General features: G+C 48.1%; 4 protein-coding genes across 4 annotated transcripts; all 4 read right to left on the bottom strand.

Moving 5' to 3' along the window:
* Nucleotides 1–12445: 12445 nt before the first annotated feature.
* Nucleotides 12446–13369, bottom strand: LOC311313411 (protein ABHD13-like; the record flags this gene model as incomplete). Its single annotated transcript, XM_084443536.1, has 1 exon — nt 12446–13369. The coding sequence occupies one exon, from the start codon at nt 13367–13369 to the stop codon at nt 12446–12448; it is 924 nt and encodes a 307-aa protein (XP_084299662.1).
* Nucleotides 13370–17775: 4406 nt separating this feature from the next.
* Nucleotides 17776–18654, bottom strand: LOC311313410 (protein ABHD13-like; the record flags this gene model as incomplete). The annotated part of the gene is made up of 1 exon (XM_084443535.1): nt 17776–18654. One exon carries the CDS (start codon nt 18652–18654, stop codon nt 17776–17778), a length of 879 nt encoding a protein of 292 aa, XP_084299661.1.
* Nucleotides 18655–23338: 4684 nt separating this feature from the next.
* tnfsf13b (TNF superfamily member 13b) lies at nt 23339–34894 on the bottom strand (the record flags this gene model as incomplete). Its single annotated transcript, XM_084443534.1, has 6 exons — nt 23339–23451; nt 25948–26098; nt 26659–26783; nt 30993–31049; nt 33196–33340; nt 34625–34894. 6 exons carry the CDS (start codon nt 34892–34894, stop codon nt 23339–23341), a joined length of 861 nt encoding a protein of 286 aa, XP_084299660.1.
* A 5400-nt stretch (nt 34895–40294) lies between these two features.
* LOC311313526 (protein ABHD13-like) lies at nt 40295–43689 on the bottom strand. The gene is made up of 2 exons (XM_084443668.1): nt 43557–43689; nt 40295–41467 (listed from the first exon to the last, which is right to left on the bottom strand). Exon 2 carries the CDS (start codon nt 41412–41414, stop codon nt 40323–40325), a length of 1092 nt encoding a protein of 363 aa, XP_084299794.1. The 5' UTR covers nt 41415–41467; nt 43557–43689; the 3' UTR covers nt 40295–40322.
* Between the last annotated feature and the right edge of the window lie 11311 nt (nt 43690–55000).

Genomic DNA, 55000 nt, shown 5'->3' with positions numbered 1-55000 from the left:
GTTATACGGTCTGTACCGGGGCTGTTATACGGTCTGTACCGGGGCTGTTACCGGGGTTGTTATACGGTCTGTACCGGGGCTGTTATACGGTCTGTACCGGGGCTGTTATACGGTCTGTACCGGGGCTGTTATATGGTCTTTACCGGGGCTGTTATACAGTCTGTACCGGGGCTGTTATACGGTCCGTACCGGGGCTGTTATACGGTCTGTACCGGGGCTGTTATACGGTCTGTACCGGGGCTGTTATACGGTCCGTACCGGGGCTGTTATACGGTCCGTACCGGTTGTTATACGGTCTGTACCGGGGCTGTTATATGGTCTGTACCGGGGCTGTTATACGGTCCGTACCGGGGCTGTTATACGGTCTGTACCGGGGCTGTTATACGGTCCGTACCGGGGCTGTTATACGGTCTGTACCGGGGCTGTTATACGGTCTGTACCGGGGCTGTTACCGGGGCTGTTATACGGTCCGTACCGGGGGCCTCATTTATCATTGAGGTACGCCTTCTTTTACACGGTCTTTTTCGCGAGTTCAGGCGTACGCCATTTGCCCCCCCCACATTGCGATTTATCAAGCCGTAAGGGCGAAAATTTAGTCGCCTTTCTCCGCGCTTTTGTAGGACACCTCTCCAGTTGGCGTACCGATTTACACGGTGTTCTACGCCCTTCTTGAACACAGGGGGAACTGGCGACGCCGGTGGTGCGTCGGTGAATTACTATGTTTGACGGAGAGAATAAGAGCGACAGTTCATGAACGCACAATCATGTAGGCTACTAGGCCAATTCAGCACAAACATATATCGCAATGCAAGATTAGACGTGTCCTCTAACCGGCTCATTCATGGTTCGATATGGATTTGTTCCCCAAACTGTACCTATGCGCTGTCCCAAACCCTTCCGCGCTATATGTCACACACTTAATGCAGGCACTCCATCAAACGGCAATAATTGACCAATTAGATTGTCATTAATATGTGATCATGTGGACCTGTTTGCTCTTTGGTAAGCATATAAATGACAGTCCTCCTGTGCGTAATGCGAGCCTAAATGAATCCGGCGCTCAGCAGGGTAGGGACTAGACTGGAGGCAGGCGCTGCGCGTGACGGCTGGCTTGTTGGTGTGTCCATAACCAAGATCCATATTCTTTGTCTTATTTACTTTGAATCTTTATTAGCATTTTCCATCCATACAACGACAATACAATAAAACATAAAAACCTACAATAACAGCTTATGGGTACATCCATCCATGCAGCTTTTTTTTCTTACTCAAATATGACAATTTTAATATTAGTGGTATCATCACACTTCCTTCTATAATCCATCCATTTTTCCCATCTCCCTTCAAACTTTCCTTCCTGCATCCTCAATGCATGCGTGAACCTCTCCCTAACATACATCTCCTCCACAACACCCACCACTGCTCCTTGGTTGGGCGTTCCACCTTATACCAAGCCCTCGTTATTGTCTTTTTACTAGCAACCAATAGTACTTTCACTAGGTATCTGTCCCCTCCTTGTACATCATCCCGTGTTATGTTTGCCAAGATATATATTCAAAGCTGATAAGAAGGTGGAAGTCGGCGCGCTGGAGGTGGAGGCTGCAACTCGCGGGGGCACGACCGTCAGGTCCAGGACCACTGCAGACTCCCCCTCCTCTGAGTCCCACCCCACGTCAGAGTCTGGAGAAACAATTTCAATCATGTTCCTTGAGTTTGTCTGTGAACTTGATTATGCATTAAACATTTCATTGTGCAGCCATATTCATTTGATATGTTTTTCTGTTGGCAGTCAATTAAATGCTGTGATTTACCGGGTGATTTAGATGAGTCTTAATTTCCCAGAGGGGAAAATGTTTAATGTGTTCTAACATTATGAAGTGGTCATCTGCGTTATTGTTCCCTGTGTTTGGTCCTAATTTAATCATAGCCTACCACAGAATGTTCTCTTTCCTCACAGCCACATGTTATGTCCGTGTATGCCAAATCCTAGATGCACAATACGTAGCTAAAGTAGGCTACTAAGCTGTAGGAGCAAACAGACAAAGGTAGGCTATTAATACCTTCCGAAGAGGATTGTCTTCCTCGCGTGGACCTCACCAACAAGCACATGCACCTCCGTCTCCGAAAAGTTTCTCTTCATTCCGCGTTTTTCCATAAACGTCTTTGTCTGTCCTAATGCTCGACGCTATATTATGTCGGTTCCTTCCGGGGTATCCCCGTTGTGCCGTCATAGTTTTGACCATATATGGTTGGATTTGGGCGTGGAGAGGGCGGAACACGAGGCGCGTGCGCGTACACTCTATTCTCCGCCCGTCTCGGATTTCTCGTGCAGAAAAGGGCATACGACATTTTTGATAGATCCGAAAAGCGTGTAAATATTCTCGTCGTACGCTACATTGTGCATTTTCCGCGTTTTCGTCGTACGCCCTCTTTTACACCAGAATTTACACGCTCTTTGATAAATGAGGCCCCGGGGCTGTTATACGGTCTGTACCGGGGCTGTTATACGGTCCGTACCGGGGCTGTTATACGGTCTGTACCGGGGCTGTTATACGGTCCGTACCGGGGCTGTTATACGGTCTGTACCGGGGCTGTTATACGGTCCGTACCGGGGGCCTCATTTATCAAAGAGCGTGTAAATTCTGGTGTAAAAGAGGGCGTACGACGAAAACGCGGAAAATGCACAATGTAGCGTACGACGAGAATATTTACACGCTTTTCGGATCTATCAAAAAAGTCGTATGCCCTTTTCTGCACGAGAAATCCGAGACGGGCGGAGAATAGAGTGTACGCGCACGCGCCCCGTGTTCCGCCCCCTCCACGCCCTAATCCAACCATATATGGTCAAAACTATGACAGCGTGTCGGGGATACCCCGGAAGGAACCGACATAATATAGCGTGGAGCATTACGACAGACAAACGCGGAAAGAAGAGAAACTTTTCGGAGACGGAGGTGCATGTGCTTGTTGGTGAGGTCCACGCGAGGAAAGAAAATCATCTTCGGAAGGTAAGCTATTTGTACGAGCCTACATTTGTCTGATTGCTCCTAGTTTAGGTAGCCTACTGTATGTTCGTGCATCCTGTATGTGGCGTAGGCTACACGGACATGCTGTATTATGTGTGAGGAAAGCAAACATTCCACACATTCTGTGGTAGGCTATGATTGATTTAGGACCAAAAACAGGGAACGATAACACAGATGACCACTTCATAATGTTAGACCACATGAAACATTTTCCCCTCTGGGAAATGTAGACTCTCATCTAAATCACCCGGTAAATCACACTTAAGCATTTATTTGGCTGCCAACAGAAAAACATATCAATTGAATATGGCTACACAATGAAATGTTTAATGCATAATCAAGTTAACAGACAAACTCAAAGAAAATGACTGAAATTGTTTCTCCAGACTCTGACGTGGGGTGGGACTCAGAGGAGGGGGAGTCTGCAGTGGTCCTTGACCTGACGGTCGTGCCCCCGCCGGTTGCAGCCTCTACATCCAGCGCCACGACCTCCAGTGCCTCCACCTCCAGCGCACCGGCCTCCACCTCCAGTGCCATCTCCAGCGCCTCCGTCTCCGTCTCCACCGCCCACGCCTCCACCTCCGGCTGCCAGCGTCCCTGCCTCAAGGTTCCCTGAGGGCTGGGCTTCCTATCAGATGCTGTGCTGGAGGCTCATGACCCTAGAGGCCCAGAGGGAAATGGCAGAAGGGATTGGGGCAGTTGTGGGGCAGTTGTGCAGCAGTTGGTGGAGGTCACCACACTACACCACCAGAGCCAACAGGACATCCTCACTGCACTTCATTCCCTCACACATGCTGTCACGGACCTCACACTGTCACTCACTACCACACTCACGGACCTCACACAGTCACTCACTACCACACTCAAGGACCTCACACAGTCACTCACTACCACACTCACGGACCTCACACATTCACTCACAAACGCACTCACACACCTCACACAGTCACCCACCAACAGACAATAAAATGGTAGAAATGTGAACCTTACTTGTTTGTGTCTTCATAGCTGGCGCATGACCTCAGTGTGGGCCCTTTGGCCCCGCTGGTAAACCTCATGACGGGGAGGGGGCTGAGGGCTTGGGTCCTCATTTTGTGGTGGGGTCTTGACTGGTTCTCATTCTTATCAGCTTTGAATATACATCTTGGCAAACATAACAGAATGATGTACAAGGAGGGGACAGATACCTAGTGAAATTACTATTGGTTGCTAGTAAAAAGACAATAATGAGGGCTTGGTATAAGGTGGAACCCCCAACCAAGGAGCAGTGGTGGGTGTTGTGGAGGAGATTTATGAGATTTATTTATGCATTGAGGATGCAGGAAGGAAAGTTTGAAGGGAGATGGGAAAAATGGATGGATTATAGAAGGAAGTGTGATGATACCACTAGTATTAAAATTGTCATATTTGAGTAAGAAAAAAAAGCTGCATGGATGGAAGTACCCATAAGCTGTTATTGTAAGTTTTTATGTTTTATGGTATTGTCGTTGTATGGATGGAAAATGCTAATAAAGATTAAAGTAAAAAAGACAAAGAATATGTATCTTGGCTATGCACACACCAAGCCAGCCGTCACGCGCAGCGCCTGCCTCCAGTCTAGCCCTACCCTGCTGTGCGCCAGGATGAATGAGTCATGCGTGGAGCCAGGCCACCGTGCCACTACACTTGTGATGAGCATGTCGGCGTCACATATGATTTGGGTATTTATAGTGTGCACATTTTTGCGATTCACATAGACGTAGGCTATTCATTCAATGATGGTGCCCTTGTGTGGGTGCAGTCGCCATCGCCGTCACCTCTTTGGAGTTCTATCGAGTAGCGCCGGATTCATTTAGGCTCGCATTACGCACAGGAGGACTGTCATTTATATGCTTACCAAAGAGCAAACAGGTCCACATGATCACATATTAATGACAATCTAATTGGTCAATTATTGCCGTTTGATGGAGTGCCTGCATTAAGTGTGTGACATATAGCGCGGAAGGGTTTGGGACAGCGCATAGGTACAGTTTGGGGAACAAATCCATATCGACCCATGAATGAGCCGGTTAGAGGACACGTCTAATCTTGCATTGCGATATATGTTTGTGCTGAATTGGCCTAGTAGCCTACATGATTGTGCGTTCATGAACTGTCGCTCTTATTCTCTCCGTCAAACATAGTAATTCACCGACGCACCACCTGCGTCGCCAGTTCCCCCTGTGTTCAAAAAGGGCGTAGAACACCGTGTAAATCGGTACGCCAACTGGAGAGGTGTCCTACAAAAGCGCGGAGAAAGGCGACTAAATTTTCGCCCTTACGGCTTGATAAATCGCAATGTGGGGGGGGCAAATGGCGTACGCCTGAACTCGCGAAAAAGACCGTGTAAAAGAAGGCGTACCTCAATGATAAATGAGGCCCCGGGGCTGTTATACGGTCTGTACCGGGGCTGTTATACGGTCCGTACCGGGGCTGTTACCGGGGCTGTTATACGGTCCGTACCGGGGCTGTTATACAGTCCGTACCGGGGCTGTTATACGGTACGTACCGGGGCTGTTGTACGGTCCGTACTGGGGATGTTATACGGTCCGTACCGGGGATGTTATACGGTCCGTACCGGGGCTGTTACCGGGGATGTTATACGGTCCGTACCGGGGATGTTTTCAGCGTGTTCAGCAGTCATGTACAGTGACATGCAGCGTGTTCAGTAGTCATGTTCAGTGACATGCAGCGTGTTCAGTAGTCATGTAGCGTGTTCAGTAGTCATGTACAGTGACATGCAGCGTGCTCCAGGGAACAGAGGCCAGGGGTCGTCTATGTAGCGGTCTCAGAACCAGACCCGGCTGGTGAGGGAACCCTGGACCAGCCTGATCACTGGTGCTGGTTCTGCAGGTTCTACACACGCGTGTGCTATACAAATAAAGTTTGATTTGATGTGTGTATGTGTGTGTGCCTGTTTGTGTGTGTGTGAGTATATATGTGTGTGTGTGTATGTGTGTGTGTTTGTGTATATATGTGTGTGTGTGTTTGTGTATGTACAGTATGTGTGTGTACGTTTGTGTATGTATGTGTGTGTGTATGTATGTGTGTGTGTGCTTGTGTGTGTATGTGTGTGTGTGTGTATGCGGCTCTCTGGGAGTGTTGAGCCCACAATGACATCAGCTTCCGCCAACACACCAGCCGTTGCCATGGCAGCGCACAAAGACATTTTTTTAGGGGCGGAAGAGGGGGGGGGGGGGGGGGGGAGGCATCGGGTTGACACATTCACCCATTAAGGGGGTGCCACAGATCCCCCTACTCGCTGTCCCCCTCCCCCTCCCTCCCTCCCCCCCCCCCCTCTCCTTGTCCAGTGTTTGTCCAGCCGGTGGTTCTGTTTGCAGAGCTGGGCCAGTAGAACACATCATCACTATACTAACCCTGCTTCCATCTGCTCCCCTCTTTCTCCTCCCTACCCCTCTCCCTCTCTCCCTCCTTCCTACCTCTCTCCCTCTCTCCCTCCTTCCTACCTCTCTCCCTCTCTCCCTCCTTCCTACCTCTCTCCCTCTCTCCCTCCTTCCTACCTCTCTCCCTCTCTCCCTCCTTCCTACCTCTCTCCCTCTCTCCCTCCTTCCTACCTCTCTTCCTCTCTCCCTCCTTCCTACCCCTCTCCCTCTCTCCCTCCTTCCTACCTCTCTCCCTCCTTCCTACCCCTCTCCCTCTCTCCCTCCTTCCTACCTCTCTCCCTCTCTCCCTCCTTCCTACCTCTCTTCCTCTCTCCCTCCTTCCTACCTCTCTTCCTCTCTCCCTCCTTCCTACCCCTCTCCCTCTCTCCCTCCTTCCTACCTCTCTCCCTCTCTCCCTCCTTCCTACCTCTCTCCCTCTCTCCCTCCTTCCTACCCCTCTCCCTCTCTCCCTCCTTCCTACCTCTCTCCCTCTCTCCCTCCTTCCTACCTCTCTCCCTCTCTCCCTCCTTCCTACCTCTCTTCCTCTCTCCCTCCTTCCTACCTCTCTTCCTCTCTCCCTCCTTCCTACCCCTCTCCCTCTCTCCCTCCTTCCTACCTCTCTCCCTCCTTCCTACCCCTCTCCCTCTCTCCCTCCTTCCTACCTCTCTCCCTCTCTCCCTCCTTCCTACCTCTCTCCCTCTCTCCCTCCTTCCTACCTCTCTCCCTCCTTCCTACCTCTCTCCCTCTCTCCCTCCTTCATACCCCTCTCCCTCCTTCCTACCTCTCTTCCTCTCTCCCTCCTTCCTACCCCTCTCCCTCTCTCCCTCCTTCCTACCTCTCTCCCTCCTTCCTACCTCTCTCCCTCCTTCCTACCCCTCTCCCTCTCTCCTTCCTTCCTACCCCTCTCCCTCTCTCCCTCCTTCCTACCTCTCTCCCTCTCTCCCTCCTTCCTACCTCTCTCCCTCCTTCCTACCTCTCTCCTTCCTACCTCTCTCCCTCCTTCCTACCTCTCTCCCTCCTTCCTACCCCTCTCCCTCTCTCCCTCCTTCCTACCCCTCTCCCTCTCTCCCTCCTTCCTACCTCTCTCCCTCTCTCCCTCCTTCCTACCTCTCTCACTCCTTCCTACCTCTCTCCCTCTCTCCCTCCTTCCTACCCCTCTCCCTCTCTCCCTCCTTCCTACCTCTCTCCCTCCTTCCTACCCCTCTCCCGCTCTCTCCTTCCTACCTATCTCCCTCTCTCCCTCCTTCCTACCTCTCTCCCTCCTTCCTACCTCTCTTCCTCCTCCCTACCCTTCTCCCTCTCTCCCTCCTTCCTACCTCTCTCCCTCTCTCCCTCCTTCCTACCTCTCTCCCTCTCTCCCTCCTTCCTACCTCTCTCCCTCCTTCCTACCCCTCTCCCTCTCTCCCTCCTTCCTACCTCTCTCCCTCCTTCCTACCTCTCTCCCTCCTTCCTACCTCTCTCCCTCCTTCCTACCTCTCTCCCTCTCTCCCTCCTTCCTACCTCTCTCCCTCCTTCCTACCTCTCTCCCTCCTTCCTACCCCTCTCCCTCTCTCCCTCCTTCCTACCCCTCTCCCTCTCTCCCTCCTTCCTACCTCTCTCCCTCTCTCCCTCCTTCCTACCTCTCTCCCTCCTTCCTACCTCTCTCCTTCCTACCTCTCTCCCTCCTTCCTACCTCTCTCCCTCCTTCCTACCCCTCTCCCTCTCTCCCTCCTTCCTACCCCTCTCCCTCTCTCCCTCCTTCCTACCTCTCTCCCTCTCTCCCTCCTTCCTACCTCTCTCACTCCTTCCTACCTCTCTCCCTCTCTCCCTCCTTCCTACCCCTCTCCCTCTCTCCCTCCTTCCTACCTCTCTCCCTCCTTCCTACCCCTCTCCCGCTCTCTCCTTCCTACCTATCTCCCTCTCTCCCTCCTTCCTACCTCTCTCCCTCCTTCCTACCTCTCTTCCTCCTCCCTACCCTTCTCCCTCTCTCCCTCCTTCCTACCTCTCTCCCTCTCTCCCTCCTTCCTACCTCTCTCCCTCTCTCCCTCCTTCCTACCTCTCTCCCTCCTTCCTACCCCTCTCCCTCTCTCCCTCCTTCCTACCTCTCTCCCTCCTTCCTACCTCTCTCCCTCCTTCCTACCTCTCTCCCTCCTTCCTACCTCTCTCCCTCTCTCCCTCCTTCCTACCCCTCTCCCTCCTTCCTACCCCTCTCCCTCTCTCCCTCCTTCCTACCACTCTCCCTCTCTCCCTCCTTCCTACCTCTCTCCCTCTCTCCCTCCTTCCTACCTCTCTCCCTCCTTCCTACCCCTCTCCCTCCTTCCTACCTCTCTCCCTCCTTCCTACCTCTCTCCCTCCTTCCTACCTCTCTCCCTCCTTCCTACCTCTCTCCCTCTCTCCCTCCTTCCTACCCCTCTCCCTCCTTCCTACCCCTCTCCCTCTCTCCCTCCTTCCTACCTCTCTCCCTCTCTCCCTCCTTCCTACCCCTCTCCCTCTCTCCCTCCTTCCTACCTCTCTCCCTCTCTCCCTCCTTCCTACCCCTCTCCCTCTCTCCCTCCTTCCTACCTCTCTCCCTCTCTCCCTCCTTCCTACCTCTCTCCCTCCTTCCTACCTCTCTCCCTCCTTCCTACCCCTCTCCCTCTCTCCCTCCTTCCTACCTCTCTCCCTCCCTAAATACTTTCCATATTGGCAAAGCATAAAAGTAAACCACAAATGAAGATGAAAACTGCAAGAGAACTACTAATAGATATTCTGTTTCTCTGTATGATTTGTTTGATGGCTCTGCTTGTGTTTGTTTCTCTCCCTCTCTTTTTCTCTCCCTCCCTCACTCTGTCTCTCCCTCCCCCTCTTTCCCTCTCCCTCCCTCCCTCCCTCCCTCCCTCACTATCTCTCCCTCCCTCTCTTTCTCTCTCCCTCCCTCTCTCTTTCTCTAACTCCCTCCCTCCCTCTCTTTCTCTCTCCCTCCCTCTCTCTTTCTCTAACTCCCTCTCCCTCCCTCTCTCTCACAATCTCTGTCTAGATCTCTCTGAGGTCAGAAGTGTGTGTGACCACCCAGTCTGCTTTTGTAACGTTATCACCCTTATGAACGATGGTAAGGTCTGTGTGTGTGTGTGTGTTAGAGAGGGGATTAGTGTTATAGGCTGGGGTTGGATATAGGCTCACCAGGACTCCTATCTGTGGAAGAGAAAAGAATCTCTGTTAGACCAGACCATTGAGATGAACTACTGCACATCACCAACAGAGGGAGCAAGTGAGGTTGCTTCTGCTAAACAGAATCAGAATTTGTTTTATTGCCATTGTAGCTTTTCAACATACTAGGAATTTGCTTTCGGGGGGGTCAGAGGGGGACACGAGCCTCGTTGAAGAGGCTGGTGGTCGTGGGGAAGAAGCTGCCTCTGTGGCGTGCAGACGTGGTCCTGATGGACCGCAGACTCCTCCCTGAGGGGAGGGGCATGAAGAGATTATGGCCGGAGTGGGAGGGGTCAGCCACAAGCTTCCTGGCCCGCTTCAGGGTCAGGAAGGTGATTGCAGACCTTGTCCAAGGTCTTACTTGACGAGTTCTGTCGATAATACACTAATATACTGTATAGCTCTGGGTGGTATCAACATATCTGTACCCCTTTTGCTCATTTGTCTGTCTGAAGTAGGAACGTAGGCTACAAACCGACATGTGCGGTCAAGGTAAATCAATTTATTTTGCAGAAAAACAGCAGCCCACAAAAACCTTGTTTCATAGAACAAACTTTCAGTCAAAACTATTATTTTTTACTGGGAGTGGGACACAACTGTGCACAACCTAACAACATTATGATAGAGGAACATTGTGGAGCAGGTGAATTCAACATCTTTAGTGAGGGGTGCTGCCCCCTCCTGGCGGAACCATGAAAACACTCTCATAAACAACATTAGAATCTCAGTGCAAAGAAGCTACAGTACAAGGTGATTGTCCTATGGATACAATCTATTGCACAATGAAAAAAGTTCACTTTTCTTTTCTACAAAGAATGGACTGAACGTGTTTTACTGCCAACATTATTCAAACGAGAAATAAGACGAATGCACCGAAGTCTCCAGAAGTAAAGTGGACGTCTTCTGGGATGAGATGAGAGGGATCTCTGACAGCAGTGCTGTGCTGTTAGCCTGGTAACAGAAACTCCGCCCCCACAGTCACTCCCCCTGTAGAGGTCACAGGGCGGCTGGTCAAACATATTCAAGGTGTGCCTGTGCGATACTCAGTCTGTTTCATTAACTAGATACAAAGCCAAAAGGGGCCAGGGGCACTTGTGTCTGGCATCTTATCTGTATAGGAATGTTGCCCTTCTGCCCTTCTGAGTGGCGAACCTCTCAATGACCCTGTTGTTGAAGTCTGGCATGTTTCTGATCAGGTTCTTCTCCATGGAGAGCATGGCCAGGGCGTTGAGGCGCTCCTGCGCCACGGTGGTCCTCAGGAAGGCCTTGATCCTCTTCAGGGTGGAGAAGCGCCTCTCCGACTCCGCCGTCATCATGGGCGTGGTGATGGGGATCTTCAGGAGGCCGACGGTCTCGGTGAAGGTTCCCTGGAGGTTGTTCTCCATAAAGAACTGGAATAGGGTGAGAGCTTCTTGTCTTTGAAATGAGAGTTTAACATGTTTTTGAATGATTTTTCAAAGTGCACACCCACATCCATTGTATGACCTAAACGGTGGTAGAGCAATTATCAGACTTTCTCAAAAGTGCTAGTTTTGTCAACGTTTTGATCTGAACCATTGTATATGATCATAGGTAACCTTAAAACAGGGCTAAACATGCATGTAATGTACTGTACATTGCACGTTCATAAAAATAAAAGAAAAATTTAAATGCTGCGGTATCGTGATACTACTTGGTATCGTGATACTTTGACTGGTATAGTATCACAGGTCAAATATTGGTATCGTGACAACACTTCCCAGTCCTAACCATTGCAGTACTGTAGCGATGCTTGGGTGCGGCGTGGCCAAAAAACACTGGACCCCTTCACTCCCGTAGGAGCAACACAAATGGTACCTGTTATCCCATGCAATGTCGGCGTGGGTAGGTCACCACCACGACAACACTGACAATCTTTCACGCCGACGACGAGCTCCTCAAATCCTCTCATATGTACGGAAGAGCATTAGGGCCAACAACTGAGTTTATTATTTTTTTAAGCTTCTGAGTTTAAAGTCAGAATTTCTGAGAAAAAAGTCAGAAATAACTTCTGAGATAAAAGTCAGAAATAACTTCTGAGATAAAAGTCAGAATTTCTGAGATTAAAGTCAGAATTTCTGAGAAAAAAAGTCAGAATTTCTGAGAAAAAAAGTCAGAAATAACTTCTGAGATTAAAGTCAGAATTTCTGAGAAAAAAAGTCAGAAATAACTTCTGAGATTAAAGTCAGAATTTCTGAGAAAAAAAGTCAGAAATAACTTCTGAGAAAAAAGTCAGAATTTCTGCTGTTGGCCCTAATGCTCTTCCGTACACATGCGACGTCGGAAGTCTCTGGGCAATATTCGAAATCCAATGCCGTTCACGCACCCACCAGCCGATGTCCCTCCTCCACGCTAGCTGTCTAGCTAGCTAGCCAGGATGGCTCCGTCAAGTTCGCTCACGTTACTGTAGCTCTTCCCACGAACAAGTTAGCACTGTCTCTATAATTCTGTTCGGTTGTAGATTCTGTCCAAATATACTTGGAAACTAATACACATGCAACTAAACCGTTTTCCACGTTATAGCATAAACTCTCCAACCCTCAAGCACGGAGAATATCCTCCCGTCCCTTCTTCACTTCAGCAGATCTCCCCACACCCTTTCTTTTTTCGCGCGGTTTATGACAGACATCTCAACATCAATTCACCCACTTTATGGTATTCACAAAAAGGTATATACAAACTCCAACTCCCAGAATACCTTTCATTTACACCAAGTGACTAAAACAGAATGGGCTCTAGCTTATTTCTTGAGCTTGGGCTTAATACTATGATCTTATTGCTTATATATAAAACGTGATTATACTGTATAATAAGTGAAGAGATGATTTTTGCTTTCTAGATGATGGTAACGTTGGCTGTGGATTGGACGCTCTCCTCGTGGGTGTGGCTCTTCAGCAGGTCTCTGACGAACTGCTGGAGGGCGGGGAAGTAGCCCTGGCACTGCCAGGTGGTCATGTGTGTGCCTTTGGGGAAGGTGGCCAGCCGCTTACTCTGTGAGGGCGACAGCTCATAGAGCTGCTTCATCATGGCGGGTGGGATGAGCCCATCTGACAGGCCCGAGATGAACAGCGACGGCATGCGACACAGCGCCACCTGGCGGTAGGACAGGAACTGGTTCCGGTAAAACCAGAGGGGCAGCCGGTGCATGGGCAGGGAGGAGAGTGTGGCGGCCATGTGGGGGATGCTGAGGAACGTGTTCTCCACCATGATGGCCGCCACCCGGTGGGGGTTGGTGGAGACAAGGTGGATCGCCACGGCGCCCCCTAGCGAGCGGCCGTACAGCAGCACCTTGGTCTTGTCCAGGTCGGGCCGGGTCATGACGTAGTCCAGCGTGGCCTCGGCGTCCAGGTACAGCCCGCTCTCGCTGGGCTCTCCCTCGCTCTTCCCGTAGCCGCGGTAATCCACCAGCACCACGTTGGCCTTCAGGTTGTCCAGCATGTCCTGCGCGTTGGGGACCCGGTGACCGATGTTCCCCGCGTTACCGTGGAAATACAGGATGGTGGGCGAGGTGGAGGAGGAAGAGGAGGAGTTGAAGTTGGGGTTGGGGTTGCTCTGGTTACCGGCAGAGGCACTCCCTGTGTAGCGGAGCAGAAGGAGGTTGAGGCTCACGCCATCCTTGGTCCGGATGTAGACGTTCTCGTGGAGGACATCGGCGGGCACGGAGAAGTCGGCGTTGTGGGGCCTGTAGATCAGGCCGTCCTGGAACTTAGAGGAGAAGAGGACCCCGGCCATGGAGGCCAAGATGAGCAGCACCACCATAACCGCCCCAACCAGCACGCACAACCAGCAGGGTACTTGAGCAGATTGCAGGCGGTACATGGAAAGATTAGAATAGAATAGGATGCTTATTAGCCATGTGTAACAAGTATGGGTACATGTACATTGGAATTCTTGTAATAGTTCCATAATAAAGTTGCTAAAATGGTACGTGCGTGCCGTAAATATTGTCCCCTCCAGCAGGTGTCAACTGTTAAGATTATGTTCACACGTGTCAAAACTGGAGAAAAAAAACTGTGCAGGAAGTCACAGACCAACTAGCTAGCAAATGTGGATAACTCTCAAATTGTCAGTAGAGTTCATTATATTCAGTCTTATTCACTTCAGTGTTATTACCTGCATTTACAATTGGGCACTTCTTTGCTGTTCTTCCTCTCGAAAGGATGCGTCTTCCCGGAGGCAGGGGAGAGGGATCTCTTGTTATAAAGACCTGTCGGGGGGAGGGATCTCTTGTTATAAACAGCTGTCATTGGTGTGATGTTGTGTTTCGTCTTCATATGCAACTTCCTTGATGAGCTACGCAACACAACACATTTTGATTACTCAGATGCAGTACTATTAATCTTTGTCACTCCCTCCCTTACTCCGGTCAAAGTTGACCTGCATTTCACTGTTGGCACCACAAGAGGCAGTAGTCCCAGCACACCAAAATAAAGAAGGACACCAAAATCAACCCACCTGTCTCCACTGCACAACTAGAGTAGCGGTGAAAGTATTGAACTCCCACCCGGGAGACCGTGGTTCAAGACCCGATGGGGATGATTTTATGGGACTATACCCCAAACCTCCATACGTTCATCCTTTCACTCCAACCTTTTCCCAGATAGCACACAAATATCAGTCCTCCATCGGAATCAGAGTGACAATCCGCTGGAGTGTTTCTACTAGGGGTGTCTAGAGGGGGACCCGTTGTTAAACAGCTGGAGAATTTCTGCTGGCGAGTCGGTAGCGGTCTCCGAGCGGAATTCCACTCGCATTTTTTTTCCACACGCGTGACGCCCTGCCCTGTCGCTCTTCTGATGGTAAAACTCATGTGGACCTCTGTTGGGATACAGTCAGAATTCCGTTTGCATGGCACACCCTCCCCTGTCCCTTTTCCCATGGTGGAACTCGATTGGGATACTGTCAAAATTCTGCTTGCAACTGTCACTGGAAGGTAATCTTGAACAACCTAGTCACTGACGACCAGCTCAACACGACGCCCCGGACAGGTCAGGTAAATTCTGCTTCAAAATGTAAATCTGTATACAAACATCACATAAAAGATGTTTTTTAAAATGTTTGGTATTTTGAGGGAACATTTGCCACTCAAATGTTAATGCTACTTCACGTTACAGCAGCTATCTTAGCTAGCTGACACATTTAGGTTAGCTAACTAGCTAGCTAGCGTTAATGGTAGCTAGCTAACGTAACGTTACCCTAGCCGCCAGCTACTGTGTTGTAGATCTTTAGTTGTAAGTCTTTTATTAGTATAGAGATGGATAACAGTGTGAGGGATAATTATGTTTGAACAAGGTGATTAAAGTGTACTGGTTCAATCCCTTAATGGTGAGATTCTACCACAATGTTTTATCATTGCTTTGAAATGCCCGGTAGATTTGTGTTAGCCCTATGTTACTAGCTATATTAGCGTTAACCCTATGTTGCTAGCTATGCCTTCGGTAGGGATTTTGATAGCTTCTTCGTACTATTATCATGTAATCTCTGGTAATAGGCTATTGGTAGCTAAGAGTAACTGTACTTTGTTTGATTTTTATGATCATTACGTTTTGTTGTCCAAGTATGATTTAGTCCATGTTCTCGTTAGTTGGCTACAAACGTGTATTACCTGTGATAGACTGCATTTACCGTTTTCGGCCACAGGAGCGCAGCAACAGGCTTAGATAGATCCTTGTTCAGTTTCAGCAATTCAATGAGTATTTTAGTTAGGCTATTTAGTTATTTGTGTACGTATTTCTGTTAGTTATATATTATATGTCTTTTTTATTTCAGATACCACACACTCACTGTCTGTTTATGTTAGTGAATAGAATTAAAAGGTCAAATAATGCTTATTAAAGGAGTAGTAAAGGGAAAATCATGTTTAGCCCTGTTTTAAGGTTACTTATGATCATATACAAATGTTCAGATCAAAAAGTTACAACTAGCACTTTTGAGAAAGTCTGATAATTGCTCTACCAAATCGAGAGCTTAACATGTTTTTGAATGATTTTTCAAGATGCCCATCCACATCCATTGTATGACCAAAACGGTGGTAGAGCAATTATCAACTTTCTCGAAAATGCTAGCTTTGTCAACGTTTTGATCTGAACCATTGTATATGATCATAAGTAACCTTAAAACAGGGCTAAACATGCATTTTCCCTTTACTACTCCTTTAAGATTGTGTTACTGTGACTGGATGGATAGCCTACCTCCGATTGAGCCGTGTCCTCGGTGTCGGCCATAGCTTGCTTGAACCGCTGAGGATTTACAGCGATTTACCCCAACTAAACTAAGACAGGAAGCAGTGGCGTTTCTAGTCTATATGCCACCCTGGGCGAACCCCCCGCCACGGCGCTCCCCAACCCCCCCGGCCACGAGCCGACGCGGTCGAACACTTTCAGTTTCGTTTGTAAACGTGACCGGGTTTTCCGATTGTGAATGAGACTGTCAGTAAGTTGTTGAGCGGGGGGGGGGGGGTTCTGACAGACAATTCAGATTGACGTGCGATTTGTTTTTCAGATTGAGAAACAAATCAATTCAAAACAAATCAAAACAAATTCAGATTGACATGCGATTTGGGGGGGGGGGGGGGGTGCGGTTTACTTGGCGGAGATTCGCGGAGTTTTTTTCTGCTCTTCTTGCCGCAAAAACATAGCTTTAACCCCCGTGTTTGGTTCTGCTGAAATCACTAACTCCAAACGTCTGAAATCACTAACTCCAAACGTCTGAAATCACTAACTCCAAACGTCTGAAATCACTAACTCCAAACGTCTGAAATCACTAACTCCAAACGCCTGAAATCACTAACTCCAAACGTCTAGATAGGCTACTAACGACGGAGTTAAGCTATTGTTACTTTGACTGGATGGATAGCCTACCTCCGATTGAGCCGTGTCCTCGGTGTCTGCCATAACGTGCTTGAACGCTGAGGAGTTACAGCTTGCTGGCACCAACTAGACTAGAACAGGAAGAAGAGCTGTAGATACTGTAACAAGCTAAACATTCAGCCAGGACTTCTGCACACCACATTCCTCAGTGTATCAGCAGACTGGTAACAAATATGCAGCTCAACTCCAAAAAGTCCCAAGATTCTTCCATGCATCAATGTTTTATACCCTACCTCTCTCTACCAGTCATACCGTACCTCTCTCCTCCAGTCATACCCTACCTCTCTCCTCCCAGTACCTCTCTCCTCCAGTCATACCCTACCTCTCTCCTCCCAGTACCTCTCTCCTCCCAGTTATACCCTACCTCTCTCCTCCCAGTTATACCTTACCTCTCTCCTCCAGTCATACCCTACCTCTCTCCTCCAGTCATACCCTACCTCTCTCCTCCCAGTACCTCTCTCCTCCAGTCATACCCTACCTCTCTCCTCCCAGTACCTCTCTCCTCCAGTCATACCCTACCTCTCTCCTCCAGTCATACCCTACCTCTCTCCTCCCAGTTATACCTTACCTCTCTCCTCCAGTCATACCCTACCTCTCTCCTCCAGTCATACCCTACCTCTCTCCTCCAGTTATACCCTACCTCTCTCCTCACAGTTATACCCTACCTCTCTCTCTATAATAATAATAATAATAATCATAATAATAATAATAATAATACAACTATTTGTATTGCACTTATCATACAAATAAATACAGCTCAAAGTGCATTATAACAGAGAATATACATGCACATGCACATTGTGCTTCACATAAAATAGACATAAAAAGAACAAAAAGCAGGAAAATAAGCTGGAAGATAAAACACAATAAAATATAAATATAAGACATCTTTTATTTTTTTATCTTACCACTTCAATATCACAAATAACCAAACTGTTTAATTTGTAGAGTCTCTTTGTATGTTCAGGTTACGCAATAATATAATTGCCATTGGTTCCAAACCTATTAAAAATGTCAAATTTGCCCTGAACATTTAACACAATACCCGTGGATCTGTGTCCAGATTTCTTCCTAATCTTGGTAAAACTTTGGTTAGGTGTGACCCAGTTGGTACCTTCCCATCAGACTCATAATTAAAATATTTACCCTATTCCAATGAATTGTTTTATCATGAATTAATGCATTTTAATAAAATATTGTACTGCTTAGATATACAGTACACAAAAAAGTGCTGTAGCATGCAAGTGCAAAAGGAGCTAGCTAAAAACTAAAGTGAAGAGATAGGTTTTTAGCTTTCTAGATGATGGTAACGTTGGCTGTGGATTGGACGCTCTCCTCGTGGGTGTGGCTCTTCAGCAGGTCTCTGACGAACTGCTGGAGGGCGGGGAAGTAGCCCTGGCACTGCCAGGTGGTCATGTGTGTGCCTTTGGGGAAGGTGGCCAGCCGCTTACTCTGTGAGGGCGACAGCTCATAGAGCTGCTTCATCATGGCGGGTGGGATGAGCCCATCTGACAGGCCCGAGATGAACAGCGACGGCATGCGACACAGCGCCACCTGGCGGTAGGACAGGAACTGGTTCTGGTAAAACCAGAGGGGCACCCAGTGCAAGGGCAGGGAGGAGAGTGTGGCGGCCATGTGGGGGATGCTGAGGAACGTGTTCTCCACCATGATGGCCGCCACCCGGTGGGGGTTGGCGGAGGCGAGGCGGATCGCCACGGCGCCCCCTAGCGAGCGGCCGTACAGCAGCACCTTGGTCTTGTCCAGGTCGGGCCGGGTCATGACGTAGTCCAGCGTGGCCTCGGCGTCCAGGTACAGCCCGCCCTCGCTGGGCTCTCCCTCGCTCTTCCCGTAGCCGCGGTAATCCACCAGCACCACGTTGGCCTTCAGGTTGACCAGCATGAGCACTGCATGGGGCACCCGGTGGCCCATGTTCCCCGAGTTACCGTAGAAATACAGGATGGTGGGCGAGGTGGAGGAGTTGAAGTTCGGGTTGCTCTGGTTACCGGCAGAGGCACTCCCTGTGTAGCGGAGCAGAAGGAGGTTGAGGCTCACACCGTCCTTGGTCCGGATGTAGACGCTCTCGTGGAGGACATCGCCGGGCACGGAGAAGTCGGTGTTGTTAGGACTGTAGATCAGGCCGTCCTGGAACTTAGAGGAGAAGAGGACCCCGGCCATGGAGGCCAAGATGAGCAGCACCACTATAACCACCCCAACCAGCACGCACAACCAGCAGGGTACTTGAGCAGATTGCAGGCGGTACATGGAAAGATTAGAATAGAATAGAATGTTTATTAGCCATGTGTAACAAGTATGGGTACATGTACATTGGAATTCTTGTAATAGTTCCATAATAAAGTTGCTAAAATGGTACGTGCGTGCCGTAAATATTGTCCCCTCCGGCAGGTGTCAACTGTTAAGATTATGTTCACAAGTGTCAAAACTAGAGAAAAAAAAACGGTGCAGGAAGTCCCAGACCAACTAGCTAGCAAATGTGGATAACTGGCTCAAATGCCCAGCTCTCAATCTCGATGCAGTTTCAGGGATGCTCAGTGAGACGAGGGAAAAAGAGGCCCAAACACGGGCTGTTCAGTGAAAATATATATTTTGTATGGATTTACTTATACATGGATCCACCACAAGTAATTCAATGAAGCCAGCCTGTCTACAACGGCATCAGAGCACCCAACACTCAGGAAGCCATTGTAAAACTGAAGACATTTTCAGTCGAAAACTCGGAGAATTAAAGTCAACTCGGACTACACTGAAGAAAGTCACAAGTGTGTCAAGCAAAGCACTGGAGGCTCACAAGGTCACTACTACTGGGGACACTGGGAACTGCTGCTCTTACAGACACTTGGTGGTCGAGCTGTCGGTAGCACATCTGGCACATAAAGTATGATTTAGGCTACTTGGACCTTCTTCCACGTAACTCACTTAACGAAGTTGGCTAGCTACAGTTTTTTATTTTCTTGTTCCGGCTTCTTTTTGTTACTTTAAGTTGATATGTGAGGCTAATTGTCAGTAGAGTTCATTATATTCAGTCTTATTCGCTTCAGTGTTATTACCTGCATTTACAATTGAGGACTTCGAATCTGTGGTGTTCTTCCTCTCGAAAGGAAGCGTCTTCCCGAAGGCAGGGGGGAGGGATCTCTTGTTATGAACAGCTGTCGTTGATGTGATCCAGATGTCGTGTGTTTCGTCTTCATATGCAACTCCCTTGACAAGCTACGCAACACAACACATTTTGATTACTCAGATGCAGTACTATTAATCTTTGGCACTCCCTCCCTCGCTCCCTTACTCCGGTCAAAGTTGACCTGCATTTCTGTGTTGGCACTAGGGCTGGGTATCGAAATTCGATACCTTTGTGGTATCGACCGAAACACTGCTAGGTATCGAGGTATCGAAAGATCTTGAAACATTCGATCCCCGTTTTCGATGCTTTAAAAAAATGTATTAAACAAAAAAATCATTTTTATTGTATTTATTTATTTAATTTTCATCTGTCTCTCATCATCCTATCACTACCTGTTCTAAAATTAAACGTGGCCATTGACTGGCTGAGGTAGGAAAACAAATTGTATGTGTCCGCTCGCGCCACAGTCCGCACTTGTTCAGACGTGAAAAATGGCGAAGCGGTGGTCTAAATGGTTTGGGGCCAAAATATATTTCTGATCTGCTGCTACTATATGAACCATCCAGACCTCTCAGGTCATCTGGCACAGGTCTGCTTTCTGTCCCCAGAGTTAAAGCAAAACATGGAGAAGCAGCGTTCAGTTTTTATGCTCCACATATCTGGAACAAACTTTCAGAAAACTGCAGGTCTGTTGCACCTCTCAGTTCTTTTAACTCAAGACTGAAGAGTGAAGACTTTTCTTTTTGCCATTACTTTTTATTAAATCAAATAATTATTCATGCACACATACACTGCAACTTTTATTCTTGTTTATTTGTGCTGCATTTTGTTGTAAATGTCCTTTTATAATGTTTTTTACATTTTGTTTTATATGTCATTTTATAATGTGTTTCTTGCACTTTGTCTTGATTCTTTTAATGTTTCATGTAAAGCAATTTGAATTGCCTTGTTGCTGAAATGTGCTATATAAATAAACTTGCCTTGCCTTGAAATGCCACATCAGAATGTCCTGAAAGTGTCTGAGTGACACTCTGAGGTGATCTGCTACAACTGGGAAGTGGACTTGGTCTTGGATTATGGGCCGTTTCCTATAAATATCAATCTGACATTTGAGCTAAAAGAGTAGGGTTTACACTGTATACCCTACACTGTATACTTTGACTGGATGGATAGCCTACCTCCGATTGAGCCGTGTCCTCGGTGTCGGCCATAGCGTGCTTGAACCGCTGAGGATTTACAGCTTGCTGGCACCAACTAGACTAGAACAGGAAGAAGAGCTGTAGATACTGTAACAAGCTAAACATTCAGCCAGGACTTACAGTATGCACACCACATTCCTCAGGTGTGTATCAGCAGACTGGTTACAAATATGCAGCCAATAGTGTGGGATATAATTAACATCAATGTCATTTAATTTCTATAGCACCATTCATACAAATCAATTTACAGTAGCACATACAGTAGTGCTTTACATAAAAATAAATGGATAAAAGCATAAATCATGTAAACATAATGATAACAGATTTAGCCCAAAAGAAACAATAGGGTCTACATTTAGAAGTTTTTTTTTTTAAATGAATAAAAATAATAACAGATAATCCAAATTAATAACAGTTTAAGATATTAACACAAGTGAAAGTGATATTAAAAAGGTATGTTTTAAGATCTTGCTTAAAAGTTACCACGGTCTCAGACGTTCTCATAATTATCCTTTTAGGGCCAAATTAGATAGGTCCTCCTACACCCAATTACATACAGTAGGCTATGTCACTGAAACATCAAATGGTCAAAGAGAAATACTCAGACTGGAAAGGGTTCGATGGATCTTGACGTTTTAACTTACAGATTATTACAGACGTGTGATCTAGGCCACATGCGATGCGCTGAACTGAATTCTAATAGTGTCCTATTTTTATAGCATAGGGCCTACAACTCCTACTTTGTCTGAAAACTCCCCAACACATTTCCTATGATCAATTCAGTGTCTTTGTCCAAACTTGAATTACCTCAGGAAACAGATGTTGATACTGAAGGTCACGTTTTGAGCTCTTTAATAGCCTAAAGTCAAATAGTTGACCATTGTGTCTGGACACGTGGAACTCAGAAGTCCTGACAGGGTTTTAATTTGTCCTCACATTCCGCATCCTGAACTTAAGGGGAGACACTACAGTTGAATAGGATTTTTTTTTTCCTTCAAAGATATGATTTTTTACCAGCTTAATCTTCACATCAAGATAAATATTTTTTGTATTGCACTTTCTCTCACAAAAAAGTGTAGGTATGCAAATTAGGCAATAACTCATGACATATGCGTACATTTGCATATATTTTGGTACCTACTATCTAAACAATGGATAAAGTCAGGCTTAAAGTTTTACTTTTGTTTTGACAATATACTAAAAACTTAAATATTTACAGCTGGGTTTGTGAATACAAGCTTATTTTCAAAAGATATTGAAAAATGACTGCATACACCCATTACAAATACTTTTTTGGCGTATTTTTAGACAAGAAATGCAACCTGAAATGAAAAGACAAGATATTCACAATTACAGCCGTAAATATTTGCAGAATACATCTGAGAATCAGTATGTAAAGTTTAGTGAATGCACCTGCCCTGGAAGTTGAGATAGCAGGTACCAAGTGACGTCTGAACAAACATAATTTTAAGAAATGGCTGATAAAGATAAGCATTATGAATTCAGATGTTCAGGTATAACAATTTGAAAAATACCAGTTTTTAATCAAGTCTCGCCATTTCTCTGCATGTTATAGTAGAAGCATATCGAAAAATCTGAAAATTGAAGTTGGGAAGAAAAAACACAATTTTGACTGTGTCTCCCCTTAACACTCAGTCCACCTAAACACTGTAACCATAGACTTACCTTATATCTTAATTCAAAATCAATATTTTCTTCCACAATAGCTTATTGTTTCTCTGAAGATTAACTTTACTGTATTAGTTTTCTCAGTCTATAATGCACAGGACGACGCGTTTATCTATTTCTACAGAAAAAAATGTCTAGTGTTAGCAGTGTACACACACAAACAAACACACACACACACTGCTGTACAGTTCACGAGTATAAGATTCTCAGGAATCTCAGAATGCAGAAAAGCCTGTCTGCCAAGTTAGGTTAAAAAATAATTGATTGTCAATGGAAATCCATTCACATGCTTCTTGTTCTTGTTATGTGAGTTAATGGCAGATCACAATCCATCACTGCTTTATTCCACAATGGCTCTGGTTGGCACTTAATGGTACTTTAAGTCTCCAATATCCAAAATTCCTTGAGGGTTTTCATAACTGTGTGTGTGGGTATGTATGCCTGTGTGAAAGAGAGATATCATCAGTGGAAAAATAAACAGTTTTATTGCAATTATGTGACTGTCAATTGTGGAGGTCAGAATGACAAGTAGCTATCTGTAACGTTGAACTGTGTCATCATCTACTGTGTGTCTGTCGATAGTTCATCTGTTGATAGTCTTATCATCGTCTCATCGTTGTTTTTTTGGTCACGGCTGGTGGCAAAATCCATTTCCCATCCAAAAAATGGAAAAAATTATGTATTTATTCAGTATGGATCCTTTGTCTCCCAAACATCCAGATGAGTAAGCAAGGCACAACAACCAGCCAACCAGAGTGATCAACCAGCCAGGCAGGAAGATCAACCAGCCAGGCAGGAAGATCAACCAGCCAGGCAGGACAAGCAGCCAGCCAGGTCAGCCCAGTTTGACGGCCCCTATGAAGGTGGAGTCTCCGTCCAGGGAGACGCTGGCTGTGGACCTGGGGATCAGCAGCTCCACCTTGTCCCCCACCTCCAGCCTCACGATACCTGGGGAGGGAGGGGACACTCTGATCAACCAGCAACACATGAGAGGGAGGGAACACTGTGCAACCCGGCAACGCATGAAAGATACAAACATAACACACTTCTATTCTTGTCAGACAGCGACACACATGCAGCACATGTGCAATGGGCGACACAGAACACACCGTCACGACCGGCTCGAACACCACAAAACTATGTCCATCCATCCATTCATCTTCATCCGCTTATCTGGGGTCGGGTTGCGGAGGCAGCAGCTCCAGCAGGGGGCCCCAGAGATCCCTTTCCCTAGCAGCATCAACCAGCTCTGCCTGGGGAATCTTTAGCCGCTCCCAGGCCAGTGCGGAGATGTAGTCCCGCCACCTAGTCCTGGGTCTACCCCACGGCCTCCTCCCAGCCGGACACGCCTGGAACACCTCCCTAGGGAGGCGCCCAGGAGGCATCCTCACTAGATGCCCAAACCACCTCAACTGGCTCCTTTCGACGCAAAGGAGCAGCGGCTCTACTCCGAGTCTCTCCCTGATGACTGAACTTCTCACCCGATCTCTCAGGGAGACCCCAGCCACCCTCCGGAGAAAACTCATTTCGGCCGCTTGTATCCGTGATCTCGTTCTTTCGGTCATGACCCACACCATGACCCAGCCCATGCACATGGCCTGAATGTACTGTATAGGACGCACCACACTCACATGTCACGCCGCACACACATACACACACACACACACACGCACACACACACTCACTGTACAGTAGATACACTGGCTGCACTACTTTTTGTATATTGTTCTTTTTCTTAGCTTATCCTTTTTTGGACTAGCATTTTGTACTCACCCTTTGCACTGTCCTGTCTTTGCACTGTCCTGTCTGTCTGTCCTGTCTTTGCTCTGTCCTGTCTGTCTGTCCTATCTTTGCTCTGTCCTGTCTGTCTGTCCTGTCTTTGTTCTGTCCTGTCTGTCTGTCCTGTCTTTGCTCTGTCCTGTCTGTCTGTCCTGTCTTTGCTCTGTCCTGTCTGTCTGTCCTGTCTTTGTTCTGTCCTGTCTGTCTGTCCTGTCTTTGCTCTGTCCTGTCTGTCTGTCCTGTCTTTGCACTGTCCTGTCTCATTCCTGCCATAACCGAAAGCAAATTCCTAGTACTGTACATAGTAAAACTGCATGGCAATAAACTGCTTCTGATTCTGATATGATCTTAATATTGGCCCTTTGTTCTTGTTTATGTCTGATCAAATGTATCAATCTGACTTCAGATATATCTGATATTTCAAAATATTGGTGTCTCAAAAGTTCCTAGAATTGAGTCCCGAAGTTCTGACTGCAAATTACAATTCACTTTACTGAGGACCTCAAATTCTTTAAGTCTTATTATCCTTTGAAAAGAGAGAGTCCAAAAAAGAAGTCAATGAGAAAATCCAGAAATTCTGAGGAAATATCCTCTTGACACAACATTTTATATACTCCAAATAAGTTTACTTATTCAGTAAAGTCAGTGGTAATGTGACAGTGTTATGTAATACACAAGAACAGCATTGTAAGCTTCAGCTTAAACTAGTCCAAACCGGTTGGGACCAGTTTCTTATGCAAATTTTTCTATTAAAAAACCATCCTATAGGAACATTCCACTGTGACACTTGTTTGGCCTCTACAAACACCTGTGGTATTGCAAAGTCTGCATTTTCTCAAACATAATGCTATTTCTAGCTCCCCCTGGTGGAGAGTTGAAGGGATTACATTTATTTGCCCCTGTTTAACTTATATACACACATCCTCAGTATAATTTTGTCTAAATTGGGGATACATAGTTTACTACACATGGAATTGGTCCTAACTCTTAGTGTATAACAAAGGTCTTAGAAAATACCCAGTGTATTCATAGTGTTCATATGCCCTTACCATGTGTATTCATAGTGTTCATAGCCTATGCCCTTACCGTGTTCATATGCCCTTACCGTGTTCATATGCCCTTACCATGTTCATCTGCCCTTACCGTGTGTACAATCACAATATTTCTATAAAACGTATACAGCTCCATCTATAAAATGTTCTACAAGACTTCAGAAAAACTTCATCTCCTTCTTATGATGAATTTGTACTTTGAAATTCTAGACCATAGGGGTCCGATGCATGAGCCGTTGGGTGCTGTTGTACATACCTGTACGTCAGTAGACGTGAGTTTCTTGTCTTTGAAATCGAGAGTTTAACATGTTTTTGAATGATTTTTCACGGTGCCCACCCACATCCATTGTATGACCATAACGGTGGTAGAGCAATTATCAGACTTTCTCAAAAGTGCTAGTTTTGTCAACGTTTTGATCTGAACCATTGTATATGACCATAAGTAACCTTAAAACAGGGCTAAACATGCATTTTCCCTTTACTACTCCTTTAAAATTCACCAGAAAGCAGGAAATCAGTTTGATGCTTAACGGGACAGACCATGAAAACTCAAGCACACACACGCATACACACACACACACACACACACGCGTGTGCGGCAGGCTCCCCTCACCCCCGGTGTAGCAGGTGTTGTAGGGGTAGACGGGGTTCATGTTCTGGATGCAGCGGAACAGGATGACGTTCTGCGGCTCGTTGCCCACCACCGTCCTCTTCCTCCTGATGACCACGTGGCCCATGGCGAAGGTGGCGTCCATGTAGTACACCTGCGGGAGGCGGGGAGGGAGCGGCGAGCAGTTAGGGTCTGAGGGCCATATCCACACAGTACACCTGGGGGAGATGCGGAGAGGAGGAGGGGGGTGCAGTTCGGGAGGAGGGTTGTGTGTGTGTGTGTGTGTGTGTGTGTTAGTACTGTACTGCACTGTGACTTTTATTCCTGTATTCTATTTGTCCTGCTTTTTGTTTTAAATGTCTATAATGACTTGCTTTTTGTTTTAATGCTTTTAATTTGTCCTGCCTTTTGTTTTAAATGTCTATAATGTCTTGCTTTTTGTTTTAATGCTTTTAATGTCTCATGTAAAGCACCTTGAATTGCCCTGTGGCTGAAATGTGCTATATAAATAAACTTGCCTTGCCTTGCCTTAGTGAGTGTGTGTGTGCGTGTGTGTGTGTGTGTGTGTGTGGAGGGTCAACAACACAGGGACAGAGGGACAGGGCCAGAGGAAAGTGAGGCAGAGACTAATAATAGGTAGACAGACCGGGACAGCGATACAACAATATTGTGTGGTGAGCAGCGCCCCCCGGTGGCCGCAGCGGGTGAAGTCACCTGGCTGTAGACGAAGTAGTAGCCCTCCTCTCTGACCACCATGACGTCACTCTCGGCCTCCAGGGCGGAGCCTCTGCTAAGCCCCGCCTGCCAGGGGATCCCCGTGTGCGGCTCCAACGCAAACTCTGCACAGACGGACGGAGGCGCCAGTAAAACTCAGATCAGATTAGGGCTGCACGATTATGACAAAAGATAATAATTGCGATTATTTGCTTCAAAATGGTAATTGCGATTAATAATTGTGATTAATATTTCAGAGTAGCCTAATAGCTTCAGCTCTGCACAGTTTGCATATGACCTGCTGGGCTTGAGCGACATCATCTTTTTCGTAACCAATGTTACCAAATGCTCCCAAAATCACGGACGTTGATCCCCTTCTTGCTAATAATTCACTGACCTCGTTTTCGCTAATTTTTTCACTACTCACGGCTGCGGGTACTCTTGTGACACTTGTCTTGCCCAAGCCCCCAGGAATCGAAATCTAAAGTGAAGGCCTATTGAACCGCGCCATCTTGGCTAGATTTGTAGTCACTTGGCTATTTCCGGTTACTTTTGACTTGCGCAGTTGAGCTTCTCTGGCCGACGCGCGTCCACGCACGTTCCCGGCTCTCCCCGCTTTGATTTAGCAATGAAAACCGGCTTGCATATTAACCTGTTTTTGTCAAATATATCAATTGGAGAAATTATTTTTTGATCCTGGCATCTTAGTTTTAACAAGTTAAATATAATTGAACATGTTTTGTTTGCTAGTAGATGGTATTCATTCCGTTCGCGATAACGTTATTGCAGCCAGGCTAAATTCCTCCAGGGAGCCAGTGACAGGCGAGTTGAAGAGCTTCACTCCCCGCCAGCAGGAGCTCTGGCCGCGGCTACCGCATCTTGGATAACCCGCTGAGTTCGTGGCTGCTATTTCACACTCGCCCTTGATCAATCCCAATACCGATCCATGGTAATAATGAATCAATCGTTCAGATCAGATCGGCAGTGCTGCATGCATGTTACAACATCATTGTTAGCTTTATTAACATAACCATAGCCTACATTTATCTCTCTAACGTTAGGCTATCCATCACACCAGTCGGCCATTCGATAGCTGGAAGCGGTCAACGCCAACGTTGACTGAAAACACCCAAACTCAGTGTATCGTTTCATCTTCATGCTACACATCAACTCCTTTACATTGTATGTGAATAAATTCCTGTTATTCTAAAAATATCCCATTTCTGTCCATTCCTGGAAAAGGCTAATAATTGCTGTCAAATGATCACTCCAGTTTATCACCGTATCCCACTACCATTTCAACTATGCACAGGAGGTTGTCTTGTGGTCATTTTCATTAAAAAATGATTAGCCTGATCAGTTTGTTGTATGTATTAAGCCCTTTTTGAGCGGTAGGCTATGCTTGTATTAATAGCTTATAGCTTGCCATACTCACCAACCTTGGGACCTCAGAAATAGGGAGCATTTCCAAACCAAATTGCGGGGGGGGGGGGGGGGGGGGGGGCATTAAAAGCATTACAAATTAGACATTAAAAGCATTAAAACGAAATGTGAAACATTATATATATATATATATATGTGTGTATGGAGCAATTGTTTTTAATGTCCGACTTTTGTCTGTGCTGTTCAGTAAATGTGCATCTGTCCTAATTTATTGTAGCCTATCTACTACACAACCTAGTTCAAATTTATGAATCTCCCGCGGAAGTCAGGAGGGTTGGCAAGTAGGCTATGGTCACTGCTCCCCAGTAAAATTGAATAATTGAGGGGTTACTTACAGTACAAAAAAGTACAGCATTTGTAGAACTCGGATGATACTACATAAATTGCCATGCAAAGCCAGAGACTGTTGCTTGTAGACGACAAGACTGCTGTAACCATTCAAATGTGGAGGCTACACTGCATTGAAGGTGGGTTGGCTTACTTGACACAGAACACAGAAAACGGACACCACAAAAAAGGGCTTAAAGCAGGTCCTAAACAGCAGCAGGTCTGGTTGAGGTGTGAACTGGTCTCCTAAAAATGGCTTGAGCTGTGAGGATAAGAGGAGGCACACTGTTTCTGTTATTACATTTCAATAATAGAATATGACACACAAAACACAAACCACATACATACACACATACACATACAAAGGCCCGTCTTGGTTTAAAGCCCACTCACCAACGTCAAGGTGCAAGCCTATCGAGTGGGAACACGAGACCAATCACGAACAGGACAAACTCAGACGGGACAACACAGCATACAAATAATCGAGGAATATACACAACATCTAAATATAAGACCAAATTTTCTTAAACTATTGGAGACTTGGAAATAACAACTAGGCCTACATGAAGACTTTCACAGTTTCAGACTGCTGTAACCATTAAAGTTTGGAGTAGGCTGCATAAGCTTACACTTAACAATGCACACACACAAAACGCTCAAAAAGGGCTTAATACATACAACAAACTGATCAGGCTAATCATTTTTTAATGAAAATGACCACAAGACAACCTCCTGTGCATAGTTGAAATGGTAGTGGGATACGGTGATAAACTGGAGTGATCTTTTGACAGCAATTATTAGCCTTTTCCAAGAATGGACAGAAATGGGATATTTTTAGAATAACAGGAATTTATTCACATACAATGTAAAGGAGTTGATGTGTAGCATGAAGATGAAACGATACACTGAGTTTGGGTGTTTTCAGTCAACGTTGGCGTTCACCGCTTCCAGCTATCGAATGGCCGACTGGTGTGATGGATAGCCTAACGTTAGAGAGATAAATGTAGGCTATGGTTATGTTAATAAAGCTAACAATGATGTTGTAACATGCATGCAGCACTGCCGATCTGATCTGAACGATTGATTCATTATTACCATGGATCGGTATTGGGATTGATCAAGGGCGAGTGTGAAATAGCAGCCACGAACTCAGCGGGTTTTCCGAGATGCGGTAGCCGCGGCCAGAGCTCCTGCTGGCGGGGAGTGAAGCTCTTCAACTCGCCGGTCACTGGCTCCCTGGAGGAATTTAGCCTGGCTGCAATAACGTTATCGCGAACGGAATGAATACCATCTACTAGCAAACAAAACATGTTCAATTATATTTAACCTGTTAAAACTAAGATGCCAGGATCAAAAAATAATTTCTCCAATTGATATATTTGACAAAAACAGGTTAATATGCAAGCCGGTTTTCATTGCTAAATCAAAGCGGGGAGAGCCGGGAACGCACGTCTACATTTCAGAGAAATGTGAACTTTTTCGTGGACGCGCGTCGGCCAGAGAAGCTCAACTGCGCAAGTCAAAAGTAACCGGAAGGCCAGAAAAGCACAACTGCGCAAGTCAAAAGTAACCGGAAATAGTCAAATGACTACAAATTTTGCCAAGATGGCGCGGTTCAATAGGGCTTCATTGTTGATAGCGGCCAGTGAATGGAGTGGCTGTATCCAGTTTATATAATACATCCATGGTCTTGCCCTACTACTATCTGTCTTCTCAGTGAAATTGCTGCGCACAGCGCACTCAGCGGGAACGCATGTGATTGGTCAGACAGCATAAGCGCCTGTTATTCGTCCGTGTAGTCCTAGCACACTCAATTTAAAGCAAAATTATGAATCACATTAATTGCGGCCTTTTGCGATTAGTTAATCGCGGAGGTCATAATCGCGATTTCGATTAATTCACGATTAATTGTGCAGCCCTAGATCAGATCAAATCAGATCGTTCTGCGCTGACAAACTCTGACCCAGCAGACTCTGCGTGACCCACGGAGATGTGGAGGCAGCGTCTGTCTACGGCCGCGACTCACTGTCCACAGCCATTTTACAATGGAAGCTGGGTCCATACATACATGTCAAGTTTATTTGATAAAGCGCATTTCATGCGACAAGCACAGGCTCAATAGCTTCAAGAATAAAAAAGGCATTATACATAATAGAACATTAACATAAGAATGTATTACAAATATAAAATCATGTAGGATTACAGTACAGAGACAATAAGAGTATAGAACAAACGTAGAGGTTAAAAGCTTGTGCAAAGAGATATGTTTTAAGCCTGTTTTTAAAAGAAGACAGTTGTAGCAGACCATAATTCATGTGGTAGGGAGTTCCAGATAGGACCAGAATGGCTGAAGGCACCAGAAGCTGATTTAGAATCAACCTTGGGAATAGTGAGCGGAGCTTTACTGACGATCTAAGGGATCTGACTGGTTTGTATTCAGTGAGCAAGTCCGAAATGTAGGAACAGATATTGTACAGCTACCAAACTGTCTACTAAGACCGATACGACGGCCATGTCTCTGGACATGAAGACGCCTGTCGGTAGCCGTGGCAACGGTACGGTACCTTTCTGGAAGGTTGTCCTGCTGCTGTCCGCCAGCATCTGCAGACAGGGCTGAGACACTGGGGGAGGGAGAGAGGGAGGAGGGAGAGAGAGAGGGAGGAGGGAGAGAGAGAGAGGAGGAGGAGGAGGAGGGGGCAAAGAGGAGATCAGTTAATATCAATGCAGGAGATGGAGAAGGGCTGGAGGTGTGTCAGCAGTAGAGGTGAACATAGCAAGCATCTCTCCAATGTCAGGCTGCCCGTATGGAAAATACTGTATATCAAAATCATGAATGCTTAAAAAAAAAAGAAGGAAATATGGGGAAAAAAATGTAGCTGCCGGCCAGGAACGCTGCTTTCATGTTTCCTCTCATTTGATGTTAAAGGAGAATACTCGTTTTTGACAACCTGGACCTTATTTACAACATATTATAAGACGTTTGACTCACCGAGATAACTTTGGTGTATTGCGGAGGCATGTAGAAGAAATTTAAAATCCAGCGCTAACCAAGTATATCCATGTAATGGCGGTGGACGGGGCACTGAGAATGCAGCTTGTAAAAAATCTATTTTCTGCCGCGAAACGGTTGTTTTCATCAATCTGTCTTTATGAATCGCTAGTTGTGCTTACATAGAGCGAGGGCTTGTTGTGGTTTTTCACATGCCTCTGTAATATGATCTTTAGAAACGTCTTTAGAAACGAAATAGCTTCCCCACTTGCTCCAGCACGCATGCGCACAGCGCGCAGACTGGCTATTCTCCGTTACCTCTGTAGGCTACACTCGCAGCTCACATTCTCTACTCTACGATCGGCTTGTTGGTGCCTGGAATATTGTGTGCAATATGCCTGAATATTTATCAGATTTTGAGGATATAGAAGATGTCTTAGAATATGATGATGCCGATCGTAGCGTAGAGAATGTGAGCCGCGAGTGCAGGGCTGGACTGGGACAAAAAATCGGCCCTGGCATTTTTGGCCCAGACCGGCCCACCACAATCGGCCGGACCCAGGGCTGGACTGGGTGAATATTTCCTACCGGGAAATGTAGCCCCAGTCAGGCCACTAGCCGAGCCGACGCGGTGAGATGGAACACCTTCAGTTTCGTTTTGTTGACGGGGGGGGGGGGGGGGTGCTTCGCGATTTGTTGACGGGGGGGGGGGGTGCTGCTGTGCGATTTGTTGACGGGGGGGGGATGCTGCTGCGCGATTTCTTGACGGGGGGGGGGGGGGGGGGGGGGGTGCTGCTGCGCGATTTGTTGACGGGGGGACAGGCCAGCTGGCTCTCTAACGGCCCACGCAAATGACACCTGAAACTAACAGAGGGAGGGGTGGGGCCTACATATGATTGGGCCAGCCCAGTGTCAGTATAGAAAATGGACCAATGGGCCGCTGTCCCTGCTCTATGGGCCGTTCGTTAGCTCTTTTTTTTTTTAGATCGGCCCACAAGTAGGTCCGGCCCACCGGGCATTTGCCCGGTACGCCACATGGCCAGTCCGGCCCTGCGCGAGTGTAGCCTACAGACGGAGAATAGCCAGTTTGCGCGCTGTGCGCATGCGTGCTGGAGCAAGTGGGGAAGCTATTTCGTTTCTAAATACGTTTCTAAAGATCATATTACAGAGGCATGTGAAAAACCACAACAAGCCCTCGCTCTATGTAAGCACAACTAGCGATTCATAAAGACAGATTGATGAAAACAACCGTTTCGCGGCAGAAAATAATTTTTTTACAAGCTGCATTCTCAGAGCCCCGTCCGCCGCCATTACATGGATATACTTGGCTCGCGCTGGATTTTAAATTTATTCTACAGGCCTCCGAATTACACCAAAGTTATCTCGGTGAGTGAAACGTCTTATAATATGCCGTAAATAAGGTCCAGGTTGTCAAAAACGAGCATTCTCCTTTAAGAAAAGAAAGAAAGAAAGAAAGACACTACTTGCACATGACCTCTGACTGTACTGTGCAAAGGCATGCACTGCACACACACAGATATCACAATGGCACACACACTGTAAAAACACTGCGCACACATTATCACAATATACACATACTGTATGTACACACATCGCACACCATTTTGTCATTTGCACTGTCCCGTCAAGTCCCTGCACCCTGTCTAACGTTGTCTCCGTCAGCGCTGTGTAACAACTGACCAGAACAAATTCCGAGTGTGTGTAAAAACTAGCTGGCAAAACCGATTCTGTTTCTGAACGGTGTAGATCGCACTCACCTGTCCTCTCTGTGCCTGAATCCACATTCCTTCTCTTTCTGATGAGGGGGAGCGCAGGCGGGGGGTGGGGGGGCTCTGGGGGGTGCGGGGGTTCCTGGCGGCCCCTCCTGTCTCGGGGGCCGCTGGTCATCTGTTGCGGTGTGTGCTGCGGTAAAAATAAAAACATAAACACACTCTTCACATACTGTAACACACAAAACCTCACACACCAGATGATAACATGGGTGTGTGTGTGGGTGTATAGGGTTGTAATGGTATGATATTTTACAGTATGGTACGGTATCTACCAAAATACTGTATACGGTATTTCACGGTATTAGTTCGGAACCAAGCATTGGACTCCCTGGAGACGGGTTGAAGACCCGGTGGGGATGACTTTATGGGACTATACCCCAAACCTCCACATGTTCATCCTTTCACTCAGACCTTTACCCCTTGCCTTATAGATCAGATCCTGTCCCAACCCCAACCCTTATTCTAACCCCAACCCACACTAGTGACTGGAAGAAGGACACCAAAACCCGCCCGCCGATCTCCACTGCACAAGTAGAGTAGTGGTGAGAGCATTGGACTCCCACCCAGGAGACTGGGGTTCCCGGTGGGGATGACTTTATGTTATCAGTGTAACTGCTTTAGCCACTGACCGCTACCATTAATGTTATGGAAGCTGCTGCTAGTTGCTGTGAGCTCATGAGCGAACTGGTTATCCTGCTCTCATTGTGCTGGATTAGCATTGGAACCATTGGAACTGATGTGTCCAGGTGACAAGACCCATCTTTATTTATCAGACATTACCATCCTACCAGTCCTGCACAGAAACAAGCCAGCCAACGCACATACAGTAAGCCAGGCTTGACCTGGGCAGGTGATTTTAAATTGACTACAGCCGCGTGAGTAGCCTAGGCTAGAGACGTTATTCTAGAACCAGTGCAACATCGTTTATTTTATTTTACATATAGATGGAAAATACACAATCTTATAGTCTAGTGCAGTTTTAATAATGTATATTACATTTCAAAGTCCACTGAGCAAGCATCTAAGTGTGATGTTTCATTTTCCCCCTTGGCTGTCTCGCATGAGCGGACTGCAGCCGTGTTGCGCATATCGCATACCTTGGAACGGCTGTAGCTCAGTTGGTAGAGCGGGTTGTTCAATGATCGAAGGGTCAGTGGTTCGAATCCCAGCTCCGACTGTCCACATGTCCAAGTGTCCTTGAGCAAGACACCTAACCCCAAATTCCTCCCAATGAGCAGGTTAGCACCTTGCATGGCAGCTACCGCCATTGGTGTGTGAATGGGTGAATGAGAGGCCATTGTAAAACGCTTTGAGTGCGGCTAAGGTGGAAAAGCGCTATATACTGTAAGTGCAGTCCCATTTACAGTACATCCCGTGTGTGTGTGAGTGCATGTGTGTGAGTGTGATCTCTGACCTCTCCGAGTCCAGCCCCTCGTTGCTCCTCCCTCCGGCGGCTGACCTCTGACCTCAGCTCGTCCACCTCGGCCCTGAGGACCAGCAGGCGGTGCAGGCAGAGGGCCGACAGGGAGGAGGAGGTGACAGCCGCCAGGGTCAGCAGCAGCACCGGCCAGGACGGCCTCCCCCCTCCCCTGACCAGCCCTCGCCCGGCCCTAGCTCCAGCTCCAGATCCAGCACCAGTCACGCCTCTAGGCCTGGCTCCGACCCCAGCCTCTGCGAACGCCATGCCCTGGCCCAGGTCAGCCTCCTTGGGTCTCAGACTGGCAGCATGGCATGGCCCGCAGGCACTGGTTCTGACTCCTCTCTCTCGCACCCTGGAGCTCTCAGACCCTGTCTCCTGACCGTGGAGGTCCTCGACCTTCTCCTGACCCTGGAGGTCCCTGACCTTCTCCTAACCCTGGAGGTCCCCGACCCCGTCTCCTGACCCTGGAGGTCCCCGACCTTCTCCTGACCGTGGAGGTCCTCGACCTTCTCCTAACCCTGGAGGTCCTCGACCTTCTCCTAACCCTGGAGGTCCTCGACCTTCTCCTAACCCTGGAGGTCCTCGACCTTCTCCTAACCCTGGAGGTCCCCGACCCCGTCTCCTGACCCTGGAGGTCCCCGACCCCGTCTCCTGACGCTGGAGGTCCCCGACCCCGTCTCTCCCGCCTCCGTCACCTTCTCCTCCCCCGGTCTCTGGTCTGTCTGCTGCGTGCCCGAGCTCCGCACAGCTGCTCAGCGACTGCAGTCTGAATACTGGCCTTCCTTCCCTCTCTCTCGCTTCTGTTCTGCTCTGTTAACCACTCCCTGCATGACCGACGGCCCGGCAAAGACCCTGCCCTGCCTCGCCTCTCTCCCTCTCACACACACTCACTCCACTGTTATCTTTTAATCGACTCCTCTCTCTCTGTCACGCAGACTCCGTGCTCTCTGGTATGTAAGGGTTTAGCAGGCCGAGCCAACTGACCCCCCTCAGTCACCACGGCATGTGATCAACTCTTTAACTTCCCGATCAAAAAGTTGACATTAAGACGAGTCAATGTAGAAAAAAAAAGGGAAGTGTCCACAATATCTTCATTCTGGTTTATTCCCCACTGTGTAAAAAGTGAAGTAGGGAGGATATGGCACCTGATTTCTGTGAATGTGGAACCAGACACTTCATATTTTTGACTCCAAAAACACACACAAGGAAACAAGTTAGCCGAACCCTCCGAGTATTAATTTATTGCATGTTGCTGTACAGAGAATACAAAGTGAAAGTGAGTGCTTAAAAAAGAATGGTCATCGTCATGGTTTTTGGGAAAAAAATCAACACATCAACGCTAGCGTATTAAAAGTGACAGAAAATTAAAATCATTACGAGCTGTATGAATGATCTGAATGGATGCAGTACAGAATTTAGTTCACAGGCAAACCAGGAGCTCCAAACTACATTACCCATGAATCTCCACTCTGGGATCTGGCACTGGATGGCACATTGGTCTTCCTGCCTGAGAGTCCACAGTGCCTCAGTATGAACCACAGACCAGCACACCAGTACATCAACATACATTATTTATTATGATTAACCCTAATCCATGATAACCATGCCCCCCCCATCCCAACACTCAAGACTTCACTCCATTCACAAACGCGTCGATACACAAATACCTATACAAAGACTTTGCACGCACGCACACACACACCTGTAAAACCATCGCTTTTAAGAGGATTAAATGCACATTCAGTTCAGTTTTTGTGTACAGTACTGTATCTCTATCTACAGAAAGGGATCCCGTTAGTCATTCGGCGCAGAGCTAGCTGTGAGGGGCGGGGGCGGAAACTTTGAATTTCTGGGCAGAGTATTTTCACATTCTTGTGGTAAATCAACACAGTCAATATGCCTGCGAGCCCCCCCCGATTAGACGGCGTGGGAGACGGCCCCTGCCTGCTCTCCGGTCCTCCGGATCTCTGAGCTGAAACAGGGAACAAACGCAGCCTCGCTCCCGGACCCGGCCGTGCTGGGAGGACTGGGTGCATGACAGAGCAGCAGGGTGGTTGGGTATAGATGCCCCAGAGCAGGAGGGTGGTTGGGTATAGATGCCTCAGAGCAGCAGGGTGGTTGGGTATAGAGGCCCCAGAGCAGGAGGGTGGTTGGGTATAGAGGCCCCAGAGTAGCAGGGTGGTTGGGTATAGAAGCCCCAGAGCAGGAGGGTGGTTGGGTATAGAGGCCCCAGAGCAGGAGGGTGGTTGGGTATAGATGCCCCAGAGCAGGAGGGTGGTTGGGTATAGAAGCCCCAGAGCAGGAGGGTGGTTGGGTATAGACACCTCAGAGTAGCAGGGTGGTTGGGTATAGACACCTCAGAGTAGCAGGGTGGTTGGGTATAGAAGCCCCAGAGTAGCAGGGTGGTTGGGTATAGATGCCTCAGAGTAGCAGGGTGGTTGGGTATAGATGCCCCAGAGTAGCAGGGTGGTTGGGTATAGAGGCCCCAGAGTAGCAGGGTGGTTGGGTATAGACACCTCAGAGTAGCAGGGTGGTTGGGTATAGAAGCCCCAGAGTAGCAGGGTGGTTGGGTATAGACGCCTCAGAGCAGGAGGGTGGTTGGGTATAGATGCCCCAGAGCAGGAGGGTGGTTGGGTATAGACGCCCCAGAGTAGCAGGGTGGTTGGGTATAGACGCCCCAGAGCAGGAGGGTGGTTGGGTATAGAGGCCCCAGAGCAGGAGGGTGGTTGGGTATAGAGGCCCCAGAGCAGGAGGGTGGTTGGGTATAGATGCCCCAGAGTAGGAGGGTGGTTGGGTATAGAAGCCCCAGAGCAGGAGGGTGGTTGGGTATAGACGCCTCAGAGTAGCAGGGTGGTTGGGTATAGAGGCCCCAGAGCAGGAGGGTGGTTGGGTATAGATGCCCCAGAGTAGCAGGGTGGTTGGGTATAGATGCCCCAGAGCAGGAGGGTGGTTGGGTATAGAGGCCCCAGAGTAGGAGGGTGGTTGGGTATAGAGGCCCCAGAGCAGGAGGGTGGTTGGGTATAGAGGCCCCAGAGCAGGAGGGTGGTTGGGTATAGATGCCTCAGAGTAGCAGGGTGGTTGGGTATAGATGCCCCAGAGTAGCAGGGTGGTTGGGTATAGACGCCCCAGAGCAGCAGGGTGGTTGGGTATAGACGCCCCAGAGTAGCAGGGTGGTTGGGTATAGATGCCCCAGAGCAGGAGGGTGGTTGGGTATAGACGCCCCAGAGCAGCAGGGTGTTTGGGTATAGACGCCCCAGAGCAGCAGGGTGGTTGGGTATAGACGCCCCAGAGCAGCAGGGTGGTTGGGTATAGATGCCCCAGAGCAGGAGGGTGGTTGGGTATAGACGCCCCAGAGCAGCAGGGTGTTTGGGTATAGACGCCCCAGAGCAGGAGGGTGGTTGGGTATAGACGCCCGTCGCTATGCTGAAGCACACACATGCTCTATAGAAAAAACAGACAGGTTCCTAGAATGCCGCAACGCAAGGGGACATGACCTCATGAGGCACACAGAGACTTCAGGACCTCACGAGGCACGCAGACAGACTTCATGACCTCATGAGGCACGCAGACAGACTTCATGACCTCATGAGGCACGCAGACAGACTTCATGACCTCATGAGGCACACAGAGACTTCAGGACCTCACGAGGCACGCAGACAGACTTCATGACCTCATGAGGCACGCAGACAGACTTCATGACCTCATGAGGCACGCAGACAGACTTTAGGACTCCCAGGGATGAAGCCATTGTTGTTTCCATATACAACCTCTAATAAATATGGCTGCCAGTCTCTGTTATAGAGTATTTGGATGGCTTTGATATCACTGCAGTGCGGTAGGCAGCACTGAGAAAGGGATGGAGGGAGAGAGAAAGAGAGGGAGAGAGAGAAAGCGGGAGAGAGGCTCTGTGTGTGTTCTTCTATCTCAGCGTTGGTCCTTGGAAGACGTGCAGGGAAGGTTACTGGTGTCGCTAGCAGCCTCTGAGCACGAAAACCCATTTCCCCCCGGGGAGAAGAGCAGGGGGGGAGAGGAGAGCGCAGCCCGGTTCACTCAACAACTCTACGGCCACGAGAGACGATGGAGGACAGACATCAAACCGCTACATTTAGCAACCCAGCTCAACTTGAAATCTGCACTGTATATGCTAGACACACCGTTTACCTCTTATGACTGTGAAGCATTATTAGCTTGTATGAAACTAAACTTGATTTGATCTACACCCAACATCTCAGTGTGTGTGCGCGTGTGTGTAAAAGTAGAGTTGGTAGCATATCCGTCTGAATGTCAATTAAGAAGTTAAAATGTCTCCTTTGTAGAATAGCTCCATGTCTGAATACTTATAGAAAACCTGTCCAACGCACCGAGCTCCTTGGAAAAAAAATTAGAAGCCTTTATTATATCATGGCTAAAAGGTAAATACGAAACACACTTCCAACACCGACACGTTTCAGCTCAAAAGAGCCGTCCTCAGGGTGCAAATGTCACGGCAAAGTTTGGCTGTTTTAGGACTTTAGGTTTTTTAGCCACCGTGGCTTTTTCAAATGTTTTCAACCGAACAGAGTGCCTTGGACATATTCCAAAAGTATTCAAACATAATGAGCTATTGCAGAAAGCAGACAAACTTTAAACGTCTTAACTGTTATTGATCTGGAGCATCGCAAAGAGCAGCTGATTCCCGTTTGTATGACTGAAGACCCACGCTGCGCTCCTATCCAATCAGATGTCTCGTATCCATCCGTGTATTGACGTCGCCCTAAAGGATCGTCACACTTTAGCCTTAAAAAAAGAATCTCCAACTAAGGTCTTAGTTTTAACCGCCTTACATCAGCCAAAACATATTTATTTAATTACTGAAATATCAATGGATCAGTCAAACATTTTGTATTGTATTTGTATTTAAGGTCTAGGGAGATGATTCTATTAGGCAACCATCATTGCATTACTGTAATGCAGGTGTATGCCCGTCTAGGGATGTTCTCATTTCTCATTATAAAAGTTCCTTAATGTCTTACAAGTATGAAGAATGAACATAAGTTTAGTGAGTTTAGTATATGTGAGTTTTTCACCGAAGGGCATATTAAATATGTTCACAATTCTCACCCACCAGGGCATATGAGTGACATCACCCATTTCCTCCCAGACCTCCGCAGGCGTCCAGTTGGATCTGACAGACACACACACACACACACACACACACACACACACACACACACACACACACACACACACACACACACACACACACACACACACACACACACACACACACACACACACACACACACACACACACACACAGGAAATAGGAAAGTACAGCAGACACACACGGACATGTAGTAAGGGGAAAGTAAAGCAGATGGTGTAATAATGTACATTCTATCCCCGGGCCAGCCTAATTCAGCCCAGCCCAGCCCAGCCTTGGTAAAACCCACCCCGACATAGATCATGTCTGATCAGTCCATGCTGTCAAGTTAGAAATCAGACAGTGCTCAGTTAGTACTCACTACTGGTGTACAGGCTTGGCTACACACCCCCCCACCCCCACACGCCTCGTAGAGGAGGGGGGGCAGGGGTCTCCGGATGAGGTCTAGACCTCCCCTCCCTCCCTCCCTCCTCCCAGCCCAAACCACCACTCTTCTCTCTTCTATCACAGCAGGGGGCAGCTAGGGGTCATCTCTGGACTCCCTCCTCTCTAGATGATGGTGACGCTGGCCGTGGACTGGACGCTCTCCTCGCGGGCGTGGCTCTTCTGCAGGTCTCTGACGAACTGCTCTAGGGCGGGGAAGTAGCCCTGGCACTGCCAGGTGTCGTTGTGCGTGCCCTCGGGGAAGATGGCCAAGCGCTTAGTCCGCGAGGGCGACAGCTCGTAGAGCTGCTTCATCATGACGGGCGGGATGAGCTGGTCCGACAGGCCCGAGATGAACAGCGACGGCATGCGACACAGCGCCACCTGGCGGTAGGACAGGAACTGGTTCCGGTAGCACCAGAGCGGCAGCAGGCGCATGGGGAGGAAGGAGAAGAGTGTGGCGGCCATGTGGGGGATGCTGAGGAACGTGTTCTCCACCATGATGGCCGCCACCCGGTGGGGGTTGGTGGAGGCGAGGCGGATCGCCACGGCGCCCCCTAGCGAGCGGCCGAACAGCAGCACCTTGGTCTTGTCCAGGTCGGGCCGGGTCATGACGTAGTCCAGCGTGGCCTCGGCGTCCAGGTACAGCCCGCCCTCGCTGGGCTCTCCCTCGCTCTTCCCGTAGCCGCGGTAATCCACCAGCACCACGTTGGCCTTCAGGTTGACCAGCATGAGCAGCGCGTTGGGCACCCGGTGACCGATGTTCCCCGCGTTACCGTGGAAATACAGGATGGTAGGTGAGGTGGAGGAGGAAGAGGAGGAGGCGACGTCGGGGCCGCCCTGGCCGCCGCCGCCGGTGGAGGCGGAGACGCCGGAGGGGCCCCCGTCCCCCCCGCCGCCCGTGTAGCGGAGCAGGATGAGGTTGAGCCTCACGCCGTCCTTGGTGCGGATGTGGACGCTCTCGTGGGGGACGCCGGCGGGCACCGGCACGTAGAGGCGCGAGGACGAGGGCTGGTCGGGGAAGTAGAGCAGCACGTCCTGGAACTTGTAGAGGATGCCGGCCACCGAGGCCAGGATGAGGCCCAGCAGCAGGACGCCGCCGTGCAGGTGGAAGGTCAGGATGAGCGCCAGCAGGGAGACGCGGCACGCCCCCCAGGACCAGGAGGCCAGCGCCAGGGCGCAGCGCTCCAGGGTGCCCCACAGACGCGGCTTCTCCATGGGAGGGCGGGCGAGGACAGAGGCCGGGGGTCCTGGATCACACCACGCTCGCTCTGGAGGGCGGGAGGGAGAGTGGAGATGGAGGGGGTTTGGTACAGACTGATTCATGGCAGCTTCAGGAGAGGCAGTTAGTCATTTTTTTCTGCCCGGTTTGCAGCTCAGCCAGGCGGCTACAGGCTGTGGCCAGACTAAGCTCTCTGTCTTTATAAATCATTCACCCTTAAGAGGCAGTGCGACTGCAAACACACACCCACACACACTCGCGTACTAGTTACACACACACACACCAAGAACCACCTAGACACAGGGACAGATAGTGCACAACAGCACTTTAGTCAATGCTACCGCTACGGTATGGCGTAGTTGGGTTGTTCCTCGTGTCTACCTGATCATGTCAGCTGCTACTGCTGTCTCAGTAACGTCGGGGGGGGGGGGAGTGAAACATTTACACCCAAACGAAGAAGAAGAAGAAGTAACGTCGGTGGTTTGCTGAGGCATAACATAATCACAGGCAGGTTCACAGGCCAGTCAGCTACGACCGGGCACTACCACTTTCCCTCACCCCCCATCGCCCTATCAGCCCATAGACTGGCCTTAATCTACTCGTCCATTAAAAGGATTATGTCCGTGTAGGCGTAGCTCTTACACAATACCAGATAACTGACTAGCTCTAGCTCCTCTCTGACTGAAACCGCTCTGAATGAAGTATTCACATCACTATGTAGCTAGCAAGTGATCTAGTTCATTTAAGTGCACCAATGACCTGCATAATCAGTCGAAACCTGGTTATTAACACCCACGTCACAACTGTCAAACATTCATTCAGCTATAGCAGTAGATCAGACGATTAGCCATATAAGTGACATTTATTTAAAATGAATTAAAATGTAGGGTTAACTGCATAAGCACTTAGAAGACGGTGTGTACATGCAAGTGATAACGTTGCTACCATTCACACAGAATATTATTCGGATGGTATGTAACGGTACATCTGTTAGAGATCAAGCTGTAAGAGGAAAAAACGCAGACGGTTATTCCTCAATAGCTACTAGGGCTGCTCGATTAATCGGATTTTAATCTAGATTAAGATCTGGGCTGTCGACGATCATTAAAACAAAATAATCGCCATAAAACGATTTTGCACAAATCAAGTGCACCCTACACTGCAGAGCTATACTGTCTCCCATGGGAGAAATGTATCTAATCCAAAGAACATTGTTAAAAAGAAAAGCAAGTCAACATTTAATAAATTAATTGTTATCAAAGTCAATGTATAATTTGATATGTTAAGAAAATGTTAAAACTTTTGATTAAAAAAAAAAAAATCAATGAATAATCGTGTTAAATAATCGTTATCTCAATATCAATCAAAATAATCGTGATTATGATTTTTGCCATAATCGAGCAGCCCTAATAGCTACCTACCTACCTACCTTTACCTACTGTACCTACCTACCTACCTACCTATACCTACTATACCTACTATACCTACCTACCTACTATACCTACTATACCTACCTACCTACCTACCTATACCTACTGTACCTACTATACCTACTGTACCTACTATACCTACTATACCTACCTACCTATCTATACCTACTGTACCTACCTACCTACCTACCTATCTATACCTACTGTACCTACCTACCTACCTACCCACCCACCTTCCTACCTATATAATCTGAATCTGAATTTAATCTGATAATATAATATAATAATAACTGGGTAATCAGCTGAAACCAAGCACTGTCGACATCCACGTCGTTACCTTAACGTGTATTGTTTTCTCAACTGCTCATCATTGTGGACGCATTAACACATAGAAACATACATAGAATACATACATAGAAGGTATACATAGATATACCTTGTACACACACACACATACACACACACCTTGTACCATACATACATAGGTATACATAGAACCTAACGTACGTTATCTAAATAACACCTAGCTACCTCACCTAGTTAGTCATTTCCAATCCAAGTGAGCTAACTTGCTAGCTAATGTTCGCTATAATATAGTGCTAACGTTTGAGTTAGGTAGCCTAGCATAGCTAGCTAGCTACAATGTCTCGATAACGTTGACCCCGAACTGAGAGCCAGGCTAGCTGGGTAGCACTATGACACACTTACCCTCCTCTCATCTTTTAAGGCCTTGTCATTTGAATTTGTTCATTCGTATGTGGCTATTTAGACGAATGGCTGCAGATACCAAAACCCGGCAGAGAAGCTATCGTTAGCCAGCTAGCTACCGTTTCGACTTAGCTCCTTCCGCCTCTGATGTGTCTTGTGTGTGTTACCTTGAGAACATCCGTGCTGAAACTCGTTCCAAAACTAGTGTTCCACATTCATCACAGGAAGGTCTGTCCTCCGTCCACTAGATGCTGCGCAAGTACGTGTCTTTATTCTGCTCTTTCCAGCTGTCTTTAGTACATGCTTTACACAACCCGCGTTACAGAAATTCGCAGTATCTGAATCTTCTGAATATCTTATTTTATGAGAAAGTTAAATAGATTGTATTGCAACATCTACACCATAACCATCATATTCCACTGCAAGGTTACTGCTGCACTAACGTGTTGCTAAATGTCCTCAAAAGATAGATAGCCTTATTATAAGCCTTTATTTACACAGGGAGGAGACCAGGTCTCTTGTGTCCTGCTTACAAACAACACAGTAATACAGTAGCAGAATACAGAAAAATACAAGAACAGTGACTGTGCAGATAACAATGACAATGTACAAACTTGCAATCAGCGAACAGTACTACAATACTAGAAAAATACAAAGTAGTGACAATGTAGGCTACAGGGGTACAGAGTACAATAACTAGTGAGATAATGACTAGCATCAATGGCATTTACAAACTACAGTCCCATAAGTATCAGTTTATAGTGATTTACGTGTTTGCAGGGGAATAAGGGAAGGGAGCTTGTTTTGTTTCTGAAAGGAGTTCCAGAGTTTAGGATCCTCAGTGAGAAAAGCAGTGTTTCCCCAATTCATTCTAGCTGTAGGGATGATTAATGCTAGTGGTACGTGTCAGCTATACAGTAGTGGGGTAGTTCCAAACATGAAATGAGGAGGCGGGATCGCCCCAGAGGTGATTTGGCAATGAGGGCTCTATATGTACAGTAAATAAGACTCCATGATGTATTCTGAGATCAAGGGAGGGCCACTCCAATTTTTGATTGAGCATGCAATGATGAGTTTTAAACCTTTCACCCATGATGAATCTTAAGACTCTAGACTGCAACTGATCATGTGCTCTGCTGAGAGGGTGATTGGCTGCAGCCTGCCATCCCTCCAGGACCTGCACGTCTCCAGGGTCATGAGGTGGGCAGGAAAGATTGAGGCTGATCCCTTCCCACCCCGGTCACAGCCTCTCTGGACCACTCACCTCCACTCCATCAGGTCACAAAAACAGGGTCTTCCCGACAGCTAGCAGCCTCATCAACAAGACCATGTTCTTGTCCATGGAATGTTCTTGTCCATGGAATGTTCTGGTCCATAGAATGTTCTGATCCATAGAATATTCTTGTCCATGGAATGTTCTGGTCCATGGAATGTTCTTGTCCATGGAATGTTCTGGTCCATAGAATGTTCTGGTCCATGGAATGTTCTGATCCATAGAATGTTCTTGTCCATGGAATGTTCTGGTCCATAGAATGTTCTGGTCCATAGAATGTTCTGGTCCATGGAATGTTCTTGTCCATGGAATGTTCTGGTCCATAGAATGTTCTGGTCCATGGAATGTTTTGGTCCATAGAATGTTCTTGTCCATGGAATGTTCTGGTCCATGGAATGTTCTGGTCCATAGAATGTTCTGGTCCATGGAATGTTTTGGTCCATAGAATGTTCTTGTCCATGGAATGTTCTGGTCCATGGAATGACAATGAGGGAAGCAGGAGAAAGAGTGCAACCCAACACCAGCAGATTCACTGTGTCCACCATCATCCGGAGATTCAGAGCAGAGAACAGGTCATTGCTTTTATGTCATTGAAAGTTTACAGTACATCACTTTGCCAATACAGTAAAGGAGGCTAGGGGGGAAAGCCCATCACTGTTTGTGTGTTACTGAATGTAGCTGTATGTTTTTGTAACTGCATGTTCACTTTTTGTAGAATTGCAGGACTGCCACGTGAGGGGTGGAAGGACAACTTTGTTCTCGGAAAGGCGTACAAATGCGCACAACTTTAATAAAAAGTTAATAAAAAGTATTGGGTGCCAGGTTCAATAATATAACTTGGATTGGAAAATACCAGCACTCACTTATGATTTCTCAGTCTTCTTTTATTAAGGGCTTCTCTTTGGAGAAGGCGTCGATCCCTATTGCCACCATTTTTTAAAGGAGGAATCACCTCAATCCCCTGAAATTTTAGCGTACACACATCGTGGCCAGCTGCTGTAAAATGCCTTGCGACAGGTGATTTCTCATCTTTATTTCTAATGCAGCTCTTGTGTTCGCTCAATCTGGTTTTTAGCTCTCTCTTGGTTTCGTCTATATAAGCCAGGCCACAGGGGCATTTGAGCAGGTAAACAACAAACTTAGTTTCGCATGAAATCCTGTGTTTGATATGGTACACCTTGCCGGTATGAGGATGGATAAAAGTATCTCCTTTAATCATGGAATTGCACTGGGCACAACTGGCGCAGGGGAAGTTTCCTCCTGGCAAGGTTGACAGAAAATTGGGTGGAGGGGTTTAGCAATCAGCTCTAACCAACTTATTCCTAAGGTTGCTAGCACGTTTGTTTGCAAAGATGGGGAGATTTTTAAATGAATGTCCTACAGCCGGGTCGCTAGGCAGAATATGCCAGTGTTTCTTGACCCATGATTTAATCTGTGCAGAAATAGGGGGAAAGTGGTGGCACACACTACTCTGGAGTCCTTCTGGGTAGGGGGCTTAGAGGATAGCAGGCTGTGTCTGTCAATGTTCTTGACTTTATCTAAGCTACTATTGACAACCTGATTCGAATAGCCTTGAAGAGCTTGTGTGTCCAAGGCCTGATCCTCACTACAAATGTGTTTCACTCTGAGGAGTTGGCTATAGGGAAGGCCCTTCTTGAGGCCACTGGGGTGGTAACTGGCATAATGTAGAAGTGTGTTTTTGTCTGTCTGTTTTCTATAGACACTGGTGCTGAGAATATATTTTATGCTAACAAGTACATCCAGAAATAACACTCTGTCTAGACTGTATTCCAAGGTGAACTTGATGGAGGCCATTTTAGAGTTTAGGTGACTGTGGAAAACCTGCAGTTCTTCAGTAGTGCCCGAGAAGATACAGTAGATATCATCTATATATCGGAGCCAAGCCTTTAGATCATGGAGAAGAGGGTTATTATGATACACATAGTCATGTTCAAACTTCCCCATAAACAGGTTGGCGTAGTTTGGAGAACAGGCACTAACCATACTCACGCCCTGACATTGAAGGAAAAAATAATTTTCAAATGTAAAGTAATAGGCTCTGTGCACCAGCTTCACTACTTCCTGAAAGTCACTTGGCTTCTTTATTTCCTGTCCAATATGATTGGATTAAGTGATTAATCAGGTGTGCGCTGGGTCTGCCTCACCCCTGATTAATCACTTAATCCAATCATATAGGACAGGAAATAAAGATGCCAAGTGACTTTCAGGAAGTAGTGGAGCTGGTGCACAGAGCCTATTCTTGCTGAGGACCAGTTTTGTGAGTTCCACACCTTCGTTCTCCCAACAGCAAGAGGCCCTCATAGTTGACATGGTCCATCAAAACAACACCATTACACTGCGTGAAATACAACAGAGAGCTATTGAAGATTTAAACTTTGAAAGCATCAACAGTGTCAGCCTTTCTACCATTAAGCGTGTCCTCAAACGCAGGGTGCGCATGAAGCAGGTGTACAGAGTACCCTTTGGCGCAACTCAGAAAGAGTCAAAGAGCAATGCTTTACATGTGCAGGTACGTGTACATTCAAACACATTCAGTGTTGATTGTTTACAGGCCAACTAGTACAGTGTACTGTCAAGCTACATGACAGTGTAATGTATGCAAATCAGGAGAAGTGCATATGGTAAATGGACTGCACTTATATAGCGCTTTTCCACCTTAGCGGCACTCAAAGCACTTTACAATGGCCTCTCATTCACCCATTCACACACACACTCATACACCAATGGCGGCAGCTGCCATGCAAGGTGCTAAGCATACATACGTAATATTCTACACCACAGGTCTGTCTTTCTATAGCACTTACAAAACTATTCTATTCTATCTATTTCTATAGAGAGTGTCCGAACTGGATTCCATGGAAAGACCCCATGAATACGTCTTTGTCGATGAATCTGGGTTCAATCTGACCAATAGGAAAAGGAGAGGCCGGAACATGACTGGCCAACGGGTCATTGTTGAAGTCCCTGGCCAGCGTGGTGGCAATCATGGAGTTCTCCACCATCATGCCACCTTGGAACCATATCACACTCAACGTCTCCTTACATTTCTGGGTGGTCTTGGAGATGTGTTGTTTGGGCGTGAGCAGCAGGATGAGCGTTACATTACATTACAGTCATTTAGCAGACGCTTTTATCCAAAGCGACTAACAATAATTGCATTTAACGTAGGAAGAGCCAATGTACTACTACTTGCCAGAACTCACAAGTGCATCTTCTTTCTAAAAGAACAGGCAGAGCATCCTGTCTGTCCTTGTGTCAGTTTTCACCACAGCGTCTAGATCTGAGAGTGGTTCCACCACACCGTCCAGATCTGAGAGTGGTTCCACCACACCGTCCAGATCTGAGAGTGGTTCCACCACACCGTCCAGATCTGAGAGTGGTTCAACATCAACCAGCAAGAGTTGCTCAGTGTTTGCTTTCCACCGTACTCCCCTTTCCTCAACGCAATAGAAGAGTTCTTCTCTTCATGGCGGTGGAAGGTTTATGACCGAGAACCCTACACCAGAGAACCCTACACCAGGGAACCCTACACCAGGGAACCCTACACCAGGGAACCCTACACCAGAGAACCCTACACCAGGGAACCCTACACCAGGGAACCCTACACCAGGGAACCTTACACCAGGGAACCCTACACCAGAGAACCCTACACCAGAGAACCCTACACCGGAGAACCCTACACCAGAGAACCCTACACCAGGGAACCCTACACCAGGGAACCCTACACCAGGGAACCCTACACCAGAGAACCCTACACCAGGGAACCCTTCATCAGAGAACCCTACACCGGAGAACCCTACACCAGGGAACCCTACACCAGGCAACCCTACACCAGAGAACCCTACACCGGAGAACCCTACACCAGAGAACCCTACACCAGAGAACCCTACACCGGAGAACCCTACACCAGAGAACCCTACACCAGAGAACCCTACACCAGAGAACCCTACACCAGGGAACCCTACACCAGGGAACCTTACACCAGGGAACCCTACACCAGAGAACCCTACACCAGAGAACCCTACACCAGGGAACCCTACACCAGAGAACCCTACACCAGAGAACCCTACACCAGAGAACCCTACACCGGAGAACCCTACACCAGGGAACCCTACACCAGGGAACCCTACACCAGGGAACCCTACACCAGAGAACCCTACACCAGGGAACCCTTCATCAGAGAACCCTACACCGGAGAACCCTACACCAGGGAACCCTACACCAGGCAACCCTACACCAGAGAACCCTACACCGGAGAACCCTACACCAGAGAACCCTACACCAGAGAACCCTACACCGGAGAACCCTACACCAGAGAACCCTACACCAGAGAACCCTACACCAGAGAACCCTACACCAGGGAACCCTACACCAGGGAACCTTACACCAGGGAACCCTACACCAGAGAACCCTACACCAGGGAACCCTACACCAGGGAACCTTACACCAGGGAACCCTACACCAGAGAACCCTACACCAGGGAACCCTACACCAGAGAACCCTACACCAGGGAACCCTACACCGGAGAACCCTACACCGGAGAACCCTACACCAGAGAACCCTACACCAGGGAACCCTACACCAGGGAACCCTACACCAGGGAACCTTACACCAGGGAACCCTACACCAGAGAACCCTACACCGGAGAACCCTACACCAGAGAACCCTACACCAGAGAACCCTACACCGGAGAACCCTACACCAGAGAACCCTACACCAGAGAACCCTACACCGGAGAACCCTTCACCAGGGAACCCTACACCAGAGAACCGACACCAGAGAACCCTACACCGGAGAACCCTACACCAGAGGAAATCTCCTGCAGGCCATGGGATGAAAACTGTTTATTTGCTTCCCTCTGGAAAATTAGGGGTAGGATCATTGTATGTACATTACCCTCTCCCTTCCTGTCTGTAAAGCACATTGTGTTGCCTCTGTGTATGAAATGTGCTGTACAAAAATACTGTACATAATACTGGATCCGGCACACGTGAGTTCTTCCCCCGTTGCCTGGCTAGGGAGAATGTGCTGTGATGTGGATGAAGTCCTGTGGCCTGACGCGATGCTGAGGCCCAAAGAGGAAGCACTTGTTGAGTTTGATTTTGTGCTTCTCATTCATATTTTGTCTTTGTCCTTTTTCTTTATTTTTACTGTATGCAAGTGCAAGTTTTTTCTGCAGCTACATGCACTGAACATTGTGTTTTCCATTCTTTGATGTAGTGTGTAATGACTGCTCAGTGGTGTTTTTAATTTTGACTGGCTTGGGGTTCGATCCGACAACATTGTTTGGTTTTGAGTACAGATGAAATTGTTTTGGGACGATTGTTTGGTTTTGCAAGAAGAGTCAGAGGTTTTGTGAATGTAGTTTGAAAATAGTTTTTCTTACAGTGTTGAGAAAAGGGTGGAGGGTGTCAAGAAATGTGTCTTAGCAATTGTGAAAAACTGTAATACATACAAATACAAGTAGTACCATACACATGCAGGTAGTACAATACACATGCAGGTAGAACAATCGTATCATATGACACTTAAAGTGTAGTTCAAGGTGCTAAGTGTTCCTGTGGTGATTTCAGTAAGTGCTCTCCCAGAAGAGAGATGCTCTGATCTCATGCTCCTCTACTGTATCTTCTTCTTGATGTGAGCAGATGAATTAGGGGGTGAGCTGGATGAGAGGAACACAGAGGAAGTGTGTGTTCAGGGTTTACCTAGGAGCCACCGACAACAGGAGCCTGCAGAAGCCCTTGAGAGCGGGAGACTCATTAGAATAGTTCATAACAGGCAGCGTAGCTGGGATTGGGGAGGGGGAGAGAGAGAGAGAGAGAGAGAGAGAGAGATAATTCAAAAGACAGCAACAGCAAATGCTTTCTCAGTATAGAAATAGTCAACAGACAACAGTCCAATTAGAAGGGATCCAGCTCCGGTTAGCGGGCGTGTGACTCGCTGTGCTCGATCTCTCTCCTGCCCTCTTGTTGGCCCTCACTATGAAAGGGAGAGCTGGAGAAGAAGCAGATATATCCGCACGCACGCACTCTTATTTTCCAACAAGAATGCGACAACCCAGGATGACTGGGCTGCAGGTCACCAGAGCGTTACCAGAGATTAGAACTCAGACGTAGAGGAAACCCTGAAACTGCTTCATTTTGTATTCGGGAAGCTGAAATTTTCTGCTCAAAAATGCTGCTGAGAAATTGTTGTAGCAGGATTCTCATTGGTTGTAGTAGTATTAAAGGTAGAAGTGGTTGTTGGTAGTGTGAGTAGTTACTAGTAGTATCAATATTGTTATGGAACAATATGGCATTTCAAAAGAAATGAAGGGTCGCAAAACTACTCCTCCCATGATGCTTTGTGTCAGCTGTGCTGTGTCTGGCATCGCAGCCCTCTGCTGCTCGGACCTTGTAGAAGACAGGCAGATTACTGGCTGAACCAAACGGCAACTGTCGACCAATCAGAACTGTCCTCAAACCCGGCTTAACTGATTCTGAAACAGCGATGTCCGGAATGAGAACATTGAGACTGGGCCCGCTCCTGCCCCCCCCCCCCCCCCCCCCCCTCTGAGTAACACACGCTGAGGGTTCAGCCCCCCCCCCCTCTGAGTAATACACGCTGAGGGTTCAGCTCCCCCCCCCCCCTCTGAGTAACACACGCTGAGGGTTCAGCCCCCCCCCTTCCTCTGAGTAACACACAGTTCAGCTCCTGCCCCCCCCCCTCTGAGTAACACACACTGAGGGTTCAGCCCCCCCCCTTCCTCTGAGTAACACACACTGAGGGTTCAGCTCCTGCCCCCCCCCCTCTGAGTAATACACACTGAGGGTTCAGCTCCCCCCTCTGAGTAATACACACTGAGGGTTCAGCTCCCCCCCCCCTTCTGAGTAACACACACTGAGGGTTCAGCTCCCCCCCCCCCCCCTCTGAGTAACACACGCTGAGGGTTCAGCTCCTGCCCCCCCCTCTGAGTAACACACACTGAGGGTTCAGCTCCCCCCCCCCCCCCCTCTGAGTAACACACGCTGAGGGTTCAGCTCCCCCCCCCCCCCTCTGAGTAACACACACTGAGGGTTCAGCTCCCCCCCCCCCCCCCCCCTCTGAGTAACACACACTGAGGGTTCAGCTCCCCCCCCCCCCCCCCTCTGAGTAACACACACTGAGGGTTCAGCTCCTGCCCCCCCCTCTGAGTAACACACACTGAGGGTTCAGCTCCTGCCCCCCCCTTCTGAGTAACACACACTGAGGGTTCAGCTCCCCCCCCCCCCCCTCTGAGTAACACACACTGAGGGTTCAGCTCCTGCCCCCCCCTTCTGAGTAACACACACTGAGGGTTCAGCTCCTGCCCCCCCCTTCTGAGTAACACACACTGAGGGTTCAGCCCCCCCCCCCCCCCCCCTCTGAGTAACACACGGTTCAGCTCGGGTGCAGCTGCGTTTAACATGCGCTTAATATCACTCTCACTACCTTTGTGACATTGTTGCATCACGTTAACTGCATAGCATAATTGCCTAAGTCATATTTTGGCCAAATTGATATTCCTGCCTAACTCTACTCTCCTAACACCGCTGCTTCACCATGCATTATTGCCTATGTCCTTTTCCAATGGCCTATTCCAATCAGAATGCTTGTTATATTCCAAAATCATTATCCGCCTAAGTCATCGACTTGACTTAGGCATTTTTGACGCTACATACAAAATACAAGATAAAATTTGACTTAGGCAACTATGCCACGCTAACGATCGGTAGATTGTTGTGTTATTACACCGACACAGCGTTGTGTAGTTACCGTGTGGGTCCACCACTGCGGCTAAAGAGAGGGATGATGTCATCCCAGCCGGGGGCCAATGAGAAAAAAGCAAGACCCTCCCCCCAAAGCCCGCCTGCTGTCGCACGCACCTCCCTCAGTCTCAGCTGCGGCCTGGAGGCAAGGTCAACCGGGGTCGACAGCCATCAATGCAGGATGACAGGAAGTTCAAGGGTCACGACGTGGCAAGCATCCCGGTGCGGGGGACACACGCGTCATTAAGATCCGGGACGTCTGATTTGATTACATGGATGACATCTCTCTGTGTCCCTCTGTATAGAGATCTAGAGAAATGGTAAAATGGTAAATGGACCACACTTATATAGCGCTTTTCCACCTTAGCGGCACTCAAAGCGCTTTACAATGGCCTCTCATTCACCAATTCACACACATTCACACTCCAATGGCGGTAGCTGCCATGCAAGGTGCTAACCTGCTCATTGGGAGCAATTTGGGTTTAGGTTAGGTCTTGCTCAAGGACACTTCGACATGTGGACAGTCGGAGCTGGGATTCGAACCACCGACCCTTCGATCACTAAACGACCGGCTCTACCAACTGAGCTACAGACGCCCCGAGAACAGATTGCACATTGCACAAAACAGAGACACTCCATAGAGCCCTTACTGCTGATAGAATCAGCGTGAATAAGATTACAATAACAGTATAAGAGTTGTTGGTGTTGAGAAGCGCACTCTTTATTCATTACACACACGCAAACTCACAAACAGGGCTGCCTGTCTGGGTAGAGCGGCATTTTGATGGATTCACCTCATAAGAAACTGACAGCTGGCAAGTTCACTCTCTACCTACGACTCAATTACCTTCGACGTGCCAGTCAAAACATCTATTACACACACACGCGCGCACACACACACACACACACTGGACTCTCCCCCATCATGCAACTCAAATTTGTGAAGTGTGTCAGCCTCAACATCTGGAGGGCCGTAGTGGTAGCTGATATAGAGGTTCTGCTCTCTCCCTCTACCTCCCCCCCCCCCCCCCCCTCTCTCTCTCTCTGGTCTGCAGCAGGTAGGGAGGTCTGCAGCAGGTAGGGAGGTCTGCAGCAGGTAAGGAGGTCTGCAGCAGGTAGGGAGGTCTGCAGCAGGTAAGGAGGTCTGCAGCAGGTAGGGAGGTCTGCAGCAGGTAGGGAGGTCTGCAGCAGGTAGGGAGGTCTGCAGCAGGTAGGGAGGTCTGCAGCAGGTAGGGAGGTCTGCAGCAGGTAGGGAGGTCTGCAGCAGGTACTGGAGATCTGCAGCAGGTAGGGAGGTCTGCAGCAGGTAGGGAGGTCTGCAGCAGGTAGGGAGGTCTGCAGCAGGTACTGGAGATCTGCAGCAGGTAGGGAGGTCTGCAGCAGGTAGGGAGGTCTGCAGCAGGTAGGGAGGTCTGCAGCAGGTAGGGAGGTCTGCAGCAGGTAGGGAGGTCTGCAGCAGGTAGGGAGGTCTGCAGCCGGCAGCTGCTCTAGATGGTCTCTGTGTCTCTAAGCCGAGGCTGATGTTGAGGAGGATCCCCCCCGAGGACCTGGCGCTGCTGAGCGCGCTCACATTCACGCTCAGCTGTGGACGTGATGCAGAGCAAAGCATTCTCCATCCTCCTCCATCTTTGTATTGGACAGCTCAACATGGTGAGTTGGTGGTGGAGGTGTCAGAGTCCCGGGCCTCAACACTGCTGGTCCCGGGCAATGACGCCGGCGCCATACGCCGGATAGCGGATCTGGTGTCCATGACGACTGTACAGTAAATGAGCCGTCGCCGTGGAGACGGAGCATGGCGTTGAGTCAGAGAGGACAACATCATCGGCCTCTTGGCTGCAGTTGTAGTGCATTTACATTTTTGTTTTAAAATGTTTATCAGTGTACACTGTCCCTACTTGAGCAAATAAAATGAATTGAATTGAATAGCAGCACCTTGTGTGGAGCCCCCCCCCCCCCCCCCCCCCCCCCCACAGCCCTCACACACACACGCACACATACACCTTTCACCTTTCTGTCCTTCCCTGTACCTCAGATTAAGACTGGCTCCTCCCCCTCTCTCTCGCCTCTCACAGAGAGGGCAAACGGTGAGCGCTTACAGAGGGCTGCCTGATTAAGACGTATTAGCCAGGCGCAGCATGGGGGCTGGGGCCATGGCGAGGCTGCCCTAAGCCGTGCCTGACAGGAATACATTTTGCTGGAAATTGATGCATATCTCGGGCAGCAATTAGCAGCCCCCTGTGGTGCAGGAGATGGGAAACGTTAACTAATATTTCCCTTTCAAATGAGGAGCGCGGTGTTCTTCGGGAGTGTGCGGATGTGTGTGTTTTTGTGTTGTGTGTGCGTGTGTTTTGTGCGTGTGTGTGTTGTGTGTGTGTATGTGTGTG

This window comes from Borostomias antarcticus (assembly GCF_949987555.1).
Source record: "Borostomias antarcticus genome assembly, chromosome: 9".
NCBI classification, from domain to species: domain Eukaryota; kingdom Metazoa; phylum Chordata; class Actinopteri; order Stomiiformes; family Stomiidae; genus Borostomias; species Borostomias antarcticus.
Note: the sequence above shows the minus strand (reverse complement) of the source record. Positions and strands in the feature narration are given on the sequence as shown.

Bases quoted from the DNA above. Each gene is read 5' to 3' on its own strand.
- LOC311313526 (XM_084443668.1), bottom strand. From the start codon at position 41,414: ATGGAGAAGCCGCGTCTGTGGGGCACCCTGGAGCGCTGCGCCCTGGCG.